General features: G+C 32.1%; 2 protein-coding genes across 2 annotated transcripts; both read right to left on the bottom strand.

Annotated features, from left to right (window-relative positions):
• Positions 1–21,266: 21,266 nt before the first annotated feature.
• LOC140451463 (C-type lectin mosGCTL-7-like) lies at positions 21,267–49,270 on the bottom strand. Its single transcript, XM_072545283.1, has 4 exons — positions 49,155–49,270; positions 48,908–48,999; positions 36,184–36,292; positions 21,267–21,663 (listed from the first exon to the last, which is right to left on the bottom strand). Exons 1-4 carry the CDS (start codon positions 49,231–49,233, stop codon positions 21,335–21,337), a joined length of 609 nt encoding a protein of 202 aa, XP_072401384.1. The 5' UTR covers positions 49,234–49,270; the 3' UTR covers positions 21,267–21,334.
• A 5,267-nt stretch (positions 49,271–54,537) lies between these two features.
• LOC140450465 (uncharacterized) lies at positions 54,538–71,449 on the bottom strand. The gene is made up of 2 exons (XM_072544109.1): positions 71,048–71,449; positions 54,538–54,615 (listed from the first exon to the last, which is right to left on the bottom strand). Exons 1-2 carry the CDS (start codon positions 71,447–71,449, stop codon positions 54,538–54,540), a joined length of 480 nt encoding a protein of 159 aa, XP_072400210.1.
• Positions 71,450–72,089: the final 640 nt, after the last annotated feature.

Below are 72,089 nucleotides of genomic sequence, written 5' to 3'. Positions count from 1 at the left end.
AACCATGTTGGAGTTCTATTACCCAGGACTCCCACATGAAGAGTATTTGGTTGATAGTTATGCCCCTATCGCGCATCAGAGTACTATAGGGTGGAAAGGGATGATCTGGACTCCTGTTTTTACTCGACTTAATACACCTCGTTCCAATGAATTATTACACCCGAACGTAATTCTTAGGGGTGAACATGTCTCACAGGCTGGGTTTAATTAAATTGCTTGCTTGCTTGCTCTTAGAATTAATATTATTTTTTATTTCTGTTGATACTTAACGATGTTAACATTATTCTTTCTTTGGTTTGGAATGGTTCTTTCCATCTCAGTTCTTCATCATCATTTTTGTTGGGTTTGAACGTGCTTTCTAAATAATCTGTAAATCGTTCTGCTTTCTGTTCGTTACTTCTAGCCCAGTTGCCGTTTTTTAAGTTGATCGGAAGAGAATGAATAATTGATCTCTTCAATATCTGTGTTGCCTACCATAACGAATAATCTGTGTTTTGGTCAGCTGTTAAATTACTTAAAAAGGAATCAACTGTTAAATTTTTAATATTCTGTGTCTCCTTTTTTAGTTTTTGGATAGCATTATTTATACTAGTTTTGTCTCGTGGAGCTCTGTGTGCTGCCATTTTTTGTTTCTTTTATGAGTTTTCTGATTTATTTTGAATAGTTGTTCCCTTTTGTTTTAGAATTTTTGGGGAGAGTATTTTCCCAAGCTATCTGTTGAATATTTGTTATAAAAACTTCAAATTTGTCATCAAATTGCCTCGTGTCTCTCAATGGCTCAGCTCATATATATATATATATATATATATATATATATATATATATATATATATATATATATATATATATATACAGTGTGACCCATTTAGATTGGAAACACCTCTATAAAATTTGAAGTTGTTAACCGATTTTAACCAATTTTTTTTTTAATGTCATGTAATAAAAGGTCTATTGCGGGACAAAATATGAAATATTTAGTTAAATTTTCAGGGCATTCTACGATACTTTTTCTTCGTCGAAAATGGAGAATTTGTATTAGCGATTTTTTTATTAAAAAAATTTCTACGCCACTGGATTTAGAGTGGCTTCAAATAGCTATGACAAAAATTTCATTAAGATATATTTATTAATAACAAACTTATGACAACTTAAAATTTTAAAACTCACTAAGAAAAAAACACTCTGTATTAACGTTAAAAAAACACTCTGTATTAACAGAAACAGAAACATGGAGACATAATTTTAGTTTAAATCCTAGTTGCCTCTACCAATCCACCATCTAATTGGATACATTTGTCGTACCGTTTATGAATATTTCTAATTACATTTCTTAGTTGTTGGGGAGTAATTTCTGCACATACCTGTCGAATTCTTGCACGAAGTTCGTTTACGTCTCTTGCACGGGTTTGGTAAACTTTTTGTTTGATAACTCCCCAGAGAAAGAACTCTAAAATTGTGAGATCTGGAGATCTGGGTGGCCAATCTATCAACGGACTACCCCGGCCTATCCAACGGTTCGGAAAATTTTCATTTAGCCATTGCTTCACGGTTCTGGCGTAATGAACAGAACACCCATCTAACTGGATATACAAATTTAATCGTTCATTAATTGGGAGCTCATGAATAGCATCCCACAAGTCGGTGTTTAAAAATTCTAAAAAGTTCTGTGAGTTTTCTTCAAAAAAGAAAGGACCAATAACTCGCTCGTTCAGTATATCACACGAGACATTGATTTTTTGAGAATACTGGCTTGTACAGTTTATTACCCAATGGGGATTATCTGCTGTCCAATAGCGACAATTCTGTGATGATACTACTCCATTTGTAGTGAAAGTGGCTTCGTAGGTAAACAACACGTTTTTTAGAAAATGTATATTCAAATATAAACTGGCATTCCTTAAACTGGCATTAGGTTTATTTTTGAAATGATCTAAAATGATTTGATCATTTCCTCTTCTTCTTTGTAACGGGTTATTTTTTTTAAATTAGTTTTGATACTTTACCATACTCATTAAATATTCTATTTATTTTGTTTACTGTACCGCAGCTAATATTAGGACGATCCACATGTCTGTCATTAAATATTGTACAAACTCCCTGGCACTTCTATCGTTATCTCCCAAAAGACGTTATAATTTAAATTTTTTCTCTCAAACTTAATCTTGCAGCCATGACACAAAATATTATTAAAAGAATTTGAAGTAAATATTGTTGCAGATATTATGCATAAATTTATGCTAGCACTGAAATTTGTATAACACAAATAATGTCCAACAGTAATATCGTTGTCATGGCAACTGAGATTTAAGTTGTAGCATGTAAAGTTAATAATAATGTAAGTGCGTTACTTGCATTAAATTTTTATGCTATTTTAAACATTTTTTTGTCTAGTAGTGGTTTATTATTAAAATTATTTGAAAAATAATTAAGTTTATGGTTATCTGTTGATACAGGGTGTTCTTTTTTGACTCGTAGCTTAGTGAGTTTTAAAATTTTAAGTTGTCATAACATCGTTATTATTAAAAATATTTTAATGAAATTTTTGTCATAGCTATTTAAAGCCACTCTAAATCCGGTGGCGTAGAAATTTTTTTAATAAAAAAGTCGCTAATACAAATTCTCCATTTTCGACGAAGAAAAAGTATCGTAGAGTGCCCTGAAAATTTAACTAAATATTTTATATTTTGTCCCGCAATAGACCTTTTATTACATGACATTAAAAAAAAATTTGGTTAAAATCGGTTAACAACTTCAAATTTTATAGAGGTGTTTCCAATCTAAATGGGTCACACTGTATATATATATATATATATATAATGGCTCATATATATATATATATTATATATATATACATTATATATATATATTATATATATATATATAAATATATATATATATATATATATATATATATATATATATATATATATATATATATATATATATATATATATATATATATATATATATATTATGTGAATAAATAAATAGAATGGAATAAAAAAAGATTAATTGGATTATTGGAATAATTAAAGGAACGTCACTGAAGTTTACAAATTGTGAGTTAGTCAGAGCTTGGAACTGTAAACTGTTCTTAAAGCAAGTGGTAAAATCGCAACAAAGTAACTTTGTGTGCCAGATTATAAAAATTCCGCAGTATGGCAAACAACCTGATAATATAAAATGTTCAAAACTTCTCGTAAAATATGCCAAAAAAGAATTTCCTATATCACCTCGTAGTATTTTGTCTAGAATTTAGAAATTTTTCAGACTACGGCCTACTGGACTAATAGCATGCAACACAATTAATTATTTGTAATTAATACGACCCATTTACAATTATTGAAACAGTTTGCAGGACTGTAATCCAGTGCCATATTACCCCTATAATCCTACTGGTAAATCACAATTAATATCTATGATAATTATTAGGTGCATTGGCCTAATTAAAATTGTATATCCATTTTATCTTAAATACATGCACAATATTTAAATGAAATTATCCATTTCAAATAACTTAGATATATATATATATATATATATATATATATATATATATATATATATATATATATATATACTAATATTTTATTGATTCATTTATCAAGTTTATATATAAAATACTTTTTGATGAAATAGTTTAATAAATTTTTTTTAAATTAATTGGATTCATAAAATTCTCATTAATTTCTCACTTCCAAATTATTATGAACCTTGGACTGTTGGAAGTTGAATTAAATCTGCACCTATGACTGGCCAGCCAGCCAGAAACATTTTGATTTTTGATGATTTTCGAAAACCAAAATCTTTTCGATGATGATGACGATGATCTCATCGACCTTCTAGTTCATAAAACTAACCGCTATGCTAAGCAAGTTATCATAAAAAAGATAACATATGAGTCACTAACTAAGCACTCCCGTCTGAATGACTGGAAAGTTACTAAGGCTGTGGAAATGCACGTCTTTTTGGGAATACTTTTATGAATGGGTTTAGATAAAAAACCTTCTCTATCACATTATTGGAGTCACCCTAAACTATATAAAACTCCGGCATGTACATTTATGACAAGAAACAGAATTGAGTTAATACTTCGAATGTGGCATTTTGCTGATAATGAAGTGTGTCCTTCAGAAGATCGTTTGCATAAGGTTCAGAGTCTTATTGACAAGCTAGTAATAAAATATCAGCAATATTTTATTCCCTCCATTAATGAAATGATGATACCTTTTAAAGGAAGACTAAAGTTCCGTCAATACATGAAGGGTAAACGCCATAAGTTCGGAATCAAAATATTCAAACTATTTGTCAATGGTGGTTACACATATAATATGAAAATATATTGTTAAAAAGAAATAACTAAGCAAAATGGATAATCAATCGCAGACAGAACAGTATTAGAGCTTATGGAAACTCTTCTCAACTCTGTAAGAACTTTATTCACTGATAATTGGTACACAAGTGTGAATTTAGTCAAGAAGTTATCAAAACAAGCTACACATCTCTTTCTACACGTTTCTGTATAATAAGAGCCATCAAAATAAACTATATCAGATTTTTAGGTATGGTTTTTGAACAAAAGCTCTCCTGGAAAAAGCATACAGAAGAACTTAAAAAATCATGCCAAACAGGACTAAATTTTATGAAAACTATTTCCAGCAAAAACTGGGGAGCAGATCAAAATACACTATTACATGTATATAAATCTTTAGTTAGATCCAAACTGGACTATGGTGCGATAGTTTATTTATCAAGCAAAATATCAGTATTGAAAACCTTAGAAACTGTTCAAAACACAGCTCTACGAATCGCTACAGGTGCGTTTCGAACGACACCAGTTGAAAGTTTACAATGCTTAACAGGAGAACCACCCCTAAGTTTACGATGCAAATACCTTTCTCTCTCATATGCTTCTAAAATAGCTAGTACTAAAGAACATCCTACTTACACCAATACGTTTACAGATCGATTTCAAGACACTTTCTCTACAACAAGACTAGATCCACCATTTTACGAAAGAGTTATACGCTATTACGTTAAAGAGACTATAACAGATCTGATCAAACAATCATTCTTAATAGAAATGGAAACTTATAAAAAACACTATAAGATATACACTGACGCATTCAAATCTTCAGACGGTGTTGGTGCAGCTATCCTCACACCCAATACATCGTTAAAATTTAAATTCAATCCCATTACTTCGTCATACACTGCAGAGTTGTTTGCAATATTACAAGCACTTATCCACATAAAAGAGTCGAAACAGTCCCCGTCTCTCATAATAACCGATTCACTAAGCTCACTTCACACTATTCACTTCACTATTCACTTCACACTTCGACCACCTACAAGATGGACTGACCATTTAAGAAGACTCAATAAAAACTGGATAAGAGCGGCGCAAGATAGACGGGGTTGGAAACATGAGGAAGAGGCCTATGTTCAGCAGTGGACTCTTGAGGCTGGATGATGATGATGACTTTACACTATCAAACGTTTATATACCAATAATCTAATTGCCTCACATATCAAATCAGAAATAGAGATTTTAAATAATAATAAGATCACTGTTGGCTTCATGTTTGTTCCATCACATTCAGGTATACAAGGAAATGAAGAAGCAGATGAACTAGCCCGCTTAGCATCCTTCAGCCAGGACTCCATTCTTATTAATGAGGTTTCCTCAGATGACTTCAAGTCAGAAATAAAATATAAAGTGTTAAGTGCGTGGCAAAATAAGTGGAGAGCATCACAAAATAAACTCAAGGAAATCAAACAATTAGTGAAACTGTGGCTCCAACCCACAGCGAATAGACAAGACCAAGTGAGAATAACACGTTTGCGACTAGGACATAGTAACTTTACACATAAACACCTTTTTACGCGAACTGTGCCGCCAATGTGTGAAAATTGTCAAGTAACAATCTCTGTGAAGCATATACTTACTCAGTGCAAAACATATGAAGCAGCAAGAAAGAAGCACACTATACCAAATAATAAAAAGGAAGCCCTAGGAAAAAACATGAACATTAAAAACACAATAAGTTATCTTAAAGACTCAGGACTGTATCAATTATTGTAATTTTTTTAACCTGTATTATATTTTTTAGGTCGCTAATAACCCTAGTGGTTACAGCGTAAATAAATAAAAAAAAAGTCTGTAGTAAAATTTAGAGAAAGGTTATGCAGTTAGCTACTCCACTATTCTAATGCTGGCGACGATCGTAATATTTCAAAAACATTACCGGCTATCAGACATAAGCTAGAAGTGGTGGAGAAAGAGATCAAAGTCATTAGAAGTCTCTGTAAGAGCTGCTATACCAGATACTCTTAGAGAGCAAAGTAGAAATTATGCGCTAAAAATGGCCAAGACCGTTCGATATATATATATATATATATATATATATATATATATATATATATATATATATATATATATATATATATATATATATATACATATATATATGTATATATATATATATATATATATATATATATATATATATATATATATATATATATATATATATGCCCTGGATGTCCCGAAAAACCACAATATGTGCTATGATTGTTTTTATTCTATTTACAAAATTGCTTGACTACATTTAGTTCCTTTGTTTTTTCGTTATTAACTATGTGAGAAAAATGTAAAATATTTTTTTTTAAACAGATTTTTATTTTTAAAAGCCATTTCTAGTGTAAGTTCTACTACGCCAGGGCAATTGAAAACATCGTAAAAATGCATGGAAACTGTGCGCGCTTTAGACATACAAAGCAAATTACGTGTGCGTCTTATCGATGCACATGACGTTTAATACAAACGTAGTGTACGTCGATGTGGCGCACAGGACAGTTAAAGAGTTAATTTCCACTACTAACCCTTTGCTCTTTTTTCTAAAGAAACTACTCAATGGTAGCGAAACGTTTCGAAATAAATTCATACAAAGTTCATTTAATTACTATTTAAATGGGAGCAAGCCACAATTAAAGGTTAAAGTAAGTTTATTGAAGTTTCAATTTCCACTTCGGAAAGGACATTTAAACAGCGACAAACCTTAAAGATGAACTGATTATTTACAAATTGTTTTTTATTCCCAATCATAACAAAAAACAATTTCATAAGAAAATAGTTAGAAACGATATTTATCTTCCAATTTTTTATGCAAATGGCTAGCATGTATTTTCTGATCAAGTTATTCTACTTTTCACAATTTATGAATAAATTATTTTAACAATATAAGCTCATTTAATAGAAAATTGAATATTGTCACGTCGCAACCCAGTTGCTGTCCTTTATTAACTGCAAAAGAAAATTGCTCGCGTTCCCTGACACGCTTTTCACAATTTAACCATCTCTTTATTTCCATTTTCCATCGAGATCGGCGTTAGTGAACTCCAGATTTTCCAACAGGGAAATCAGTTATTCACAAAAGAAAGGAGAAAAATACTGCTCGTGTGTGATATACACGAAATAAACAAGAGCCCTGAAGTTGTTTTTCGATACATTTTTTAGGATTTTATATTTTGTTTGAATTAGATATTTTCAAGTTTTTTATATCTTTCGAGTATTACTAAAGGACGTCTACGGTTCAATATTTTGTGGACCTAAAAGTTAGTCAGTTTTGTATTAGATCTAATTTGTTTTTGCAAAGTGGCTGGAAACAACCAATTAGATCAATAAATATTATTTTGTTATTAGATCTAAGTATCACTTTATCACTACCTCTAATAAAAAAATTTAGTCATCCTAGACACTTACAGTATCGAAACTCTATGGCTAAAGCTCTATGGGGACTTTTTTCTTTTCTTTTGTCGAGTCCCAAGTGACCTGTTATGCTGAAGTTTCTCAAATAAATCTTCTGCTACATCTGGACGTCATGAGCATTGTACAAGTAGTACTAATGTATGTACATTCTTTATCAAGATTCTAACCAAGGTAAAGTTTTCTAATAATTTATCAATGTGTCTGCTTTCTGCTTTGTCAAAATTTGACTTGAATTAAATTGACGACAGTTGGTCTGTGTCGTTTTAACTGACAAGAATCACGTGTTCAAGTCGAGCAAAGAAACATGTTGCTCTTTAAGTATTAAATTTTTATCCAATGTCATCGACATAGAGTCACATTAGAATTTAAATTTGGAACAATGTAAAACCATATATTGATGTGACAGCTACAATTTTAGTGTTAGCTTCAATTACAAAAGAAAGCACTGATGATGATCTGATTTAGATCGAAAACGTCACGTTATGCTCCTGTATAAATTTTGACGACACTTTTTAAAAGTTTTAATTATATGTTGTATACTTAAATACAAATGTGAAGTGTTTTACTTCTGTATAAGATATATTATGGATATTAAAAAAACAATTAAAAGAATAATTGAGATTACGTACCTGAGACTAGTGCGCAGCGGTAGGACTTTGAAGCGATTGTCATGATAGCGTGGTTTGATATCTAATTTATTATTATTTAAGTTCCTTGCTTAATTTCAGTTGCTTTCATATTTAATGATAGTATTAACTAAAATTTCGACAAATGTAAAAGACATTCAGTTCTCAAATCGGTCGGTCCTAAATTCGCCACCAGAAATGTGCAAAGCTGCTACTCACCATCGAGTCTTGACCTTAACTGCCAACCAAACCAAAATTTTGTTCGTAACTCAGCCACAGTAGACACAACAGCGACCTCTTACATTTTAATTTGGGCCATGGGCGTGTCTAAGGAGATTTTTAAGGGAGCAGCGTGGTAACTGGTACAGTAATATATTAGAGTTGCTACGTCTATATTAAAAACAAATAAAACTTAATTAATACAATACCTTCATTATAATATTTTTTCGTAATTGGCAAAACATTTTTATAACAATTACTAAGAAAGCCGTCTAGAAGACTCACTGGTAACATAACATTATTATATTTTAACCCATGTTTATTTCGTATTTCCAAAAGTTAACGACTTTTTATCAAAGTTTTTTCAACAACATAAATAATTTTTCCATCGCCTTTTGGACATTTATTAGCAGTATTTTAGAACTCAGATCACTCCAAAATTTTGAGGTATAGCAGCATGGGTACCATCAGGCCATGTGATTTTTTCGCCAACGAAATCGCTGTGACGCAAACAGCTGTCGATATACGCTCTCCCCACACTGCAGCTTTCCCATAGCGCTTTTCACTCACAAGCACGCTTTTTTTAACACCTTGTAGGTAAAAAATCGCACCAAAATGACCTTTTTTTAAGAATAATCATTTTGAATATTAAAAATACCGCGCCAAAATACCAACTTGCCTTAACTACTATTTTTGTATTTATTTGCAAAATCGTTTTGCAAGCATCTTGAAAAATCGCCTAGCTTGTTTACTGTTTTATTTTTGAATATTTACATTAATTAAAAAAAATTACAGGTTGCCCCAAATAATTTTTTTAAACATTTTTATAATACATATTTTTTAAAGGGGTTGTTAAATCACCGCTACTCTTCAACCAGGTCTGTATATATAGGCTTACAATAATTTGATAATTTATCAATCTTAGAATTAAACTTAAAGTAAACTACGATAACTGTTGAAATGCTTTGATTTGATGAAAGTTTTTACGCGAAGTTTTCTATGGCATTCTGTAAAAATACAAAAATTCTTTTGCAAGTTGTTGATCTCTTCACACTTTCTGATTTCTGATTTCTCAGTTCTCAGTTCTTCAAGATTAATAATTCATCATCATCTTTGGCTTGATAATCCTCTGTGGATGCTGGCTTGCTCCAAGATTTGCCTATAAGCTCTAATTCGCCATTCTGTCTGGTATCTGGCGACGTATTGCTATAGTTCAAATGAACAAAAGATAAATTAGCCGACTCATTTTCTTTTTCAAATATACTACAAACCAAAGGAACGATTTTCAATTCAGCAAATGATGTTGATGCATTTTCGGTATGGATTTCTTTATTACCTATGTATAGTTAAAATTCCCTTGACTAACTAAAAATCTGCAGGTATTGAAGCCCCCGGAGATGAGAACAGCAATTTAGCAGTTGTTTTCTCTCTATGATGCTTAATATTGGAATTTCTCTGTTTAATCAGATTGCTAACTATCTTCTAATTGCCAGTCCATATTATCTGAAATAAAAACAAACATAAAATATTTGTTTATTTTTAATTCTCACATAAAATAAATTTATGCATTGTGAGATATATAGAAGAACATAGTTCAAAATAATATGCCAAGAACTAATATAATATAAATTATAAAAACATAAATTTAAGCTACCATAATTTATCTTCATTGGAATATTAATTTTACTTAAATAAATATCGCTTATCTACTTGAATTTTGATACGTATGTAATGTCAGTTACAAAGAACAATACCGCCCAACTTCATGGTTAAGTTTCAGTACAATTTTTACAAATAAACTTTGTTGTTATGAAGATATTGTATTAAAATGTTGTTAATTAACTAGCTAAGAACTAAGTTAAATATATTTGACTAATTAAACTTACCCTTTTCGCTGGTAATTGGCACAAAACGAAGCGTTGTTGGAGCGATACAACCTAACCTTAATATTACACCTGTTTGACAGGAAAACGGCGATATTTTTAACAGAATATACATAGGCGGTAGTAAAATAGCGTCACTGAAGGTCGTATCGTTGGTCGAAATTAGACAGTTTTTAAGCCAAATGACGCAGAAAAAAAAGTCACGTCGTTAAAAAAAATCGAGGCAGAGACAGATGGAAAGAGCTGAGGAAGACTTATGTCTAGAAGTTGACGCATACACGCTGATGATGATGATGATGACGTGGAAAAGATGTATCTATGTAAAGAAACCATAAAGTATATTTGGGAAAAAATGTCACTCAGGCAGTTTTGGTTATTCCGCGACGGTATATTAACTGTAGTTAATTCAGAATGTTCATTCGACATTCACTTTTACGCCCATATGAAAGTTTTTTATTTTTTTATTTTATTTTTATTTAGAGTATGGACTTTCACAGTACGATAAATATACAAATACAATAATATATTAAATATATTATTTAAACACTAAATATAGAATGAATGACACTAAATATTAATGTCCAATTTACATAGCCATTCAATTGCTTCTGGAGAACATTCCACAAAGTCCTGGAGGTTTCCACGGAAGGTACGATTCAAGCAGTCTGAAACACAATGGCTTATGGTCTGTCTAGATTGTCCGCAATCGCACTGTGGACTTTCTGCACGACCCCACCTGAACAGTGAATCAGCACATTTACTATATCCGGTACGTATACGATTAAGCCTTGCCCAAGTGGACCGGCGCAGATTTGATCCGGTGAAACCCTGAGTTGGGGTGGATATCTTAATATAGTCTGATTCTACTGTTGGCATCCATCTTGTTGTCCATTGCTTATGTATATTATAGGAATTACCAATTTTTCGGGCAGATCGTATTGGAGGATTTCTAATCTCAGTAGCTGGTGCTCTTTTGAGATGTCTAAGATATCTTGATGTATTAGTAATTGTACGTTGGCTACAATTTTCTGGTACTCTCTCACTAATGCTGCTGTACGGCGTAGATCTGGTGGAGCAATATTGCTCAGAGTAGGCAGCCATCTCACTGGCGTTGGTTTTATTGTTCCAGTGATTATTCTCATGGTTTGGTTAAGTTGGACATCGATTTTGCTTGTATGTGCACTATTTAGCCATACTGGTGCACAATATTCTGCCACTGAAAAAATCAAAGCTAGAGCAGAGGTCTGAAGAGTATCTGCAGAAGCACCCCAAGTTGTTCCAGCAAGTTTTGATATTAAGTTATTTCTTGTTCTTAGTTTACCGGCTGCGTTTGTAAAATAACTTTTGAAGGTGAGTGTTCTATCAAGTGTGACGCCTAGATATTTGGGGTTGTTGTTATGTTTGATAGCTGTATCATTTAGAGTTACATTGAGAGTACCGCCCGCAAGTTGATTCGACAGGTGAAAAAAACAGGTTTCAGTTTTGCTTGTGTTAGGACGTTAGCGCCAGTTCTTAAAATAGTTACTTAGTGTAGTTAAGTCCTCGTTTAGAGCTCGTTCTCCTGCTTCTTTACTATTATCTTGGAAGCCAATGGCCAGGTCGTCAGCATAATCAAATTTTCTCGATTTTGTTTCAGGTATATCTGCTGTATAAAGGTTAAATAATAAAGTAGCTAGCACTGAGCCTTGAGGTAAGCCGTTGTTAAGTTTTCTAACGTTACTCTGTGCATCATTCATATATACCTGAAACAGTCTGTTAGTCAGTAGATTGTTTATCAGCTGACAAGTTTTGAGGCAAGGTATGATTTTCATCATCTTATAAATAAGGCCCTCTCTCCACACAGTGTCATAGGCAGCCGTGAGATCTATAAATGTTATGGCAGATTTTTCGCGTCTTTCAAAGCCAGCTTCAATAAATGTAGTTAAGGACAGCACTTGGTCACAGCAACTTCGTCCTCTTCTAAATTCAGCTTGTTCAATTGGTACAGCATCCTCAATGGTGTTACATATTCGGTTATATAAAAGTCGTTCTAGTAATTTATAACAGCAACTGAGTAAGGCAATAAGCCGGTAACTTTCAGGCAGCTTGTTGTCTTTGCCAGGCTTCTGGAGTGCGATAATTTTTGTTCTTTTGAATTCTGGGAGTAGCACAGCTGTATTCACAATGTCGCTAAAGAATTTTTTGAGCCACTGCCGTGTTTTTGTACCAGTGTGGACTATAAACTCAGGATACATTCCATCGAAGCCTGCTGCTTTTCCTGTTTTAGTTTGGTTAAGCGCTTTGTTTATTTCATCCAATGAGAAGGCACGTGAGCATTCTGATGTTGCGGGAGTATTTGCTTTAAGTTGTTTAAGAGTTTTTTTTACGGTAGATGTATAAGTTTTCCCAGATGGAGCTCGGGAGTTCTCAATTATTCTATTGGCTATTTTATTTAGCTCAATTGTTGATTTGTTTGCCTTTCGACTGGAACGTGAGAAATCAATATGTTCTACGGTAGACTTCCATTTATTAAGTCTTGTTGAGTCCAGTGATTTCAGTAAGTTGTCACCAATTTCGGGTTCTTCTGATTTCAAAAATTCGTCATATAGTTTTTGTCTTTCTTCCGTCCAGCCTGGGATGTACTCTTTTCGGAAACCTCGGGAGATATGTTTTTTGGCGATAGAGATAACCATTCCTAAAAAACGGTGATACCGTTTGAAAAGTATATGAAAAGCCCATATGAAAGTAACACACTCTCACACTTCATTTTGTTATTTTCTTTATATTGATCACTATTTTTTTGATTTTATCTAAAAATCCTTAAACAATATTGTATTTTATAAAAAAAAACTGTACTGACAATGTTAATCCAGGGGTCACGATATTCAGAGCGATGTTTATACTACAAATGAATGTTTTATTTGATAAACTTATTATATTTTATAGCCAACGAAGAGAAGCTTGAGAAACAAAATAAATTCGTATTTAAATTGAATTAAAGCCTTCTATCCTCACTTTGTACCTAAACAAGTGCTTATTGATTTTGTTTTGGCATGAATAATAGAAAATGCAAACAATTAAAATGGTATTAAACACTTATCTAGTTATCTGGGATTTACTTCCTAGCAGGAAATCGGTCGATCGACGAGCAGGCACTAGGACGTGCCCAATTCTGCGAGAAATTTGTTCACGGAGTTTAAGCCTCTATGGGGCTTTAGTGTAAATCGTTTAAAATCAACACTTAGAACACCCTGAGTTTGTTTTAAATATCGATTTTTACAGACATAAATATATCCGCAAATTTAAAGAATTTAAATTTCAGAAAGTAAATGTATTTCTTTCGTTTGACGTTTATGTTGGGTGGATAAATAAATAAATAAATAAATAATAGCTTTATTACCCAACAGTTTCTTATTTATAGGGTAAAAATGTAAGATATTTTCAATTAGTATACAATCATTAGTAGGTGATACAAAAATATCAAGTAAAAAAATAAGTGCAAAAAATAAGTAGGTGAAAACAAAATAAAGACTGAGAACAATATAATCAAACAAATCACTACGTATATAAGAAATAAAAAAAAATACACAAAAAATTAACAATCTAATGTATTCCATAAACCAGTGCGGTATCAACCAGATGATTAATTGAGCATGAGAAAATATCACATCGGTTCCATATTTTGTTATAATGTTTGCACATAATATAAATGGGTGACTTCAGTAACATATTTGTTCTCGCACGTGGACAAGTAAGCACGATAGTCGACCTGGAATTAATTCTTGGCACATTACATCTAATTTGACCTAATATATCACTGCAGTCAATACAGTTGTGTAACAACTTACATAAAAATGATACCGAAAATATAATTCTTCTTAAATCTAAACTTACAATATTAAACCTGTTACATAACAAATCGTAATCATAACCATGGACAGGATATACTCCATCAACCTTAAAAGCTAAATATTTTAAAAGTTTCCGTTGTACCTTTTCAATCTGTTGCATATAACATTTATAAATGGGATACCAAATTAAGCTACAATATTCTAGTTTTATTCGCACCAGCGATAGATACAGCAGTTTAATCGGTCTTTATCGCTAAAATTTCTACAGTTTCTGAAACCGTACATTTTCATAGCATCGGATACTTTCTGCTCAATATGGTTGTTAAAGGTTAATTTTGAATCAAATATAACTCCTAAATCTTTAATGCTATTACATTTTTCAAGATCTGACCCCTGAATTACATAATTAAAATCAACTTTATTTTCCCTTCTAGAGTAACTTACTACTTTACACTTATTGACATTAAGAAAAAGTTTGTTTTTTACACACCAAGTATCTATATAATTTAGATCGTTCTGTAAATCTATACAGTTAGCAATTGTTTTAATTTCACAGTATATTTTAAGATCATCCGCAAAACACAATTTTCTGTTATTGATATTTAAAAATAAATCATTGATATATAATAGGAACAACAAAGGACCTAAATTTGATCCCTGTGGAACACCGGATGTAGTAAAGATTAATTCTGATATGAAACCATTATAGGATACAAATTGGTTCCTACCTATTAAATAGCTTTCAAGTAACTTTAAAATGTTTCCAGCAAATCCCAAATTTGATAATTTAAAGAGAAGGTATTTGTGATCAACCTTATCAAACGCTTTAGAAAAATCAGTATATATCACATCTACTTGACCTTGTACATCCAAAACATCTGAAATATATTGAGTTATTACAGCTAAGTTTGATACAGTAGAGCGTTTATCTATAAAGCCATGTTGATAAGGTGATATCCATCCCCTAACAAAAGGGTAAATACGATTATATAGAGTTACTTCGAAAACCTTTAAAAAATTGGATAACAAAGATACCGGTCTGTAATTGGATACATCAGATTTCGTTCCGTTTTTAAATACAGGGCGTATTTTTGCATTTTTCCATAATTCGAGATAAGTTCCCGTTTTTATTGATAAGTTAAAAATTTTTTGAATTGGCTTTACAAATACTCGAGAACAATCTTTCACTAAAAATGCTGGAATATTATCCGGTCCGGACGTCATTTTATTTTTAATTCTTTTAAATGCTACTAAAATTTCGTTTTCTTGAAATTCGTTAAAATTATTAGTGGGTAAGTCGATATCACTACATTCTTGATTATTAAATACATTGTTGTCGACAGGTAAATAAACTTTTTCAAAAAACATCTTAAAAGCATGAATTATATCGCGAGGATTATTAAATGTATCGCCGTTGTAACACATTTCACCTGGGATTCTGGAAGTTTTATTCTTTGCATGAACATATGTCCAAAAATTATTAGATTCGTTAGAAATACTATTCTGAATTTTTTCAAGATAAACCTTATATTGAGTTTTAATCATTTGTTTAATTATTTTTAGCAACCTTTTAAATTCATGCATATATAAAGTATATTACCTGTTTTCTTGTAATTTGTGATATTTTTTTATTTCAACTTTATCATTCTAATTATTTCCGCATTGTACCATGTAGGATATTGATGTTTATAATTTCTGTATATTGGTACACACATATCAAATAATTCATATATCTTAGCATAAAATAATTCTAGAACAGTATTTACATCATCAGACATATCTAAAAAATTCCAGTCGCAATTAAGAAATTCTGAGTACAGTAAAGGAAAATTTGCTTTTTTAAAATTATATCTTTTAGTTTTAGAATGAGCCACAAAACTGGTTTCCTTTTTCTGAAAATCATTAATATTTATCATTAATGCTGGATGATGTAAATCTTCTTGAACAAGTGGTGAATTATCGCGACTAACATGACATGTATTTGATTATATAACTAAGTCTAACAATTGATTTAAATTATTTCCCACCTGATTATACGGATTTAAATTAAACAAACACATGAAGTCTAGCACTGCCGATGTCTTCACATCAGACCTATTTTGATCAATATACTTAGGAATGTTAAGGTCGCCCAGGAGAATAACAGTGTCATTAAATAATTCAATTTCAAAAAAATATTCAAAATCATTCAACTTTAATTTGTCAGGAATATATAATACTGCAACATAAAACTTTTTATTTTCTGTGCGACACTCAACAACCAACAAATCAACTAGTGGAAAATGTAAATCAAATGTTGAGACATCAACAACAACACACTCAAAATTTGACTTAAGTGCCAACAGTACACCTCCACCAGTCGATTTATTAACTACATCGAACTTTCGATCTTTTCTAAAAACCTGATAGTCATCATTAAACAATTCCGAACTAATAACATCAGAGTTGAGCCAAGTCTCAGTTAGAGCAATGACATCAAATTCACATTCACTAACACTAGAGTAAAAATCAATTACTTTGGAATTCACACCACGCACATTCTGATAGTAAACCTGAAGGTCTTGGCTTGTAAAACTGTTGGGACCTATCTGTTTTTGGAACAAAAGGAACAATTTTTGGGATGCCATTCAAGTATTTAATTCTAAATTGTCCTGTATTGTTAGCGTTCTTAGCTTCTAATTCTTCCTTTAATTGATTGTAGTATGCAATTTCTTTTTTCTTACGGTCATATGAAATCGAAACATGGCTGTAGATACCAGTTGATAAAGAAGACTATTGAAAAATTATTAGTACTATTTTGGTTTTAGTTGTAAATTTGGTAAATTTAGCGACAATACAAATAAATATCAGTCAAGAACAATTTCAACAAATTTAAAATATTTAAACAACACCTACTTTGTGTAGGGGAAATCGTACCTTGGGACTGTTTTGAAAAAAATATTGTTATTATTACTTGGGCACATTTTTTAATATTTTTAATAATAATGACGTAAAGCGCATGTTTTAGGGAATCTACTAATATTTTAAAATATAAAATATGTCAATATGTCAATTATTAAGGAAGAAAAAAACTATTATCTTCACTCTGGCAAAGTATCCCAACGTACGGTATCCCATCACGGTGTTGTACCTTGGGATATAGAGTGTTATACATTAGGACCAAGTAAAGGGACGAAAAAAAAATCAATTTAGCAAATAAACCTTATGTGATGCTCATAAAAATACAGAGCATTAGAGTAACAAAAAAATTACCGTAAAATGGAGTGAAATTGATCACTCTAAAATTATTCATTCAAAAATATGATAGTAAATTATAAAAATTCTCCACACATTTTTTACTAATATGATTATATCATTATATTATCTTGTTATAATAATATAACAAGATCTATAATAAATATTTCTCCCTAAAAAAAATTTTTTTGATTAAGATTTTGACTAAAAAATTTACACAACTGGATGAACACTTTCATATCCTGATTGGGGCGAAATTGACTACCCATTTTTAAGTGAAAATATCACAATATGTAATGCCGGCCGATCACGTTCACCCCACGCTATATTTTTCAAAAAATGTAAGCATTTTGAAAAATTTATCGTGGGGAGAAATTGATCAATTGATCATCACCAAAACAAAATAAAAAGACAGAGATATAAGCATGCCTCTACGGTTAAGAATGTCAAGGGGCTACGTATTTAACTAGCTATTATACGGTGTAGAGGTCTGGACTCACAAACAGACAAACATAAAAAATATTGAAAGTTTCGAGATGTGGTGCTACCGTCCAATGCTGAAGATAAGTTGGGTTGAAAGAGTCACAAACTTTGAAGTAATGCAAAGTATAGGAAAAGACCTATTAGAATAGAATAGTAATTGAATATAATGCAAGGAAAAATAGAAGGAAAACGAAATCCAGGCCGTAGAAGAATGTCATGGTTGCCTAATTTGAGAGAGTGGTTTGGCTGTACCACTAATGAACTTATTAGGTCAACTGTAAACAAGGTTAGGATAGCCTTAATGATTTCCAATCTCCGACAGTAGTGGCACCAGAAGAAGGAGAAGAAGAAGAAGATATTTATGTAACAATTAGGTTTTCTTTGTATACATCCATTAGTAATTACTATTTTACTTATTGGAATGTTATCCTTTTAGAAGTCAAGTAAAAAAGCAACGCTATTTTGTTACTACAAACTTATTTATTTACATTTAAATGCTGGTATACAGTTTATTCACAGTCACTTAAATCACTAATAAGACATTCATAATTCACCTCCATTGGAATCGATTGGTCCCAACTTAGGATCTGTCCGTAGAAATATTTATGTTCCTCTGGTATATAATGCACAATCTTTCTGACATCAACGAGTTTTTTAGCTTTTACTGGCAACATTGAGTGATAGACTTGATCTGTGGAAAGCTCCACTCTTCCTCCTTTATACAACTTGAAAGATCCAATCACGAAATAATAAATAAATGGACGAGCGTCGACATATCCATATTTCTTTTTAATTTTAGTTTATTTTTAAAGATGTTGCCGATATGGTGTCTTCATCCAAATTGTTCTAGATATTAAAGATTCTATTTGGCAAGAAGTTCACCCTGGACCTTGCAGTAGTTTTAATTTGTAACGATGGCCTCATCTAGAATCAAAGTGAATATGGTATTTAGGTTTCCAAAATTATGTTTTAAAATACGAAAGGATATAATTAGGTCACCTCGAAGACGTCTCTGCTCGAATGTCGTAAGATGAGCCATGGATAATCTATCTTCATAGTTAGGTCTTACACGACCGTATGCCAGTCTTGTAGCTTTACGCTGAACATTTTCAAGTAGGATCTTATCGCGAATGAGATCTGGATTCCACACTGGTCCGGCAAACTCAAGAATAGGTCTAACGTATGTTGAGTAAAGTTCACTAAGAGAGGTAAGAGATATACGTGTAAAACATTTACGGATCAAAATCAGTTTCGAGTTTGCAAGTCTACAAGAACGTCTACTATAATTGGTCTGATCACTATGTGATCAGACCAATTTAAGTCACTAATAATTATCAATTTGAGATCGTTGTGGAAGGTTACCGAGTTTAAGGGATAGTCCAATAATAAAATACGGCAGTGATGGGTTATTTTTGCCTTTATATATGTAAAATAGCGCATTTTTCAATGTTAAGTGGAAGTAACCATTCTAAAGACCATTTGAATATTGCGCTAAGATCGTGTTGAAGAACATGTAGGTTAACTAGTGTAGATACAAAAAAGTAGCGGTCCAAGTAGTGATCCTTGTGAGACTCCACTCTTGACTGGCTTATCTAGTAAGTGGTCTTCCCCAATACGAAATACCTAAAGTATCTCTCTAATAGAAAATCTTGGATCCAAATGTTTAACTTTCCGCGGATATCATAGTGATAAAATTTAGCTAGTAATCGACGTTTTGAAACACGGTTGATAGCTTTGGAAAAGTCTAAGTAGACTTAATATTGTTCTGAAGCTATTTTCTTGTGGCATTTTAAATTAATTACTATTTAAATGGGAATAAGCCACAATTAAAGGTTAAAATACGTTTATTGACGTCAATATACGTCGAAATACGTACGAAATTGACGTTTATATACGTCAATTTCCACTTCGGAAATCGTTCTCAAAATACAAACATTAGTAAATTAAACAATTTTTTTTTTTTTTTTTTTTTTTTAATTTACTAATGTTTGTATTTTAAGAACGATTTCCGAAGTGGAAATTGAAACGCCAATAAACGTATTTTAACGTTTAATTGTGGCTTATTCCCATTTAAATAGTAATTAATCTAAGTAGACTACATCGACAGAGTGCCGACTGTTTAAAGATAATGACCAATCATTTACACAATGAGTTAAGTTTGTGATCGTTGAACGACCTTTTATAAAGCCATGCTATTGGTGAGGAATGACATTTTTTTGAAGAAGAAACTCAGACATAGCTTCGGAAATAATCGATTCCATGACCTTGCCGATAATAGGAAACTGGCTGATTGGACGATAGTTACTGATATCAAGTTTATTTCCTATCTTGAGTATAGAAGTAGCCGAAGTCAAATTTCAGGACGAGGGGAGAGAACCTTAATTAAAAAAATCAGTCATTATAAGAGATATAGGGATGGCTACAGATTCTGCACATTGTTTAAGGAAAATGAGGTGAGTCCTTCTAATCCTTCTTCTTCATATGCCGAGCTCGATTATCGAGCGTTGGCTATCAAATTGGCTATAGTAATTTTGTTGATGGCAGCTTGGAAAAGAGATGCAGAGGATCTGTTAAACCAATCTCTTAGGTTTCTAAACCATGACGTTCTTCTTCAACCTGGCCCTCTTCTTTCGTCTACCTTGCCTTATGTTATTTATTGACTTATTATTGACTATTATTGATGGAACAGTTTGTAATTATTGTTTCCGTAGAAACTAATTGTAATTTTATGGCCAACTAGGAAAAAAAAGTTTTAAAAATAATGTGTTAAACTAATGATGCCACAAAATTAATTTGATTTGAACGTACTCAAAAGTTTGGGAAATTTAGGGCTGCACGCCCCCTTCAAATTTTTCTGTGCGCTTAGATTTTGTTGTTTCTATTATACGAACAATTCTTTCAGAACAAGAAAGTAACGTGTCCATTTTTATAAAAAAATTTCAAGTAGTTTAGGAGATAATGCAAAAAAACAATTTTTATTTTGTAACTTCAAAGGGCTGTAACTTTTTTTGTATACACTTTTGTACTAAGGTAAGTTGGATTTAATCAATTTATTTTTGTTCCCAGAATGCGTGATTTAATTTATGACATACGTTTAAAAACACCCTGTATAAGCTTAACAGTAGAGTGGACTAATGTCTGTCGAGTGTCTAGCGATACTCCCTAAACAAAGAATATAGTTACTTTACAATGGAGAGGAGGGCGAGAAAAACAATAGGACTACTGTAACGGACTATATTGATTTAAAAAATTCATTAAACAAACAATAAATGCAATAAAATGCATTTATTAATAATGGTTTCTAGTCACACTTAAAGATTTAGAATTACACAATTGATGAGCTACTTTTTCCACCGATTTTGTAAGTGTAGCCTCGCAAAGGGCATAGCTTTCCTTGTTTAGACTTTCCTTGCTCCATGTAAGACCCCTTTCATGTCCATAAGTAAGTTCGACACACGTTTCATTCACAGGTGGATACCGATGAAAAGCTATATCAAGTGTTTGTGGTAAAAAGTTACTATAAACAATTGGATATCCTGTTTTCATCCATATCAAGTCGCCATGAGCCATTGAAGTTCCTGATGACCAAAACCGGTAGGTGCCGCCCCATTTGCCAACTGGAAATAGTAAACATAAATAAATATTTAAGACTATATAATTTTTTAATTTGTCTTTAAACAGGAATGAAATCAAAAATTTGATATATATATATATATATATATATATATATATATATATATATATATATATATATATTATTGTGATATTTATAGTCTTGGTGCGCCAAGCAATAATTAGTTAATTAATTTTTTTGATTAATTAAAATTATTTAAATGATATGATTATGACTCTATCACAATTTTTAATTCTTTTATCTCAGGGTTAAATTCGTGCTTCAATATCTATGCTATTACATGTGAAAAGTAAGGTCCAGAGAATACCGGAATAAAAAAAAAAACATATGATCTAACACTATATATTGAAATAAAAATAATGAAATAATTCACACTCAAAAGTTTTCAATAAACAAATCTCATATAAGGATTCTCAAAATTTTGTTCTCCGTACGTGAACAATCAAAATTTATGGTACAAACAATAATAATTGAAATCTCAAAATTCCGAACTATTCTAACTCTCCTAATCAAAATATTTATATCCTTTCTATATTAAGTGTAAAAATTGTGTTATCAATAAAAGCAAAAAAACTGCAGAAAACAAAATATCTCTCTCTGATGATGAGTGGTCCAAATCCTTGTTCCTGGTAGACTATATTATCTCCTCTCAACCGCTCCCTATGTAATCAGCAATCTTACACAGATTGTTGCAAGTATATCGTCCTTAATGATCTCCTTCAAAAGCACAAATCATTCAAATTATGATAGCCTTTCTCCTCTCGATAAACTGAATCTCTCGTTGGCCCGAGTGAAAAATGACTCTTGGAATATCTTCTCTTTACGATAAACTGAATCTCTCGTTGGCCTGAACAGTGACTCTTGGAATATAAGTAGAGAAATATGACTTACAATATTTTGCTGCTTCAGCTTCTGTCAGATACACTAACTCCACAAAAACTCACTAACATTCAACACTACTGCTTGCTACATTTCAGGAACCGCCAGAGAACAATCACTGTTCCTCTTACAGATCTGGAAAACCAACTGATTCTATCTTTTCTCTCTCCTCAATCTCGCTAAACTTTTTCCTACATACTTATCCAACCTTTTTCAATCTCCGCCAATCAAAACTCGTCACAATTCCCCCATTTTTTCATTTCGATAACAAACAAATTTTTACCTATAATTATAAAATTTCCTAAAACTTATTTACAAATAATATTTTCTATAATTCTTAAAACTAACAAAAACCACTTTCTAAAATCTCTTCTATTTGTCTCTAATCACTGCATTAATGTATTTTGGAAAACCCCGTTCAATTGTCTTTTTGTTTTCACTTAAAATTATGCGGGTCACTCAAGTATAACAAAGAAATAATTTATGCAAAGCTTATATTTTGTTTAGTACAGGTAATTCAAGGATTTAATAACTTTCCTTCTCCGAAATGTTTGTTGGATATTATCCTACTTATCTGAATTATTTTAATGTTTTTGAACTTTGAAATATTTTTAAACAAACCAATATTTTTCTCGATTTTACATATCATAACAAATCCCCGCCATTTGATCTGCCGAAAACTCTTTGTTAAATTTTAAAAATGACAAAAGTTTTCTAGGATCAAATTATTTCACTATGTTATTAAAATCTACTTATGATACTGACAAATGTCGTGAATGTTAAAATACCCCGTATATTGCCTGTCTTTATACGGGATTGGATATATTTTCGTTTTAAATTTTTCCAAGTATTTTCCCTTAAAAGAAAGTTCATAATTTTTAACCACTTGATTTACTTTATTAACAAAATCTCCATGGTTTCCTAAAATCTTCTCTATTTCCTTCTCCATGTTTTTTCCACAATTTATTTTTCTTTCATCCACTCTTTGTTCACATGTGTTCACTGTCCATAATACTTCTTCACAAAATTCTGGATTCTCGTCCATCAGTGCCATTTTTTCTTCTGTTTTCTTTTTCTCCTCTAATTCCCTTTGGTATTCCGAGCACCATGTTTCTATTCCTTTCATTTCTCTGATGATACCTTCTTTTTCTTCCTGCTTCCATTCTGTTTTATCGTCGGTTGCCAACAATTCTTCTGTACCTTCTATTTCCTGTTTTTCTCTGGTCTCCATCTTATTTTCCTGCTTTCTTTTCGAACTCTTCTTCTTTTTCTTCCTTCTCTTTTTCTTTTTTGTTAGATCTTGTTCTTGTACTTTCGGTTTATTCTCTACAGTCATATCGATTTCTTTGCGTTTTTCCTGTGCATTGATCCTTCCAGAATTTGTTTTCCTATCTGTTTGCTTTTCTTCTCCTGTGTTGTCTGGTTCTGCTCTGATTTCCAGTTTATTTTCCGAAAAATTTATGGTGATATCTTTTTTCCTCAATTCATCAATTCCCGCTATCATATCATGATTTAAATCTTCAATCACCACACATTTCATAATATGGACTTTGTTTCCCACTCTTATCTGTACTCCCAAGCCTTCGTTTACTGTCGTCAAATTTTTATTGTTTGCACCCACTAAATCAACCCTAGGAATCTTATACACAAATCTGTCCAAATTTAATTCTTTTACTAGTTTTTTATTGATTAGCGATATCTCCGATCCAGAATCAATCACAATTTTAATCGCTTTATGTTTTATAAATGCATCTAAAAATATTAGATTAGAATTAGAAATTTGTCTGTCGTTTCCTATTGCTACATGATTCATCTCCCTTCTATTTTGTTGTTGGAAGCTCTGGTTATTTCTATCGTCCCTTTGTTCGTTAGTATTCCTATTCGGAGGATTTTGTGCATCTCTATTCCTGTTGTGATTTTCATATGTTCTCTGTTGTGTGTCATTCCTGTTATCGTAATTTTGTTGTCTATTGTAATTATTGTAATTTCTCGGCCTATATTCGTTTGTTGATCTGGGATGTCGGTTTCTCTGGTCATAATTTGATGAATACCTTCTTTCCGGTCCATTATATTGGTCATGTTGTCTTCTATTTCTCATTTCTTTTCTTTTCGCTTCTTTTAATTGAAGGAATTGGCACAAACTATCAATATCTTGATAGTTTCTCAAAATCACGTGATCTTCCAACGTTTCCTCAAAATGTCTGCTGATCATTTCTACCAGCTGTTCGGTAGAATATTTGTATTCTAGATATTTTGAATTGTTATATATCTGCAAAGCATATCTTTCTTCAAATATTCCCATTTTTTCGTGATATTTTCCATTCTGTAGCTCTTGGTTGATTTCTCTCTGTTTATTTTTCCCCCAGAAATAGTTGAGAAATTTATTTTCAAAATCTGTCCAATTTTCAAACTCATCTTCCTTGCTTTCATACCATAACGCTGCTCCTTCTTTTAAATGGTTTCTAATTGTTTCTTTACAATCGTCAAAATATCTAATATGTTGTAATTTGGTTTTCAAATTTTTGACAAACGGTACTGGGTGTGTTTTCCGAATATCCCCGCCAAATTGTATTTTCGCCTCGCTTGTTCCATGGATGATAACTTCTTTTCTCTCTACCCCTCTTAGTTCAATTTCTGCCATTTGTTTTTCATTTTGCTTTAATCTTCTTTCTACTTCCTTCCTGTCTTCTTGTAGCGCATTTTCAAATTTTATTTCTAATCCCTCCAAATTATCTTTAATTCTCATTTCTTGTTCTTTCATATTATTTTTAATTTCATTAATCTCTTCTATTTGTTGTATCAGTTCTTTCTTTATCCCCTCAACACATCCTTTAATTTCCTGTTCATAGTTTTCCAAACGCTGCTCTATATTACTGTTATTTAGTTCTATTGTTTGTTTTGTTTCTTGTTGATTTCTATCCATTTTATCCATTTTCTTTGATGTTTCATTCATTGTTTGTGTCTGTATTTGCATCATTGCTAATAATTTTTCCAGCATTCCTGTTTCTTTTCTTTCCTCCATTATTGTGGTATTTCCTTCATTATCCGATCCTTCATCAATAATTGTTTCCTCTTCTATCTTATCCTCTTTCCTTTCTTGCGTTTTACTTTGACTCCTTGTGGTCGACATGTTGTTTCTTTTCGTTACTGTTTTTGTCCCCGCTAAATGTGAAATTTTACAACACTCTATATGTTTCAGAACACGACAATATTTCTCCCCAAATGTATTAAATTTTCACGACAAATATCAAATATGCAATCAGTAAAATTAAAATTATTCAAAATAAATATCAAATGTATGATTGGTAAAGAAAATAAAATCAAATAATTCAATAGCATTAAATATCCACTAACTACGATCAATCAATAAATCAAATTTATATTCCCTGGAAAAATTGTCAAAATACTTTCAAATTCAAATTCCCTCAATGTTATATGTCTTTATCTCTGGATTACCTGTACTTATTCCAGATCTCTTTCCCTTCCTTCAAATGTAAAGCTGCGATATTTTCAAGCCCCACGTTTTGGAAGCCAGTTATTGTGATATTTATAGTCTTGGTGCGCCAAGCAATAATTAGTTAATTAATTTTTTTGATTAATTAAAATTATTTAAATGATATGATTATGACTCTATCACAATTTTTAATTCTTTTATCTCAGGGTTAAATTCGTGCTTCAATATCTATGCTATTACATGTGAAAAGTAAGGTCCAGAGAATACCGGAATAAAAAAAAATACATATGATCTAACACTATATATTGAAATAAAAATAATGAAATAATTCACACTCAAAAGTTTTCAATAAACAAATCTCATATAAGGATTCTCAAAATTTTGTTCTCCGTACGTGAACAATCAAAATTTATGGTACAAACAATATTAATTGAAATCTCAAAATTCCGAACTATTCTAACTCTCCTAATCAAAATATTTATATCCTTTCTATATTAAGTGTAAAAATTGTGTTATCAATAAAAGCAAAAAAACTGCAGAAAACAAAATATCTCTCTCTGATGATGAGTGGTCCAAATCCTTGTTCCTGGTAGACTATATTATCTCCTCTCAACCGCTCCCTATGTAATCAGCAATCTTACACAGATTGTTGCAAGTATATCGTCCTTAATGATCTCCTTCAAAAGCACAAATCATTCAAATTATGATAGCCTTTCTCCTCTCGATAAACTGAATCTCTCGTTGGCCCGAGTGAAAAATGACTCTTGGAATATCTTCTCTTTACGATAAACTGAATCTCTCGTTGGCCTGAACAGTGACTCTTGGAATATAAGTAGAGAAATATGACTTACAATATTTTGCTGCTTCAGCTTCTGTCAGATACACTAACTCCACAAAAACTCACTAACATTCAACACTACTGCTTGCTACATTTCAGGAACCGCCAGAGAACAATCACTGTTCCTCTTACAGATCTGGAAAACCAACTGATTCTATCTTTTCTCTCTCCTCAATCTCGCTAAACTTTTTCCTACATACTTATCCAACCTTTTTCAATCTCCGCCAATCAAAACTCGTCACAATTCCCCCATTTTTTCATTTCGATAACAAACAAATTTTTACCTAATTATAAAATTTCCTAAAACTTATTTACAAATAATATTTTCTATAATTCTTAAAACTAACAAAAACCACTTTCTAAAATCTCTTCTATTTGTCTCTAATCACTGCATTAATGTATTTTGGAAAACCCCGTTCAATTGTCTTTTTGTTTTCACTTAAAATTATGCGGGTCACTCAAGTATAACAAAGAAATAATTTATGCAAAGCTTATATTTTGTTTAGTACAGGTAATTCAAGGATTTAATAACTTTCCTTCTCCGAAATGTTTGTTGGATATTATCCTACTTATCTGAATTATTTTAATGTTTTTGAACTTTGAAATATTTTTAAACAAACCAATATTTTTCTCGATTTTACATATCATAACAATATATATATATATATATATATATATATATATATATATATATATATATATATATATATATATATATATATATATCCGTCCCTTGGCATTGTCCCTTGCAGGGTCGACCACAGAGATTGTAATATAGTTAAAAGTATATATGAAAATGCCACAACAACCATAAGTCTACATTCTACAGTCTACAGACCACCCACCCGATGGACTGACGACCTAAGGAGAATAGAAACAAACTGGATTGCAGAAGTTAGAGATAGAGAGAACTGGAGACGTTTGGAGGAGGCCTATATCCAACAATGGATGTGAAAATGGGGCTGGATGATGATGATATCAAGTGGTGAATCTTGAGGATGCAGTCAGTCTATTTGGCCCACAAGACAAAGAAAACTCTTTGACTTACTGTCAAGCTTTCGAATCTATTTTAATTCTTTTTTAAGACATCTTTTAACAAAAAAATATAAAAATTATCTAAAAAAAAGTTTTAAAAATTTCTGTTAAAATGACTATATTGTCACTATATATGTCATTGTCATGTTGGTTTGATGAACGGACATATATGAATGAATATACAGTTATTTTACGTGGAAAGCAAAACCAGTAACAATATTTTTTATTATTATTAATTTAATTGTCGATAAAAAATAAATTAATCCAGTCAGTTTGGCTTAAGCGCATATGAATTTTTTAATGTTGGGATGTCGATAGAAAATGAGATTATGATGGTATTTATTGATATGTTAATATGTAACAATAAATGTTACTTAATTTGTCAATATCTGATTTTCTATTTATACATTTTTTATTTTTCTGTATATGTGTCATTTCTAAAAATAACCGCTTCTATTCATGTTTCTGCCTCTCTAGAATTGAAGCTTGTGAAAAATCAAATGTGTGATTTAGATTGATAGAGTGTTCGGCTAATGCACAAGAATGTGATTTGTTTGTTTTTACATCACTTTTGTGAGAAATAATTCTGCTGTGTAATGTTCGAGAAGTTTCTCCTATATAAACTTAATCACAGTCCGAGCAAGGTATTTGACACAATACTTTAGAACGTTCCTTGTTTGTTAGAGGATTATTAGTTTTAATGTATAAATGTGCTATGATTTTAACGTAACGGATTAGTGAACATACTCTAGGGGAAAGAGTTATACTGAATTTAATTAAAGTGTTGAAAAAAAGGGGTCACTGCTTGTACTTTGACAATTTTTTACCACACTTCCTCTTATGAAATAGTTATCAGAACTAGGTTATTTTGGTTGTGGAACAGTAAAACAAACACGAAAATATTTTCCAAAAGCACATTTAGTAGATGACAGAAAAATGAAAATGGGTGAAATTGATGGAGAAACTGGTTTTGTTTTGAGAACATCAAAAACTGGAGAACGAGAAAACATCCGCTGTCCTCAAGCCATTGTAGACTACAGTATGTATATGGGCGGTGTTGATCGGTTTGACCAACGAATGCAGACATACTCAGTAGCTTGGAAAAGTCGTCGATGGTGGATGAAGTTATTTTATTACCTTTTTGATGCATCCATAGTAAATTCTTATATAATTTATAAAGAATCCCTTAGGCAAAGTAACAGTAGAAAAAAAACTATATCTCACCTTGAATATAGATCCAAATTGGCTACCAGTCTTATAAGAGATTTTTCTGCAAGAAAAAGAATTTTGAGGCCATTGAACATGGAGTATTTTCAAAATGTTGGTCATTTGTCACAAAAAACCACGCGAAGACGATGCCAGCAGTGCTCAAAAACGGGATTACAGAAGCGCATGATGTAGAGTGCGTAGACTGTAAAGTGGCTTTGTGCTTGGATTGTTTTAAACCATATCATTCAAGTGACTGAACTATTATTTTTATTATCATATGTTTATTTGTTTATTACAATATTGTGCAGTATTTTTGTATTATTTAAAGTCTTATACCTATTATTGATACACTTTTTATTATTTGGTACACTCTATGTACCAGAGAAACTAGCATGAAATTTATTCCTTGATTAAACTCTGTTACAACGGTTGACCACCTTTTTTTTCATAGAGAAAACAAAAATATTTTCAAAATCTAGTAACTGATGTACTAACTATAGTATTCCAAACTATTATCTGAAAAAACTTTGAAAAAAGTTCACCATAATAAACTTGCGCCTTAAAGAGTTAAAGGAGGATTTTTATAACTTGTCGTTCTATAAGCCAAAAAAAGATTAATGCCCAGCTTTGCACTAAATACAATTTATTAAAAGTGGGCCCAGAGTAGCAGCTGTTAGAAAATGTACTATGTACAACACGTTATACGGAAGAGTGTATGCATGTTAAAGCAGTTGATAAGTAGAAATGTCAGCAGCATTAGGCATTTATGTGTTGCACCTTTGATTTACAATCAGTGTTACAAATACCTTTGAGTAACGTAAGTTCTATGTATTACAGTCTTCAAGTATGTATGTATAATTTTAACATTTACGAGCTACGTGAACCAAATGATGGAGCATATTTTGAACACTTACTATAAGAATTGGTTGTTAAATATTTGGAAACAGATTTGGAATGTGGCAGTTTATTTCTTTAATTCTTCTGAACAGAACCGTCACCATGATGATAGGGCGGTGTGTGAGGGTCAGCTTAAGTGACCTAAGTATCTTTGCTTCCACGAACTTTGGCCACCCTTTTGGACCCACTAAAAACTCCGACTGGGATGTCTACCAGAGGGCTTCAAACTAAGAGGGGAACTTAAGGTTCAAACCTGATTGAAAAATAATCTAAAGGGATAGTGGGAACCTAAATGTGACAAATATTTATAAAGTGGATGCTTCAATGACAAAACATAGAGATAATTAATTATTTATTATTATTATTATTAACATAGGGTTAATAAACGATGTAATAAAGAATAATGAAATAAAACGTATATGAGTATTTTCAGTAATCGCTTTATTGTGAATCAAGTAAATCATAATTATTAACAAAAATCTGTTTTATTTTTATTATAGTGCTTTATAATTTTCAATATTTTTTGTTTGATTACGTGGTGAATATACAAACAAATCTGATGGATTTCCAACACGGGAACAGGCAACATACAATTGACCATATGAGAAACATGGATTTTCTAAATTAATACCACAAACACCTAACGATTAACCCCTGGGACTTATTTATGGTCATAGCAAAAGCAAGCCACACTGGAAACTGTAGTCGTTTAAATTCAAAAGGTACATCAGTAGGAATCATTGTGAGGCGTGGTATCAAAACGTCTTCTCTGTTGCGTAACAACAATACTTAATATTTTTAGTCTATTTTTGTATCATATTATTTAGTTTATTTTTGTATCATACTGTATATTAGTTTAGATATATAAAATTTCTTTGTACTAACTAATAATCTGTAAAGCGCCGTTATCTTGCATTTAAATAACTTTCTACACAAGTTTCTAAAACCTTCATAGAATCGTAACAATGAAAGGATTAGTATTTTCCAAATTACCCTCTGACGCATTGCAAAATTCCGCAAGTTGAGACAAATACCCTTATTCAGGTAGTTTTTATCAATGATTTGAAAGTTAAAGGTATTTGAAAAATAAACATATCTTTTAATACGTCGAGGGGTCAGGGGGGAGATTTCGGAATGTTTGTAATTGAGGGGCGAGAGTGGATATCAGTATCAGTTCAAATTCCAGCACGGAAGGAGCGTCAGGCTACTCGCCCCAGCGGCATATTAGTGTTTAAAACCAGTCGGTATATTAATAAGTTCGTGTCAATATTGTATTACCGACAAGTGTGTATTATATGCAAGTTATCGGCGTTTAAAATACATTGTATTTGTTTAAATATATTTGTTCAAACGTTCTTTTCGAATCTTCATTTTTCCCAGTTTTCTGGGTGGTCCTTCAAAGAAATATATATATAAAGTGAACCTATTTCCCTAAAGAAAAAATCTTGTTCCCCAAGGGAAAAAAACAGCGACCTATTACTGGTGCGTGAAACAAAGCCATCAGGACAAAGGTGTAAGGACAAACACCTACATCTTCGCTCATTCTCCTTTATACTTTCCTTTTAGTACAGTTGCTTCTATCACGTTGTTCAATAATTTTTTTATCGCTAACCGTGTTCCGTTGCAAAGATGCGGTTGGTTGATATTTCTCAACATTATATCTACCGATCCAACCTTTAATTAAAGATTGGGAGGTAGCAATCCTGGTAAATCCAGCGAGTTTAAAAATTCAGGCGGATAGTTTGAAATTTAATTCATTTACATCTATGTTTTTGCAGCCAATATAGCCCGTTTGCTAAACCAATCATGGTTTCTGTAATTTTAAGCAACATTTGGAAACACCTTTTGAATAAGTTCATCTTTTGATCGAGTTAACTGACAAAAACTTGGAGGAAGGTTAATGCAACCAGTCAGGTTGTTTATAGGAAATTTGCCATTACCAATGTCAATGAGTTGTTTAGAGAATATGTCTCCAGATTGGGCATTTGGCAACTCAACACTCATATTCTTGCTTAAGTGCAATCCCTTGCCATGTTTCCACAAATTGGAGGACTTTAAATATGCATTGAGTTCATCAGCTGTCGTTGATCGTAGAATCACTTGACGAAAATCTCCTGCTAATAAAATTATTGCACCATCAAATGGATTATGATTGCTTCGTAGGTCTTGTAAGGTTCTATCTAAAGCCTCCAAAGATTTTTTATGTGCTATCGTGCATTCATCCCAAACAATCAATTCACATTGCTGCAAAACCTTTGCCATTGCAGAGTTTTTCGAAATTTTGCAGGTTCGAGATTTGTTGCTTTGCATATTGCGAAATGACAATTTTAGTGCTGAATGGGCTATTCAACCATCTTCAAGTAAAGTTGCTGCGATTCCCTACGAAGCGAGTGCAAGTGCAATTTTATTTTGTGAGCGAATTGTTGCTAATATCAATGAAATCAAAAAAGTTTTTCGTGTACCACCAGGTGAATCTAAGAAGTAAATCCCTCCTGTTTTATTATTTGTTACTTTCATAAGTGTATCAAATACATACTTCTGTTGTTCATTTAATATTGGAAGATTTGTTTAAATTAATTCTTTCAAAGTGTTGAGATCATAATGTGGCGCTATTAACAATAATATACAACAGCACACTACGTCTTCGATACTTTCCAATACAATGGAAATTTGCTCAAGTTACTATGATCATGAAACTTGGTAAACCCGCAACGCAAGCAAATTCATATCGCTCTATAAGCCTACTCCCAATAATGTCAAAAGTATTAGAAAGGCTACTATTACATAAAATCGAGCAAGTTGTTCCCACAAACGAAATTATACCAAAACACTAATTTGAATTTAGACGTAAACACTTAACCATCCAACAACGCCACAGAATAGTTAATATAATTAAAATAACTCTCGAAGAGACACATTTTTGCGCTGGAGTGTTTCTAGATGTACAACAGGCATTTGATAGAGTATGGCATAAAGGTCTCGTCTACAAACTAAAATTAAACCTAACAGACCAACTATCTCTCTCTTCTACGGCACTACAGCCCAAAATGAGCCTTGGCCTCCTTTATTTTTTGCCTCCACCCTTGTCTGTCTGTGGCTGCTCTTCTCCATACACGGACTCCTAAAAGTGCTTGTGCGTCGCTGTTTACTGTGTCTTCCCAGCGCTTTCTTGGCTTTCCAACTGGTCTCTTTCCCTGCATTCTGGCGTTCAGTGCTCGTTTTGGTAGCCTATCCTCTCCCATTCGTATCACATGTCCGGCCCATTGCAATCTTTGTATTCTAATGAAGTCTGACAGGGGTGTTTCCTTATACAGTTGATAGAGCTCGTTGTTATATCGAATTCTGAAGATTCCGTTTTCCCTCACAGGTCCTAGTATTCTCCTCAGTACTTTTCTTTCGAATGTGTCGAGTTTGTTTTTGGATGTTTCTTTCAGGACCCATGCTTCGCTGCCATAACATGCTATTGGCCGAATTAAAGTTTTATAGATTCTCATCTTTGTATTTCGGTGGACACTTTTAGACCAAAATATATGGGAGAGGGCAAAATAAGCTTTGTTTGCCTGCGTTATCCTTTTTCGTATTTCTCCATCCTCTGCTCCAACGGCATATATTTCTACTCCCAGGTATGTAAACTTTCCAACCGTTTCAATGTCATCTTCATGCATAATGTTTTGTGGGATTATATTTCTTCTCGTCTGTACCATTATTTTTGTTTTTTTCTGTGTTAATTTCCAGACCTAGCCTTTTCGTTTGTGTTTTTAACTCTGCGTATGCTTCCTGTGCTCCTGTTGATGTTCTACTCATAATATTAATATCATCGGCGTAGGCAGCCAGTTGAACCGTTTTATTGGTCAGTAGGTTTTCTCGTCCAATTTGCATTTGCCTAACCGCATACTCCAGTGCCAGGTTAAACAATGTTGGTGCCAGCCCATCTCCCTGCTTTAGTCCCTGCGAGATTTTGAAAAAGTCTGTCCGGTTGTTTTGTATTCGTACACATGCCTGAGTTTCATCCATTGTGGCTTTAATGAGTCTAATCAGCTTATGTGGTATTGCTAATTCTGCCAATATATAGTATAGTCTGTCCCTTTTGACTGAATCGTATGCCTGTTTGAAGTCTACAAACACGTTGTGAACATCAATGTCGTGTTCCCACGATTTGCTCAAGACCTGCTTGACTGTAAATATTTGATCCATTGTCGATCTTCCCCGTCTGAAGCCCGTCTGATATTCTCCAATAATATTTTTTGCTAGTGGTTGGAGTCGCTGGTTTATAATATACGTGAGGACTTTATACGCTGTACATAGTAGAGAAATTCCACGGTAGTTTTTGCACTGGAGTTTGTCTCCTTTTTTATAGATTGGGCATACTATACTTTTCTTCCATTCGTCGGGTATTTTCTCTTCTTGCCATATTTCTTTGATAAGCGCGTGGATATGACTTGATAGGTGGTTGCCACCTACCTTATACAGTTCTGCTGGAATCTCGTCAACTCCCGGGGCTTTATTGTTTTTCTGGGCCTTAATAGCTTCGAGAACTTCCTCTATGGTTGGAGCTTCTACTTCAACTTCGTTCTCTTCTACATGGTTCGTACCCATTTCATCTTCCATATCTACTTGTGTTCCAAGTAGGGTCTGAAAATAATGCTTCCAGGTTTCTGTGACTTTCTGTTGGTCACTGATTATTTGCCCACTTTCATCTTTGCATAGGCTTGTTTGAGGTTTATATCCACTTTTTATCTTTTTTAGGTATTCGTAAGCTCCTCTAGTTTCGTTTTTTTTTTTTTGAAATTTTGTTCCATTTCTTCTATTTGTCCATTTTCATAAGCTCTCTTTTTGTTTCTGCATATCTTGTCTGCTTTCCGTCTTGCGACTTCAAATGATGTTCGTCTTTCCCGTGTTCTTCTTGTTATGTACATTTTGTGCGCTTCGTTTCTTTCTTCTATCGCTTGCCTGCACTCGTCATCAAACCATGTTCCTCTTCTCTTCTTTTTCTTGTTTCCCACGGTGGACGCTGCTGCTGTCAGCACTGCTGTTTTGATATTATTCCATTTGCTCTCTATGGAGTGTAGTTCTTGTGTCCTTAGCTCATGTGTGACTTCTTGCTCGAACTTCTCTCTCGAACAGACCAACTATACTTTATACTAAAATCGTACCTTACTGACCGTTACTTTCAAGTCAAAATTAAAAATAGCTACTAAAATTACCACATCACAATATGGCGTACATCAGGGTAGCAATGATACCTTCTTAGCTACTTTTGCCGATGACATGGGAATCTTAGCAGTGGATATCGCCCCTAACGCAGCATCACAAAAAGTACAGAATATTTAATGAATTACAAAACTGGCTTAAGCAATAGAAGATCAGTGTTAATGCTAGCAAAAACAGTACACATTACTTTTAAAACAAGAAAATCTACATGTCCACAAGTTTGTATTAATTACACTTCCATTCGTATAAAACCAGTTATCAAATACTTGGGATTGCATTTGGATGAAAAACTTACATGGACAACGCACATTAAAACTAAACAGAAACAACTAGATCTCAAACTAAAAAAATATAAACTGGCTATTTAATTAAAGGTCTCAGTTATCTTTTGCAAATAAACTGCTTCTGTACAAAGCTACACTCATACCAGTTTGGGCGTATGGAATAAAACAACTGGGCTGTAGTAAACCTTCAAATACGAAGATACGTGAAACACTTCAATCCAAAATACTCCATATGATAAGTAAAGCTCCATGGTATGTATCCAACCAAACACTTTACAATGATCTGAACATCCCATTAGGAAATAATAAAGAATCACTCAATAAAATATCAAACTCGCACCACTGATCACAATAACGAACTGATAAATAATTTATTCACCCAACCAATTGCCGAAAGAAGATTGAAGAGAGTAGGCCAGAAGAGCTACCGCAATAATATTTAGAGAACCGTCACTGGACGGTGCCTTTCTCACGTTAATTTACTTACACACTATTTACTTATTACTCTGTATATAGAGTAGATGGTAGACATGCAATGTAACAATAAAAAATTAAATATACTGATTTCTCTAAATTATTTCTTAGTATTCCAATAAATATTCACCATCTAAATAATTATATAAATATTAACTACCTATTGTTTTTCTCTTAATATGAATTATGTATATTTAATAGTTATAATAACATCACACTTACTGACTCCTTCCATCTTTTGATACAGCCACTCGTTTTCTTGCGGCGTTTCTATACTAACCAAATCCATACCAAGAGATTTGCAATGTTGTATTGCTTGATACCAAGTACCCTAAAAAGAAAAACAAAAAACTGACTGTGTACAGGTTTATATACAGTTTGCCACAATAATGCGATTTATCTAATATTATAAAATATATTAGAGAATGTAATTTACAAAAATTATAACCAAACCATCCTATAAGGACATATCTTATACAGGTTTATTATGTGGAAATTTTAATTAGACATTTTAGAGAGACATAATTAATATCTAAAAATTTAAGATATGGAATTTTTGCATATGCCTAGATATTCCAAAATATTAAGAGACCCTTAAAGTTTCCGGTTACACCGGACGTTGACTAAAATTACCTCCATGAGAGAATTCCTAAGTTTACCTCCTGGTTAACGAGAAAAGTGGATTTTGACAAAATCGAACTACTGCTGATCATCTCATTGTAAGGTAATTGAATAACATCACCAGCAAGTTAAGAAATCAATATGTCAATAAAAAAGGCCAGATAGATATAGACTCTTATTGAACCAGAATAAAGGAAGACATTGAAGCAGCAGCGAAAGATGAAATAAGAAAAGAAATTTGTGACCATAAAAATTTATAAGAATGCAACAAAATAAAAAACTGGAGCCTACAGATAGATGCCTAACCGACGAACTAGAACAACTGTAAAGAATTATCAGATAAAAAAGGGAAGAAAATAGGCTACACAAAAGACAAAAACGAAACTACTTTAATAAGAAACTTAAATATATAGAAAACCCCAAAAAAGAGAAAGAATTCAGAGCTTTCTATAAGGAAATTAAAATCAACAGAAAATAATTTAGAAGTCAGAATGGTGACCTAGTAACAACAAGAAAAGATACATTGAATAGATGGGTGGAATACTTTAACATGGCACTTAATATAGAGAAAGAAAAAGAAAATCTGGAAGACGAAATAGATAAGGTAAGGGGAACAGACGAGAGGGAACAGGAACCACCAAAAAGATGCAGTTAAAAAACTTACCAGAAACAAATCACCTAGAATAAATAATCTCACAGCTGAACTATATAAAGGAGGTAGCCTTGATATAATTATGGCACTACAACAAAATATAAAAGAAATATGGACACAAAAATCCCTCCTTAATGATTGGAATATTGAAATATTTTATACAAAGCACGTGGTGTTCGTGTGTATTAAGGTATAAAAAAATGCTTATTACAAGCTTAAATTTTTATTTTAAGAAGATCTTTTCGGAATTAAATCATTCCATCATCAGTTAACTAAAAGAGAGAGTAAAAATACCAATATTAAAAAACACAAGTTAAAATTTAAATATATAGAAATAACACGTTGGTTTTTTACTACTTACATAAAAAGTTGTTAAAAAACATTGTATGGCCACTTAAAAAAACTTTCGAAGGACATCCGTATTAAAATATAATCCTCATGGTTTTATCAAGGTAAATGCAATAGACTTAACTTGTTGATTATTAAAACTGAAGATGGGGGCATCTTACATGACCCCCTGTAGCTGGTGAAGTTTTTTCGACTTACATTACCTCTGATCTATTCTGGAGTCTTGGGCTAACTGATATAAAGATGGTATGAAAAATCAGTTAGTACCCATCAATGTCAAGTGGAATGATGTAGTAGGAGCAAAAGTCATTGTGCTTAAGTTTGTGAATAGGCAGTTTTTAGTGAAGTATTGTGTTTTGTGTGTAGTAAAATCAATAGCAATTTTTGGTATTTTAAAAAGGTGGTAGAATGTAAAACAATGAGTGACTGTGATGTAAAATAAATTTGGTATACCAGGGTAAGGCAAAATTTAAGTTAGGTAGTTGAAATTAATAAATCATTTGGAAGCGGTAAAGAGAATGTTATTACCTAATTGTTTCCTTGTATGAAGTAGATATAAATAAAAGTTGGTTTGAAATTTGTGGAAGATGAATCGAGGAAAAAGAAATAAAAGAAAGAGAAAGAAAATGAAGTAGAAGATGAATGTAAAGATGTAAGCTGGGGATACTGAAACTGATTGTGATAAGAGATTGATAGATGTGGTGTGAGTATTTATAAGAAAGTCTGTGTGATTAGTCAGATGGTAGGTAGTTATTGGAGAGGATGGGAAATGGGATATTGGAAAAGTGATGTTAGTGTATTAATGGTGACAAGAATAGAGTTAAGTATGGCGGATTAAATAAGGTGATATTAAGATATGGGAAATTAGAAGGAAATGTAGAAGTAAGTAAAACTGGATGTGTAGTTAACAGAAAGAAAGTTAGATCAGGAAAATAATTGTCGATGAAGTGGAACAAAGTCTCTGTTGATGCTGGTGTGACGATTAACACAATTGGGACTGTTTTTCTTTTCCTTGACTATTTCCAAATCCTCAAAAAGGTCAAGTTTGAGATAATCTCTACCTGGGATGTTATGAAGAAGAGAAATATCATCTGGTACCTTGATTGTGTGATTGTGATATTTGAGATGATGGGAGAAAGAAGAAGTGTTATCTAACTTAGAATGTTCAATGGCCCTGGTTACTAGAGATCTACAAGTTCTACCAATATAAGTGGCATCACAGTCAGAACATTGAAGTTTATAAACCCCACTGCGTTTGCTGAAGTCAATAGAGTCCTTACTATTGCATAATGATCTACTCAATTTATTGTTAACTTTAAAGGAAATCTTAATATTTTCAACAGAATTCAGGATAGTGTTTTTGATTGATTCGGAAAGTGTTGGACAGTGAAATGGTAATGAGAAGTAAGATGGGGAATCTGAAGTAATGTTATGGTAAGCTGATTGTTGAAGCAATTTACGTTTCTTTTTATAAATGAGTTTATGGATGATATCTGGGTTGTAGCCATTATTGAAAGCAATCTGTTTGATTATGTTTAGTTCTTGGGTGTAGTTAGTGTTGGATAATGGAATGGTTTCTAAACGATGAATGAAGCTGTTGAATGCAGATAATTTGTGTGAAATGGGATGGTTAGAATTGAATTGTATGACATGATCTGTTTGTGTGGGTTTTCTGTAGATGCTATAATCAAAGACATTATTAATTCTATTGATGGAAAGGTCTAAAAAATTGATGGAGAAGTTAGATTCTAATTCCATAGTGAATTTGATATTGGGGTGAATATTATTTATAGTGTTTAATAAGGAAAAAGCTGTATTTGAGTTACCTCTAATGAAAACTAAGCAATCATCAACGTAACGGAACCAGTGTAGAATTGTATTGTTAGTCATGATTTGAGTGGATTCTAGATGATTCATGAAGAGGTCAGCTAAAAAGGGGGAAAGACAACTTCCCATGGCCAAGCCATCAGGTTGTTTATAAAAAATATTATTGAAAGAAAAATAATCTTGTGATAAACAAAAGGAAAGTATTTCTATTATTGGTGTGATGACTGAGGGATTAGTTGATTTAGATGTGAGAAGGTCCTGGACTAACTGAATAGTTTCAAGTTTAGGTACAGAAGTGAAGAGATTGCTAACGTCAAATGAAAGCATAGTCATATCTGGTAGGAGTTTTATGTGATTGAGTTTGGATATAAGTTGGGATGAGTTTTTGATAGAAAAAGTGGGAGAAAAACCTGTTATGTCCTTGATTACCCTGAGTATGAATTTAGAGATTATGGAGACCGGGGTGTTGATGAAACTGACTACTGGACGGATTGGAATGCCCTCTTTGTGGATTTTTGGAAGACCATACAGTCTAGGAATTAATGGGTTACTAAGTAACTAGTAACCCATTAATTCCTAGACTGTATGGTCTTCCAAAAATCCACAAAGAGGGCATTCCAATCCGTCCAGTAGTCAGTTTCATCAACACCCCGGTCTCCATAATCTCTAAATTCATACTCAGGGTAATCAAGGACATAACAGGTTTTTCTCCCACTTTTTCTATCAAAAACTCATCCCAACTTATATCCAAACTCAATCACATAAAACTCCTACCAGATATGACTATGCTTTCATTTGACGTTAGCAATCTCTTCACTTCTGTACCTAAACTTGAAACTATTCAGTTAGTCCAGGACCTTCTCACATCTAAATCAACTAATCCCTCAGTCATCACACCAATAATAGAAATACTTTCCTTTTGTTTATCACAAGATTATTTTTCTTTCAATAATATTTTTTATAAACAACCTGATGGCTTGGCCATGGGAAGTTGTCTTTCCCCCTTTTTAGCTGACCTCTTCATGAATCATCTAGAATCCACTCAAATCATGACTAACAATACAATTCTACACTGGTTCCGTTACGTTGATGATTGCTTAGTTTTCATTAGAGGTAACTCAAATACAGCTTTTTCCTTATTAAACACTATAAATAATATTCACCCCAATATCAAATTCACTATGGAATTAGAATCTAACTTCTCCATCAATTTTTTAGACCTTTCCATCAATAGAATTAATAATGTCTTTGATTATAGCATCTACAGAAAACCCACACAAACAGATCATGTCATACAATTCAATTCTAACCATCCCATTTCACACAAATTATCTGCATTCAACAGCTTCATTCATCGTTTAGAAACCATTCCATTATCCAACACTAACTACACCCAAGAACTAAACATAATCAAACAGATTGCTTTCAATAATGGCTACAACCCAGATATCATCCATAAACTCATTTATAAAAAGAAACGTAAATTGCTTCAACAATCAGCTTACCATAACATTACTTCAGATTCCCCATCTTACTTCTCATTACCATTTCACTGTCCAACACTTTCCGAATCAATCAAAAACACTATCCTGAATTCTGTTGAAAATATTAAGATTTCCTTTAAAGTTAACAATAAATTGAGTAGATCATTATGCAATAGTAAGGACTCTATTGACTTCAGCAAACGCAGTGGGGTTTATAAACTTCAATGTTCTGACTGTGATGCCACTTATATTGGTAGAACTTGTAGATCTCTAGTAACCAGGGCCATTGAACATTCTAAGTTAGATAACACTTCTTCTTTCTCCCATCATCTCAAATATCACAATCACACAATCAAGGTACCAGATGATATTTCTCTTCTTCATAACATCCCAGGTAGAGATTATCTCAAACTTGACCTTTTTGAGGATTTGGAAATAGTCAAGGAAAAGAAAAACAGTCCCAATTGTGTTAATCGTCACACCAGCATCAACAGAGACTTTGTTCCACTTCATCGACAATTATTTTCCTGATCTAACTTTCTTTCTGTTAACTACACATCCAGTTTTACTTACTTCTACATTTCCTTCTAATTTCCCATATCTTAATATCACCTTATTTAATCCGCCATACTTAACTCTATTCTTGTCACCATTAATACACTAACATCACTTTTCCAATATCCCATTTCCCATCCTCTCCAATAACTACCTACCATCTGACTAATCACACAGACTTTCTTATAAATACTCACACCACATCTATCAATCTCTTATCACAATCAGTTTCAGTATCCCCAGCTTACATCTTTACATTCATCTTCTACTTCATTTTCTTTCTCTTTCTTTTATTTCTTTTTCCTCGATTCATCTTCCACAAATTTCAAACCAACTTTTATTTATATCTACTTCATACAAGGAAACAATTAGGTAATAACATTCTCTTTACCGCTTCCAAATGATTTATTAATTTCAACTACCTAACTTAAATTTTGCCTTACCCTGGTATACCAAATTTATTTTACATCACAGTCACTCATTGTTTTACATTCTACCACCTTTTTAAAATACCAAAAATTGCTATTGATTTTACTACACACAAAACACAATACTTCACTAAAAACTGCCTATTCACAAACTTAAGCACAATGACTTTTGCTCCTACTACATCATTCCACTTGACATTGATGGGTACTAACTGATTTTTCATACCATCTTTATATCAGTTAGCCCAAGACTCCAGAATAGATCAGAGGTAATGTAAGTCGAAAAAACTTCACCAGCTACAGGGGGTCATGTAAGATGCCCCCATCTTCAGTTTTAATAATCAACAAGTTAAGTCTATTGCATTTACCTTGATAAAACCATGAGGATTATATTTTAATACGGATGTCCTTCGAAAGTTTTTTTAAGTGGCCATACAATGTTTTTTAACAACTTTTTATGTAAGTAGTAAAAAACCAACGTGTTATTTCTATATATTTAAATTTTAACTTGTGTTTTTTAATATTGGTATTTTTACTCTCTCTTTTAGTTAACTGATGATGGAATGATTTAATTCCGAAAAGATCTTCTTAAAATAAAAATTTAAGCTTGTAATAAGCATTTTTTTATACCTTAATACACACGAACACCACGTGCTTTGTATTCAACAGGTATACTAGCCACTCCTGGATATTTCCACTTCATGGTTTGTTCCAGTTTCACTTTTAATTTGAAATATTTTATATCATATACAAAAAAGGAGACTCTAACCACCGAGGACCTAGGAATCACGCTTCTAAATGCAGCGTATAAAATGGTTTTTACAGTACTATGTCACCGTATGGCGCCATACGCAAAACAGATAGTAGGAAAGTACCAGGCTGGATTCAGAGGTGGTAAATCGAAAATTCATCAGATTGCAACATTGAAACAAATTTTAGAATAAATACTGAAAAATGGCATACATGTAGATACTCATCACATATTTACAGACTACAAAGCAGCCTATGACTTTGTGAATAAAAGGGAAACGTTCAAAGCAATGAAAGAGCTAGGACAACCACATCATAAGGTAAATTTAACAAAACTAACTCTTAAAGAAGTTGAATAAAGAGTACGAATTCAGGGGGAACTGTCTAACACAACGGGCTGCTGAAGGGAGAGCCTTTCTCCTGTATACTGTTTAATCTGACTCTGAAAAAATAATACTTATATCACAAATCATAACCAGTCGTTTAATATATAACAAATCAGTGCAAATTCTTGCATATGTTGATGATATCAATATTGTTGGGAGAACGAAAAACGCTGTAAGAGAGGCTTATGTAGCATTAAAAGAATCAGCAATAAAAATCGGTTTAATAATAAACACCAACAAAACGAAGTATATGAAAATAAGCCCACAACCATAAATCCTACGACGACTTGTTATAGAAACCGACGTCATCGAAGCAGTGAACGAATTTGTATACCTGGAAGCGCTCTTTAACACTGAAAATAATACTAGGGCAGAAAAAAACCGCAGAATTTGCTCTTTGGGGCTCAATCTCCTTAAATCCGCAATTATATCGAGACGTACAAAAATAAAACTCTACAAAACAATAATACGCCCAGTCCTAACATATAGTTCAGAGACCTGGACTCTAACTAAAAGTAATAAAAACATGTTAGGATGTTTCGAAAGAAAAGTACTAAGGCAAATACATGTAGCAGTGAATAACAATGGAGTGTGGAGAAGACGATACAATTTCACACTCTTTAGAATATACCAGGAATTAAATATCTGGACGTCTGAGGAGGATAGGGCATGTAATGCGGAGGGAACAAAATGACCAGAAAAACGCTCCTTGATAGACCCATTGGTATGAGAAAAAGAGGAAGACCCAAAACAAGGTTTCTTGATAAAATGATGAAGACATGAGAAATATGAGAGTATGAACTTTTTAGTTCAGCGTTAATTACAAACAGCATTTCACGAACTCAAAAGCTGGTAGAAGAAAACAGGATTTCAGTTTGCACTCAGCAAATCAAAGTGTTTTTTATTTTCAAAGAAACGTTATCTGATTAAACCGCAAGTTAAATTATGTAACCAAATCCTGAATTACGCTGATGATATTAGGTTTTTAGAATTGTTTTTAAAACAAAACTTACATGGGAAAAACATATATTATAAATTAAAAACACATGACAAAATGGAATCAATCGTATGAAAAGTCTCTCTAATAACTCTATGGAGCGGACTATAACAAAGAATCATTATTACATCACCTTTAAGTTATTAAAACTACGATTATATCACATGTGTTCAGCTATAAAAATTTCAAGAAGTTTTACTACTTGTTTAACTTCCGGTATAACGTGAATAGCAAATAGATGAAAATATTTTCATTAAATAGGTCACTCTTCAAAACCCCTTCATTTCAATTTTCATACTTCAGGTTTGGCGTGATTGGTTGGTGGGTGGGTCCCAATTTAAAAATTGGCGGGTTTCATGTTTATTAAAATGGCAATTGAGGTATCTCTCTTAGATTATTAATTTAACTTAGAAAAATTATAATAATGTTATATTTATTTTATCTTTTGGGACTCTGAAATATTTTCAGCCCGAAAATAACTTAGACGTATTTTGCTAACATTATTTTCTCTTTTAGGGACTTCGAAAATATTTCGAATATTTTATTCCTTTTTCAGGTTAAAAATAACTTTTAGATTATTTTTCTGATATTTATATATACTGTTTTGGGACTTTGAAACATTTTTACTATAAAAATAACTTAGGATTATTTATACTTTTTAGGTCTTTTTCTCGATTAGTCCCGGAGGCACTACGACAGACACAAATTTCGCATTTTCAGGAAAATCTGACAATTTTAAATAACTTTTGTTTCCAGAAAATTTTGGGACTTTTTTTCAAATTTCACTTTTTTTTTGCTTTTTGCATTAATTAGTCTTAGGTGTCATAACTAACGACCTTCTTTTACAGATTCTTATTTCTAAGACTAATTAACACTTTATTTTCAGATTCTTTTTTTTGCTTTTTGCATTAATTAGTCTTAGGTGTCATAACTAACGACCTTCTTTTACATATTCTTAGTTCTAAGACTAATTAACACTTTATTTTCAGATTCTTAGTATTAAGATATCTAACCCCTTTCTTTGCAGATTCTTAGTTATAATACTAATCAACTTTTATAGCAGATTCTTACTTGTAATAAACATTTAATTGTATTTTAATAAAGGTATTTTTCCCGCTAGCTAGGGTTCATATATAACCTATATGTCCACGGACCGTGATCCCTACATGCTCCGGTCCAACATAGCTATGGATAGTGCGACTTGGCCACCTTCCCTCATTCCCGAGGGTCAAATTCAGCGACAATTAGTAATATATGTAGTAAAATTTCATAAAATATATATATATATATATATATATATATATATATATATATATATATATATAAATGGTTAGTTTAGGCCTAAATTTTAAAGCTGTGTTAAGTAATGTTATAATGATGTTATATTTGTAGGCTTTTATATTAGAATTGTATTTTTAAATCGGAATGTTTTGGGCCCTAGGCGAGGTTTAGAGGGGTTTTCCTTCGCCATTGCACCAATAATTACAATTGTATTACAATTGTACAATTGTATTACAGATGTGTGTAGTGAAACAAAAAATTCCTGTTATAAAGAGAATAAAACAGCCATTTCAATTCAATCAAAATAGAATCAATAGAAAACAACATAGTGTTTACAAAAGCAGACAAAGGTAACACTACTATTGCTATAGATAAAATAGAATATAATAACAAAACAATAGAATTTTTAAATAATCAAAACATTGAAATGTTACCCAAAGATCCAACAGAAAAGTATCAAAAAAAAAGCTAGCGTTAGAAAATTCAAAATCAATAGTAAATCCAATAGAACAGAAATACCTCAGTATTATGAACCCACAGCCTCCTAAATTATACTCTTTCATTAAACTACACAAACCGGATCACCCAATAAGACATGTAGTGTCTTTTTATACAGCTCCGTCATATAAACTTTCAAAAAAACTGTTAGAGATTATTTTAGAACACACTAAATTTTCACCTAAATTTACCATAAAAAATACAATAGAACTAGTTAATAAAATACAACATTTTCGGTTACCTAACAACTCCAGATTAATTTCATTTGACGTAAAAAATCTTTTTCTTAGTATCCCTCCTACACAAAACTTTTATTCTAGTAAAAAACCTTTTAGACCAAAACAGTACAAATCCAATCATTACCTCTGAAATTTTACATCTTCTTGAAGTTTGCATAAACCAGGACTACTTTGAATTTAATAATAAATTATATACAAATAACAGTACATGACTTATAATGGGCAATCCTCTAAGCCCATTGCTATCAGATTTTTTATGGATCATCTAGAGACAAAGATTTCAAAACATCCCATATTCAAACAGTTTTTATATTGGTGGAGATACGTAGACGACGTACTGGTATGTTTCACAGGAACTAACAGGCAACTCGACCAATTTTTATCGTATATTACTTGTCTTCATAGTCATATTGAATTTACAATAGAAACAGAACAAAATCAATCCATAAATTTTTTAGATTTAAAAATTACCAGACTTAAAAACAAACATGACTTCTCCATATTTCATAAACCTACCCATACTGACACGACTATTCACAATTCATCATCACATCCCACACAACATAAACTGGCAGCCTATCATAGTATGTTACATAGATTAACAGCAATTCCTATGTCAAAATACAATTTTGAGATAGAATTAAATATCATTAAGCAAATAGCAATAAACAATGGATACAACGAACAAACAATTAATAAAATGTTAAATCAAAAACTACACAAGAAAGCCCTGAACGTAGTATTTCCACCACCAGAGAAAAAACCCAGTACCTTCTGCTCGATTTCATATACAGGCAAAATACAAAAATAGCCAAACACATAAAAAAGAAAGGAATAACACCAGCTTTCAGAACAAATAACAACCTAGGCAAATATATTAAAAACAACAAGAGCCAACATAAAAAACACTTACACAGTGGTGTATACAAACTTAAATGTGACGACTGCCCAAAAACTTACATCGGTCAAACTGGTAGAAATTTTAATAAACGAATAGCAGAACATAAAAGAGCTTTCAATAATAGAAAAACAGATTCTACATACGCACTTCACCTGCTAGATCATAATCATTCTTTTAATGACGAATTTCAAATTCTTCACATTCAAAATAAAGGCCTTAAGCTATCTTTGTTAGAATCTATGGAAATCAACAAATTAAAAAACACAGATATAATTCTGAATCACCAGCTTGAGACAAACAGTTCTCCCCTCCTCAACCTATTTCATTAGAGACTATAAAGTGTAAACCCATGCCAAAAACAGATCACTTGAGGCAATTAGCCGAAACAGCTGTAGTGATAAGAATTTAAAATAAATTTTGTGGAAGTTTTGAAAACAAAGTTTTTAGTGTTTTATTGTTACATAAAATGAATTTCCATCAAGTAACGGTCGAATCCATCAATTATATATCTTTTTATTATCCTACATTTGTGGCGAAATCTAACATAATTCAGTGTTCTAAAAAATGAAAATGGATAAATGTCAATTTGGATTTATGCAAGGAGGCAGGTCTACATCAGCAACTTTTATTATAAAACAGCTAATTTAACAATTTAGAGTGAAAGAAATAGACTTGCACATAGTATTATTAATCTTGAGAAAGCACATGATGAAGTTATCAGAAACCTACTATGGCAGAGATTTAGTAGGAAAGGAGTGCCGGCTGAATATGTGAGTGGAGTATGAGCAAGTAACAACTATAATAGTGTTAGAACTACTATATATAGTTAGAATAACTATTATAGTGTTAGAACGATACAATTGTAGGTGATACTGGCCAATTTTGTGTGAAAATAGGGCTTCATCCAGGTTTCGCCCATATTTATTCTCATTTGTGCTGGATTAGATAACAACTGAACCTCCTGGGTATAGAGTAGCGGAGACAGGTCCTTAATGAAAAATGAATAAAATTAAGTTGGATACAAACAAAATATTTAGAATATTCTTTTAAAGATGATATTTCAAGTCCAGATAGAGTAGTTGGCTTGAATAGACAAGAACTCACAAAAGATGATAATTTTCGGCTTTTAGGATCGGTATTACCGTTTTATTTATCATACTTCAATTAAAGGTAAAGGAAAGAGGCAAATTGAATGATGTGTGATAAAAAAGGTACCAAGGAAACTAAAAGGTAATTGTATAGGACTGCTTTTAGACCAGCTATGATGTATGGTACTGAATATAGGGCAGTAAAAAAGGGGATGAACAGAAATTGCATGTTTCTAAAAAACCATAATCTCAGAGAAAAAGCGGAGAGGTACTTAGTCCCTGGAAGAGAACAGAAAAGTTTACAGGAAAATAATTAGAGAAGCCGATCCCACATAGAGAAAGCTAACGAGAATAATAATGTTAATGAATGTTCTAGAAATAAAAATAATAAGAAGAACCTCTAAATCTTAATAAAAAAAATTACCTAATCAAAAAAATTAAAACAATATCTATATATCTAATAAAAAAAGCATCACTAGCATATCAAAATAAAAAAAAAACACAAGTCAGAATTTACTTTTACCTACATAATCTCAAAAGAAAAAATAATTACATTTCTAATAAAACTGTAATAGCCAGCTTAATCCTAAAATGTGAATATCATCCGCTTTGTACCAATACCACAGTATATTGCTACTCTTTATATTGCTAATAAATTCTTTAGCGATATACTGTGTCACAACACCTCAATTGTCATTTTAATAAACATGAAACCCGCCAATTTTTAAATTGGGACCCACTCACCTACCAATCACGCCAAACCTAGGCTGTGCATTATAATGTAGTCTTCTACATATCCCAGTGTTTCGTTATAAAACAGATTGGTTAATCGTGAATGTAGCAAACAATATTAAAATATCCTTGTTAAAACATAATTAGCAAAATAACTACCTTAAATGTATAACCAAAGTAATACAAAGTATTGCCACCGACACTCTCAAATGTAAGTTCAGGACGTAGACCTAGCGGTGTTACACTTGCATCTAAAATATAAAATTGTCTAATTAATACGAAGTTAAAGGATTGGATAATAATAATAATGGATAGTAGTAATACACATTATATTAAAAAGTGATTAATAAATAATAATTGTAATATAATAAAAAGCATTGAATATTATATCACTGTTTATACATACCCGATTGGTGTAAATGGGCATTATTTATATTAACATTGAATAATATCGTAAACAATACTACTAGAATTTGCGTTTTCATGTTGGTTAGTCTTAATCGCAAACGATCTACAACTACAAATTTTGTGTTTGTCGATCTGTCATATATTTATAGTCCCGCTTAAACAACCATAACGTTTTTAGTATACAGGAAGATCCGTTTGGTTATACTAATATTTCTAACACACTAACTTGGGGAAAATTAATTAAAAATGAACAATTATTAATAAATACTATTTTTATAACAGCTATTGTAGCTTTCATAGAACACTCAAGCTATTTAAGAAACGCAATGAAACATTGTCCAAAAAGAAAGAATAAAAACCAAGCAATTCAATCACAACTCTAATTAATAAATAAAATATATATATATATATATATATATATATATATATATATATATATATATACAAAGAAAGCAGTTTATTAGGGATGCAGTCAGTAGGTTTGGCCGGGATGTTACAGAAACACTCTTTTGACTTTTGGTCGAGCTTTCGGAATTCCTTTATTTTGGTCAGTAGGCCAAACCTACTGACTGCATCCCTAATAAACTGCTTTCTTTGTTTATATCGACAGTCAATAATATCCAGTATTTCTTATATATATATATATATATATATATATATATATTAGAAGTGATTATTTCGACCAAAAAATAATTTATAAATACGTTCAAATTATCGGGTATAGTCGTCTATAATAAAAATCTTTCTTTTTTCTAAATTACTCAATATTTCGCTATTTATTTAAAAGCTTCCTCAGGAGTAAACTAAAAACAATTTGAACATTACAAAAAATGGCGTACAAATACATTTTAAAACACTTACAGAATTTAAAAGATTTTGCAAATAAAAACTGACATTGAAGTATTTGAAATATTGAATGTCAAGATTAAATTGTCTTAAGCACGTTCGTTACAGCTATACGATAAAAAATTAAAATTATTTCAAATGTAAAAATAAAAATAACAATAAAAGAAAAGTTAGAAGAATAATATTTATTTGATGAATTATTAAGGTTAGTTGTTATTAAGATGAATGCTGGCTCTTTTTAATATTTATAAATTTTGTTCAATATTTTACAATATATGTTACTTAACTGTCCACTGTCCGTTTTATAATTTAAAGTGTTTTTATTTTTATTAATGTAATACATTTCAAGAAATAATCTACTTTTGTAGTTATCAGTCTGTGCCAAAATGTGAGCTTTGTTATAGTCTAGCATATGACCAGTGTTTTCATAGTGTTCAACCACTCCGCAAGTATTTTTTCTCAAGCGGCAATCACTTTTATGTTGTGTGATGCGTTGTTTTAGCCATTGTGATGTTTGACCAACATAGCTATTTTGACATCCTAAACACGGTATTTCATAAACGACATTACTTTTATATAAGGTTGGTACTGGGTCTTTGATTTTTGAAAATAGTTGTTTGCTGTTCATGGTATTATATTTAGCTATACTAATATTAGGAACATTTTTGAATATGGATATGACAGAATGAGTTATTCTCATTATTATTCAAACAGAATGAATGACCATTAATAAAGGGAAGTTTTTATATTTGATTGATTTGTTATTAGAATCATGGACGGGACCGTCATAGAAATTAATGCTGTAAATCAGTTTTTTTAAAATTTGTTTAGGATATCCGTTGTTACGAAAAATTTTGTATATAAATATTTTGTATATTTCGGAACAGTACATGTAATCTACGCAGCTTATTATACGCAGGTAATGACAAAGTTTTAAATATTAAAGTAGATAAATTCATTAATGAGATCCATAAAAAAACATTAAATTTAGAAATAAAAATAACTTGCAATAATGTTTCAAATGCGAAGAATGATATTAATAAGATTAAGTGTGAGTTGCAGCAGTTTGTTCCTACTAACATATTAATTGAATATGAAATAAGGTTAAATAAGAGCTTTTCAAATGTTTTTAACAAAGTGAAACTTAATAACATAAAAAAATTTGAACAGCTAACTAATAACTTATTTTCCAACCAATTATTTTTAAACAATGACAAATGGTTCAAAAACTTGTCCAGCGTTGACTTTCCAAAAGAAGTGTCTGATTTTCTCTCTCTTGGTCCAAAATTTAGTGTTGAGTGTACACCACGAGATTTTAAATTAGATATTTTTTTAGCTGATGTAGAAAATATCATCGATGAGATAACAGTTGAATCTAAAGATATTCTTAGGGCACAAGTAACAATGTAGTAACTAATTACTTACAGAATTCAAAATCTAAACCCCCCACAACAATGAATAAAATGTTTAAGTATGTAAAACAATATTTAAAGTTACATACAGACATATACATTTTACAATCTGACAAAGGTGGATGTACGGTAGCTATGAACAAACAGGAGTATATCGACAAAACCTTAACGTTGTTAAACGACAAATCGACTTATAAGGGTTTGGACAAAGATCCTACGTCAGTGATACAAAAAAACTATAATGACCTGATAAAAACCTTAAAAAACCAAGATCAACTTACTGAACAAGTTGCAAAAAAGTTGATAATTTATGACTCATGTTTCCCTAAACTTTATTGTTTGCCTAAAATTCATAAATTTGACATTCCTCTCAGGCCTATTGTAAGTTCTGTAAAATCTACTACCTACAACATTTCTAAATTCCTTGCTGATGCATTAACTGATGCCTTTGAATATCACAATAATTATAATTCTAAGGACACATTTACCTTTGTCAATGCTGTTAGGGGAATGCAGTTACCAAATGATTACGTTTTAATTTCGTTAGATGTGGTGTCGCTATTTACAAACATTCCACTAAATATGGTCACGGACATTATAGAATCAAATTGGAACCTTATAAAAGACTACACGACATTATCAAAAGACAATTTTCTACAAATTCTTAGGTTCATTTTTAACAACACTTACTTTAGTTTCAATGGTAAATTTTATTCTCAAATTTTTGGAACACCGATGGGTTCCCCAATTAGTCCAATCCTTGCAACTATTGTAACTGATTATCTCTTAGATAATGTGATTACGCAATTACCTTTTGAATTACCGTTTATATATAAATATGTCGATGACATCATATGTGCAGTTCCATCTTATCACATCAATACCACACTAAACATTTTTAATTCATTTAATAAACATCTTCAGTTTACAATTGAAACTGAGACAGATTTTAGTATACCATTTTTAGACACAAGAGTAATAAGAACAAATGACAATATTTTGACATTGGATTGGTACCAAAAACCGACAGCATCAGGCAGATATATACATTACTATTCAAACCATACCACCCGTCAAAAAGATAATACCGTACTAGGTATGAAAAACAGGATAATGTCCATTGTTGATGACAACTTTTTACAAAAAAATCTGAACATAATATACAAAATTTTTCGTAACAACGGATATCCTAAACAAATTTAAAAAAAACTGATTTACAGCACTAATTTCTATGACGGTCCCGTCCATGATTCTAATAACAAATCAATCAAATACAAAAAACTTCCCTTTATTAATGGTCTAACTCATTGTGTCATATCCATATTCAAAAATGTTCCTAATATTAGTATAGCTAAATATAATACCATGAACAGCAAACAACTATTTTCAAAAATCAAAGACCCAGTATCAACCTTATATAAAAGTAATGTCGTTTATGAAATACCGTGTTTAGGATGTCAAAATAGCTATGTTGGTCAAACATCACAATGGCTAAAACAACGCATCACACAACATAAAAGTGATTGCCGCTTGAGAAAAAATACTTGCGCAGTGGTTGAACACTATGAAAACACTGGTCATATGCTAGACTATAACAAAGCTCACATTTTGGCACAGACTGATAACTACAAAAGTAGATTATTTCTTGAAATGTATTACATTAATAAAAATAAAAACACTTTAAATTATAAAACGGACACTGGACAGTTAAGTAACATATATTGTTATATATGACAGTAACAACATATTGAAGAAAATTTATAAATATTAAAAATAGCCAACATTCATCTTAATAACAACTAACCTTAATAATTCATCAAATAAATATTATTCTTCTAACTTTTCTTTTATTGTTATTTTTATTTTTACATTTGAAATAATTTTAATTTTTTATCGTATATCTGTAACGAACGTGCTTAAGACAATTTAATCTTGACATTCAATATTTCAAATACTTCAATGTCAGTTTTTATTTGCAAAATCTTTTAAATTCTGTAAGTGTTTTAAAATGTATTTGTACGCCATTTTTTGTAATGTTCAAATTGTTTTTAGTTTACTCCTGAGGAAGCTTTTAAATAAATAGCGAAATATTGAGTAATTTAGAAAAAAGAAAGATTTTTATTATAGACCACTATACCCGATAATTTGAACGTATATATATATATATATATATATATATATATATATATATATATATATATATTTCAAATGATTTTTTCGACCGTACTGTTTTAAATATTGATTTAGAGTATCAGCAATCGGTCAGGAAATAAAACTCTATTTGTTCAGTCTCAATATTTCGTCACGATTTTGTGACTTCTTCAGGAGAAAACTGTAAATTTATTAGAATAATTAATGATTATATGTAAACAAAATGAATATTTTAATACTTACAACTATAAGAATGAAAAATTTTCATTCTTATAGTTGTAAGTATTAAAATGTTCATTTTGTTTACATATAATCATTAATTATTCTAATAAATTTACAGTTTTCTCCTGAAGAAGTCACAAAATCGTGACGAAATATTGAGACTGAACAAATAGAGTTTTATTTCCTGACCGATTGCTGATACTCTAAATCAATATATATATATATATATATATATATATATATATATATATATATATATATAGTTAAGAGGTTAGCAACATTACGATAAAATTAAATAAATATTTACTTACAGAGGTAGAACTATTTACAAAAAAAGACATGACAAACATTTGGTTGACACTTTCACAATTAGACTGACAATTTTCAAAATATACACAAAACAACAATTAAATAAAGTTAATATACACATAAAACAACAAAAAGTGTATAGTGGACTAGATAAGTTTCTTTAAATTTCTATATATATAAAAAATAAGGTAAGAGGTATATCGTAAATTAATATTGACTTAAATAAATTGCAGAATATTGCTGTAGATGTTTCTTAGCTAATTCGTATCTGCTTTGTAATTTATTACATTTTTTGTATTAGTAATATAACACATTTCCAGAAACAGCCTGTTTTTATAATTAGTTGCTGCTTATAGGATTTCAACATTGGTTTAGTCAAATTTGTGACCTGTATTGATGCAGTGTTTGACAACAGCGCATATGTTTTTACCTTTATGGTAGTCACTTTTGTGCTGGGTAATACGTTGTTTTACCAGACAACCAATACCGTTGTCTGTCCAATATAGCAACCTTCGCAGCCTAAACACGGTATTTTATAGATTGTATTAGTACTATACATTATAGTACCAATTCTAATGCTATTGTACGGTTTGAAGAGGGCTGTAATCTTATTTGTTATATTATTAACGAAGGGCAATCTTTTATATGTAAAGTTTTGTGGAGTATCTTTCTCCAATGGTTCATCATAATAGTGGGAGTTATAAATTAATTGTTTACGGAGTGTCTTTGGATAACCGTTGTTAATAAATATCTCAAGTAATTTGCTCTGACTATTATTTAGAAACTGGTCGTCGCATATATTAGGTATTCCTTTTTTCATAGCAAGAACTGTATTATATTTCTGTTTTTTGGGTGGTTAGACAAAAAGTTTAGAAGTCTGCCTGATGCAGTAGGTTTTTGGTACCAATCTAGTATTATATGATTGTCTTCCGTGCAGATTACTTTAGTGTCCAAGAAAGGTACACTATTGTTAGTTTCTCTTTCAACAGTTAATTGCATTTTGTTATTAAATAAGTTAAACGTATTTAAGATGGTGTCGACTTGATCGTTTGGTACCGCACAGATAATGTCATCGACAAATTTGTATAGGAAGGTTAGTATAAATGGGGGGTTGATTGTGGTGTTTTCTATTAGAGGATCTAAAACAATGAGTGCCAATATATTACTTATTGGAGTACCCTTGGGAGTTTCAAAGATTTGACAATAAAATGTGTTGTTGAATGAAAAGTAGGTATTTTTAAAAATGAATTTTAACAATGTTAAAAAATTTTCAAATGTGACAGATGAGTAAGCTCTGAATTCGTTACCCGAAGCGATACATATCAATTTTGTCTTCCAACCTACGATTCTAACTTTAAGATTTTCTCCGCTGAGCTCTATGCAGTGCTGAAAGCTATCATGTATATAAATTCTTATGACATTCCTAACTCAGATATCTTGAGTGACTCTCTTGAAGCGCCCTTCAAACCCTTAAACAGATCTATCCCGGAGGTCCTCTTGATAAACTGATAAATCTCAAACTCATGCAGGCCCAAACAAATTTTAAAATTATCAGATTTGTCTCGAGTGAAATTGCTGTTTATGCCTATATAGAAAAAGCCAAGTATCGACATACCGCGAGTGATATAAAAGGTTTTATTAAAAATAGAGTTTGGTATTACTACAAACATCTGAATCAGGCCCTCTCCAAACCGTTGATCGAGTACTTTTATCACTTGACAGGGAAATAATAATGGGCGATATTAATAGCAGACACATCCAATTTGGTGACACCTCCACTAATCTTCCAGGCAGAACCCTCTTAGAACTACTTCTAGAACTGCCCATCGCAAGAATCACCATCAAAAAAGTTACGTTTTTCGGTCACCAGGGAGCGTTAACCGTTGATCATATTCTATGTACAGATAGAATACTGGATAAATTTAGTGATGAATACCACGTTCGGACTCGAAAATTTCTGACCACCTGCTATATATAGACAAGATTATCGTAAAGCTAATTGGAAACTTTTCCAAGAGTTTATCAACCATAATATTCCTGAGTTAGGTGTTATGTCAACAACGAACCAGATTGAGATATGAATTTATAAAGTTAAAAGTCTTCCGCGTAAGACTTTATCTATGACCATTCCAGCAGTTAAAATTAATTTATATAGTCCACTACTTCCTCAACAAATTCTCGCTAAAATCCGAACTAAGCGCATACTGATCAGAGAGTATAGAAGATTCTGGGAGCCATACGTCAAAATAGAATACAACCATCTCTCAGGGTTCATAAGTCTAAAGTTTAATAGTATAAGTAATTTAGTGGGTACAAAACTCAAAAAGAAATAAACTCAAATAATAACCAACAGAACTGACTTATTAAGAACAGTGAGATATTTATCAAAATACGTCACGAACAACAGCTGATATCGAAAATTGCTTAAAACCGTTTTTAGGATAGTAAGCAAGAACTAACATGACATGAAAGAGAACTTACCCCCATCAACCCTCTAGGCTCCACCCACCACAACCAAAAAAGTTTAAATTGCAAACTCCTACTTGTGGTACATCATTGAAAAGTCTATAAAAAATGCTATCCAATGGTATAAATAATAAATACACAGGGTGAAGCAATAATTGTGAAACTTTGGCTTAAATGGAAAATTTAAGGAAGTTTTTGTTGAACTTCAAATTTGTTAAAAATGTCAATTAGGTAAATGTTCAAATAATAGAATAGTTATAAAATCACTCTAGAGTGGGGCGAGAACCTGATGTTCAAACTACAAGAACTTTATAAAAATAAGATAAAACTGACCGAATATAATATCTCTATTTAATTCACTTTAAACGACAGCTTGGTGCAAAGAAATAATATTAGTAGTAACTCTTTAGAAATAGAGTATAGAGTTAAAGTTAAAGCAATAAATTTGATGGTAATGTAGACATGTGCTATTCTGATTTTGACTTTAAACATCATTAAATAATTCATATATTCATAACTTCTTTTTGTTGATTTTTCGTTTTTTTCACGTTCCGTTACGAAAAACATCAATTTCTCTCAGAATGTACCATCTTCCCTTTCTCAATAGTTTCTAACTCCAAAAACTTAATATTTTGATTTAGCTGCTTTTAGTCTGGCCACCAGAAAAATGGAGAAATACTTGCAAGTTGTTTGTGTGTTACTTTTTTAGAAAATTCAACTTATCATTTTTTATTTATATTTATATTTAAATAGTTGTTGAATCTTCCTGTAATATTGGTCACTTACTTTATCAACATACAATAAAATGATATTATATTATGGTTAATATAATTAGTAAATAGGTTTTTTTGGTTGGTGAAGTTTTTACTTTCAATCTGAAAATCTTTTTTAAATCTTATAAATTGTAATAAGCTGAGCAAATGTTTTTTCAACTGGTAATATACAAAAATTTAGGAATTAAGTTTTAATTTGCATTTAAATTTATTTGATACAACCCTTTCAACCAAAATATGCATCCATTAAATTTGTAATATTTTACGACATACCTAGAACTCAGAAGCTTCTATTTTTTAGAGCCCATCATTGAATGGTATTGAATTGAAAGCTGATATTTCGACTGTTTTTATGTGTGTGATGAGAGATATGGTATTAGACCAAGATATTCGAAAAATACTGCGTCCTTTAAGCCAGAGAAAAATAACTATTTTCTTTGTGAATTTAAGTTCGTGTAATATTTTTTGATATCAAAGATCATAGAGTTTTGAATATAGCTTGTAATGGTGCCTGAGAGTCTAAAGATATTACAATGTTCCCATAATAAAATGAGTGACACAACAAGTATGGCAGCAGCCTCAGCTGTAAAAATAGAAAACAATCAGAATATTTTAACTACAAAACACGTTTCACGTTACATTTTTATAAATATGCTGATCACATAGTTTTGATAGATGACCTAGGCTAAATTACCACCATGTTCGAAGAACTGGAAAGACTTGCGCATAAATAGTTTTAAAAATAAATATCTCCAAAGCAAAATACACGACAAACCTCGTGCCCAGTAACAATTTAAAAATTCAGAAAGGCGAAGTAGAACTTGTTGCTAAATATATATACTATCTACCTATCTATATAAGGATTTTTACGGCTGTCGCCGCCTTCCTTTTTTCAGCCAATGTCTCCAGTCCTTTCTGTTCTACCATTCTACATCTCTAAGTTTTCGTCTTTCCATGGCCTCATCCATTTCATCCCCCTATGATCTTCGGGGTCTCCCCTTTTCCTCCTTCCTATTGGGCTCCAATCCGAAATCTTTGCTATTCACCTTGTATGATCTGTTCTTCTCACATGTCCATACCAAATTAAACGTTTTTCTTCGATGTAGCTGAGTATGTCTTGTTCTATTGCCATTCTTCGTTTTATCTCCTCATTTCTGATGCGATCCATTTTTGTCATTCTGCAGCTTCTTCTCATGAACTCCATTTCAGTTGCTGTGATTTTGGACCTGTTTAGTTTATTTATTACCCAATTCTCTGCTCCATAGGTCATTATATTGCGTACCAAGGTGTTATAAATTCTCTTCTTTGTATTTCTGGTAATCTGTCTATCCCACAGTACCCCGTTCATTTGTTTAATACAAATATATATACTGTAAACACGAAATTAGAATAGGCAAGGACAAATAGGTGAGGTAGAAAAATAGCACAAGGATGAGCAGCATATGGAGTATTTAAAAATGAATTTAAAGACGGCAATGGACCAATTGATCTAAAACGGAAAAGTCTTCGATCAATATGTTCTGCCAGTAATAATCTACGGTGCGAAAACACTGTCCCTAATAAAAAGCTGCTTCAAAACCAAGAATAACACAAAACAGAGTAAAGAGCTTAATAATTTATAAGTAACAATTAAAAACAAGATTAAAAAACGAAGACCTACGAAACAGAATCAGTTACGGATGTTGCGGGGAGAGCTTGACGAAAAATTGGATCCATACTGCACAAAACCTTGTTCTAGATAGATACTGCAACAGGGGAGGTGTATGTACTACAGTGGACTTAAAATAGACTGGTGATGATAATGACATATTGTGATTTATATCCAGGCATCCTTGGGAGGCAACATAAGGGTGAAAAATACTTCAATGGTATCTCGACCATTTGGAAAACCAAATTTAGTTCCACTGATTTCTGTTTTAACTTTCTGCATATTTTTGTAAATTTCACTTTCTCGAATGCTTTGAGCATTTGCTTTATCGTGTTTATAGTGCAATAATTTGAGAAGTGGTTAAAATTTCTTTTCTTTGGGAGCGTAATAACTTGATACAAGATATTGATATTTTCAAATGAGAAATTTCAATATATTCAGTGCTTATAAAAATGTTTGCATCCGGACCCATCTGTCTTTGTGTTCAAAATAATATTTTTCTCCATGATCTTTAAAGTATTTCAAATGATAATTTAGGCATATTCGTAGTTTTATATCTGAATTTTTATAATTTGACAGCTCTTAATTAATGGAAATCATCCTTGATAGTGCCAAAGAAATTCGATCCGGTCCGGTCAACAACAAAATGAACAAAGTAAATTATCAAATAAAACTAAAATGATGCTAAAACAAAAAAGGGAAATGAAAGCAAGTAGCAACATACAGAGAATACAATACACAAAACTTTGTAAGACAATAAGAAAAAGTAAGGTAGGGAAAAAAGGAAAAACTATAAGAAAACAAGAAAAGCATTATTCAGTGGGAAGAGGCAAGTCGTTACTTTAACAAATGAAACCACCAGAATTAAAGACAGAAATGAAATATAACAACTCGTGACTAAATTCTACAGTGAACTGTAAAAAGCACCTGACACACTTGAAGAAGTAATTAGTACTCAAGAAGATGTACCAGAAGTCCTTCCGGAAGAACTAGAATCGACCATTACAAAAATGAAAAACCGTAAAGCAGCTGGAATAGATGGTTTAATAGTGAAACTGCCTAAATAGCCTAAGATTCCTAAAACTGCCTAAAAACTACCCAAGATCGAGATGCGTAGAAGACAGCAAATATAATTCTCATTCATAAAAAAGGTAGCAAAGAGGATATAAAAAACTACAGATCGATAAGTCTACTACCAATCATATACAAGATATTCACAAAGATCATCAACAGCAGATTAACAAACGCATTAGATGCTGCACAGCCGAGAGAGCAAGCTGGCTTCAGAAGTGGATTCAGTATAGTGGATCATATTCATACACTTCGAGAACTAATGAGTAAAGCCAAAGCATATGAAATACAGCTAACACTAACCTTCGTAGATTTCAAAAAGGATTTCGATTCTATATATTTTAGTAATAAAAGCTTTGTCCAACCAAGGCATTGACAAACTGTACATAAAAACTATAGCAAATATATTTAGCCAAGCAGAAGCTAAGTTTTAACGATAAAACTAGCAAAGGGAATTGAAAGACTATTATAAAAATAATACCTCAATCAATCATGGTAGCTTATCGTCTATGCTTCGCCTAGCTCAATCTCTCAAGTGTGAATCCGTCTTGTCTTAAACTATAAATTAAACAATGAACCTTTAGCTGGTAGCAAATAAAACAATGATTTTCTTAATCCTATTTATTTAACACATATTTAAATAGCAAAAACTACCCTGCCTAATGCTTTATATTAAATAAATTTGAATGATACTTGTGGCATCGATGGGCTACTTGCTTCTAAATATGCGTGGCCTCCCGATTAGGTGGTTAGGTCCTCCAGAGCATATGGGTAGGCCCCACTGACAGCTGCAGTTATTCCATATTATTCCCATAAACATATAGAATATAGAAATATTCTATAAAATATTCAGTAAAATCTTTAAATAAATTTTCCAATAAAACCAATAAAATCTTCGATAAACTAGAATATTAGAACAGCTTTAGAAATATATCAAAGGGGTTTAATTTCCTTGCCAATTATTTTACAAAATTATAATTAAACAAATAGCAGATGGCAAGAATAAAATGAAATAGAATTACTATTGAACTTAGTTAAATTTTCTTAGATTCCTACATGCACAGAATTGAAAACGTAGTTTTAAAAGAAGTAAGGTTATGAATGTTGAAAATGCTGTCAGAATTATAGAATATTGATTACATTAAAAGTACTCACCCCAAGAGAATTCTGCAGACGATAAAATGAATCTTATAATAATTCCTACTTTCTTGTATAAATTTCAATTTCTGACAAAAAAGAATGTTCCCACTACCAAAAGTGATTGACAGAAAGTAAGTGGGAGATTATAATGAAGTATAGTACAGAGTACATAGGATGTATGCATATGATAGATTTAGCTTTTTTGTCAACATAGAACAGAATATTTAGTAGCGGACAGAAAGAGAAACGGCGAATATTTATTCTACCGGAAAGAAAGAGAGAGGAAAGAAAGAGTGAAAAAAGATAGAGAGAAGGCGCCAACTACTTTTTGAAGAAAAAATAGTAAAAAAGAAATTGAAGGTAAAGGAATTAAAAAAAATAATAAAGAAATTAAAATAAAATAATTAATAAATATAAATTAATAAAGATATGATTTTTATAACGTTACAAAGTACAAATTTATAAAAACACTCCAGCATTTCCCACTACCAGAAGCGTCCGACAAGGAGATGCAATATTTCCAAAGCTCTTTACTGCAACTCTTGAAAATATAATCAGCAAAATGAACTAGCAAAACAAAGGAATATCAATTGATGAAGAATAGCCTCAGCCATCTAAGTTTTGCAGATGACATCTTTCTGACTGCTAATAATCCTACAAAACTACAAGAACTAAGCGAACTAATTGCACCAAGCAATGAAGTTGGCCTAAAAATGAACTTGACAAAAACAAAAACAATGTACAACAAGTTAATACATAAATCTGACTCCTTACTTCCAGAAATCAACAGAAGAATGAGACTGGCTTGAGCATCTTTTGGTAGAAATACAGTTATATTCAAATCTAAGATGCCAATCCACCTAAAGAAAAAAATATTTGATTAGAGTATACTACCAGTCATGACGTAAGGCCGCAAAACTTGGACAATAAAGTAAGAGATAATATCGAAACTCAAAGTCACTCAAAGGTCAATGGAGCGATGCATGCTAGGTATAAGAAAGAGATATTTAAGTGTTACACCTAGAAGGCATAAATTCTTGAACTTAATTTTTTGGCAACAGAATTACAACATTTAAAACATGCTATGATAACAATATCAATGTTTTATCTTTTCTACTTTTTGTAAAAATAGTTTTATAATACTTTTTAAGTTTTACCTTTAAATTTTTTTGTGAAGATACCGATTAGTAAAAACCGGTTTGTATAGAAATTTTGAGTTAATATTCCTCAGTCTAATTGTATTCAGTGTAAGAAAATGCCTCGAGTACGAAGACATTAAAATTACCACCATGTAAGCGATTTTGACAGGGGCAGAATTATTGCGTATAGAGATATGGGTTTGTCGTATCGCGAAATAGGCCGTCGCGTTAATTGTACGGCAATGACGGTTATGCGTGTCTGTCGTGTGTGGACAAACAAAGGTAGAGGAATACGAAGAAGACCTACTGGTCAACCAAGGCGTACCACAGAGCGTCAAGATAGGCGATTTACGGCCGGTTTCCGAAACGTTATTCAAATCTCCAATCATGTAATCAAGTATCAAATTTGATCAATTGTTAACAAGCGACAGGTTTCCGAAACGAAAATTATGGTAAAATTACGTGATTACCGATTATAGATTATTTGACATACGATTTTACATGGAAACAGTAGAATCGATTGTAATCGTTTATTATTTCTGTACGAATTGTTCTTTATCTTGCTCTAAATTAAGAAAGTAATGTTGCTGTTTCACTTTACCATCATTCCTGTTTATGTGTAATCTGCATTCTGAAAATCAACAAACAAACATAACCTAACTAACTAATAATTTTGTGTCGTTCGTTAATGTTTACCAATTTGTCATTTATCATCTTTAATTCTTAAAATGAACCTTTGTAACAATATTTTTGCCTTCTTTCTAAACAACAGCTTTTTATAAAACACCTCAGGTTTATGTATCTTACAACGTAACCCAAGATTTTATTTTATTTACTTACAACCATTGGTACATAACCAAAGATTATAAGATTAATCGTCCAAAAATCTTAGATTACCTGACAAGCTAGTATGACAGAAGTTTGACATAGATAAAACGATAATAAGCGTTTCGGAAACCCAAAATACTTCTGACAGGCTGTTAATCATCGATTATTTGCTTGTTAGATTAGTTAATGTGTGTTGTGTGATTGAAGTTTGATCGATGTTTCTGCAACTCAAAATGCATTTAATCGACTGTTAACAGTAGATTACCTAATTTTGATAATGATCAGCCTTTCGGAAACCGGCTGTTAGATTACTTGCTCTGCGAGACCGTTTTGCTACTACGCGTCAAATTGCTGACCAATGGTTTGGAGTAGTAGGTAGACCTATTAGTATATCGTCGCATTCGAACCTTTGGACTGGTTTCATTCCGCCCACGACTAGTGCTTCCTTTGACTGTGGATCACTGTCATCAACGTTTGAATTGGTACAGAGAACGGCAGCATTGGGTGGCAGAATGGCGTAATGTAGCATTCAGCGATGAATCAAGATTCTGTTTAGGAACGCATGATGGTCGTAGGATGGTAAGACGCCGCCGTGGAGAGCAACGAGATATCGGGTTTGCTGTTGAGAGACATGTACACAGGACAGTTGGAGTAATGGTTTGGGGGGCTATTGCCTATGGTAGCCGATCACTACTTGTGTTTATTCGAGGCAATATGACAGTGGCAATATGACTATCGAACATGTATGGGATATGATGGGAAGGAGACTGTCCACTTTACACCATCCTCCACAGACTCTGACATAGTTAATACATGAAGTTCAAGTTGCTTGGAACGAGGTGCCACAAGCAGACATCGATTATTTCATTTTGTCAATGCCTAGACTTATACAGGTGTGTATTTTGCTACGGGGTCGCCAAACACATTATAAATTTTTTTTTTTGATTACTTGTTAATAAAAATTCTTGACAACGTTATCGTTTCATTCTTGATATACATCTACCATGGTGCCAAAAAATTAAGTTCAAGAAATTATTCCTTCTGGGTGTAACACTTCTAATGTCACTGAGTATAGAATGGATCAGGCAGAAAACCAATGTTACTGATGTAATTCTTAGAACTAAATCTCCAAAATGGCAGTGGACAGGACATATAGCGAGAAGATCTGACAATAGGTGGCCCACTAGAATTACACTGTGGTATCCAAGAGGCGTCAAGAGACCAAAAAGACGTCCAAATTTAAAATAGGACTATAGAAAACAAGCCGGTACAACATGACACAGAAAAGCGAATTTTAGACAATCGTGGGCAAAAATGAAGAATGACTATGTAAGGGAGGCTGCACCGTAATCGGTAGAATATGCTGAGAATGATCATGATGATGATGATGATCTGATTTTAGTTTGCAGTCTGTAATGTTTAATGTTTAATTAATTTACTTTTTATAGTACTACTAATACGTTAAACTTTTTATGCATATTAAAGCTGTCATGTTTTAAATTTAGCCTTACAATTCTTTATATACTTTGTTTTATAGCAATTTTCTTTTACCACTCTGATTTCACTCCGTATTTGATATTCCATTGCTTTGTAACGTTGTTTACATTAATCAATAAACTATATAAAGGATTTCAATTATTCATTCATTTCAATTTAGTTTTTTTACAATTTTTTTAAGTATATTGGAACTGCTATCAGGGGATTATGATCAGAATATACCTCAGAGTCTGGATATTCTTTTGTTGATTTAATAAAATTTGATAAAGGATGAAAGGATGATAAAGGATGTGTACTTTTGCGAGCAATATGAACATTTCAAGTGTTTTTTTTTTTTAATATTATTCTCATTGGTCTTAAGTAATAAATGGGTCATTATTTAACTGTTAAGTGATTATTTGTTTCTCGTTTTAGCTTGTCCCCTTTAAATTAAATAAGTTGTGGGCACTTCCAGTAAAACCGTAAGTAGGGGAGTAACATAAAATACTGCATTAGAGACATCATGTGTCACTGTATTTGCTTGTAAAGTTTCATGAATATTGTCTTTTTCTTTTTAAAGATATTTACTTCATTCCATTTTTTATCTCAATCCTAAATATAATCTCTTTTTGTTTCAAGGTTGTTTTCATTTCTTTAATTAGGTTTCCAATATCTTTAATATAAATATAAAATATGACGACACTTATTAGTTACGATTTGTGGTAAGTTAGGAAAAATATTTTTATTATACAATTTTTCTAATAAATAATATTATGTGCGTAAGTTAATAATGAATACAATGGGTGATTTACGTAGGTACTCCAAAATAATATAACGATCATTTTTTAATTAACAATACACACTCCGTATCCAATGTGTACATACATTTATTTTTAATTTTCCATATTAACGAAAATTAAAAATATAATTGTTATTTTTTATACCAAAATTATTTACAGTAATAAACATTTTATTATATTTATAATGAATAAATTTCGTAAGGTCCTCAAAATATTACAATATGTAATAATATATTAGATTTTAAATGCTATTACTAAATCTGTCCTTGGTTCTGTTACTTGGTAGTACATACTTTGGTATATTCACGTATATTCTTCAATCAAGAATTCTACCTTTGGCCAAGAGATCTTTTTTCTTGAATCTTTCCCTGTATTATGAGTCTCAAATCGGCCCCCTCATCACGTGGTACAGATATTCCAGTTTTCTAGTTTGTATAGTGATAATTATTTATGTTTCTTTAACAACCTTCTGCAATATTTCTCTATTTGTAATTCTATTAGTTCATGATATTTTTAATACTTTTTAGTATATATAATAATAGCTGCATATAATAATATTATGTCATCGAATGGTGCAGAATCGAAGCAGAAATGAAAAATCAATTCTAGATTATGTTCTCATTAATAGAGAATTTAGGAAAGAGGTCACTGATGTCAGAGTTAAAAGAGGTCCGGAAATCTATAGTGACCACTATCTGGTAATGGCAAAGATAAGATTACCTCAAAAAACCCCTAAAACCACTAAACAAAGAACGAAAAATAATAAAGAGAACGGGAATATTAAAAACTATAAACTAAATGACCAAAAAGTCGCGGCCATGTTCAAAAGTAAAATAGAAGAAAAACTAGCCAAATTAACTAATGAACATAGTACTGACAACTTACAGGAAACTTGGAAATAATTTAAAGAAACCATCGTGACGACAGCAAAAGAAACATGTGGAATAAACCATGTAAACAGAAATAAGAAGCAAACACGATGGTGGGACGATGAATTAAAAGCCCAAATAAAATATAAAAAACAGAAATGGAAAATATACTTAAACAAGAAAACAGAAAATAGTTACGAAGAATTAAAACGACAAAGAAAGGTGGTGAAAGAAATGGTACTGAAGAAGAAGAAGAAAGCCTGGGATGAGTTTGGAATGAAGATGGAGGCAGATAGTCGGGGTAACCAAAAATTGTTTTACAAGGCACTAAAAACGCTAAGAAAAGGTAAAGAAACAACGATGAAACAGGTGAAACGTGAAGACGGCACACTGATTATCAGACCAAATGAGATTATGGATAGATGGAGACAATACTTCAGCGAACTCCTAACACCAAGACAACCGAAATAGGAAACTGTAATGATAGAAGTAGAAGGAGAACATGGACAAGAAAATTATATTCAAATAGAAGAAGTCAAAGAAGCAATTAATAATACAAAGAGAGGTAAATCAGCTGGTCATAACAAAATCACTGCTGAAATGTTAAAGACAATGGGACCGAAAGGAGTTGAATTTTTAACCAAAATTATAAATATGGCTTGGAACCGACGTACAGTCCCCGAAGATTGGAGAATTGGCATAATACTACCAATCTTTAAGAAAGGAGACCCAAGTTCTTGTGAAAATTATAGAGGAATTAATCTACTCAGTATCGTCTCCAAAATATATGAAAGCATCCTAGAAAAGAAATTAAGACACATCGTTGAACCACATCTGGATGAAGTACAAAGTGGGTTTAGGAAGGGACACAGTACGCAAGACCATATATTTACGTTGAAACAAATAATTGAGAAAGCTAGAATAAAGAGCACAGAAATATATATGGCATTTCTAGATATTGAGAAAGCATTTGACAGAGTGTCCCAAGAAGCAGTTTGGAAAAGTCTGCAAAATAGAAATATTGACCATCAACTAACAGGTGCTATCAAAAGTCTGTATCAAAATAACAAGAGTTATGTACGTAAGGATAACTTGGAATCAGAGATGTTTGCAATAAACGAGGGTCTAAGACAAGGAGGTGTTATGAGCCCCACACTGTTCATATTGATTATTGACGACATAATTAAGGAAACAAAAGCAAGTATACACAAAGTACATATCGGATATAGTAAACTACAACCGGTTGGTATATCTGAGTGTGCATTCGCAGATGATCTCATGTTATGCGCTTCCAACGAGAGGGACCTCCAGAAAAATATAGATAGATGGAATAATGAGCTGGCAATTAGAAACATGAAGATTAATGTTAAGAAAACCAAGGTGATGCTAATAGCGAAAACTTACCGAAATGTTAACATAGAAATTAACCAACAACTCATAGAACAAGTAGATGCATTCAAATACCTAGGGGTTGCAATAGACAGAGAAGGTACCATGCAGAATGAAATAACAGAAAGAATAAGTAGTGCTTCAAAAGTGTACCATAATCTTCGTAGAGCATTCATAGGTAAACCTAAAATCAGCAGAAGAACCAAAATGACAGTTTATAAGACAGTATTCCGACCAATCTTGATATATGGAAGCGAGAGCTGGGTTTTAACAAAGCAATTAAAAAGCAAGATACAAGCCATTGATATGAAATATCTAAGACGAGTCAAAGGAATAACACGACGAGACAAAATAAGAAATGAAGATGTTAGAGAAGAACTGGGCATAGAATCTGTACTACACGCTATTGAAACACAACAAATAAAATGGTTTGGTCATCTGTGCCGAATGAGCGACAACCGACCTGTTAAGCAAGTCTGAAAGGCTAAAGTGAAAAAGTTTAAAACCAGAGGCAGACCACGGAAAACCTGGGACGACGAAGTAGGGCAGATTTTGAAAAGTAGGGGGTTGGAATGGTTAGAAGCTCAAAATAAGGCAAAAAACAAGAAAGAATGGACAAAATTCGTGCACAGAATAGAAAAAAAAATTCTGTATTTTCATTGGATTTGAGATGTAATGTATATCTGTAACCTGTATTTGTATTTGTATTTACCTCACACCTTAGGGTAGAGAGGTGTTCGATTATATATATATATATATATATATATATATATATATCATCATCATCATCATCATGTGCAGCTTTATCAACCGTTTCCAATTACGGTGCAGCCTCCCTTATTTCAAAGTTATTCTATGTTCTTATTATTATTCGACGATGTCTTAGTTATACGTTGTTCGAATAATTTGCGCTCATTTGCGCCCATATTTTTCTATCTTGTGCTATTCGAGACCACGTTGTTCCTGTTAATTTTCTAATATCATAATCCCATCTGAGATTTGGGCGCCTCTTTGGTCTCTTAGCGTTCCTGGGGTACCACATAGTTGTTCTAGTGGTCCATCTGTTATCTGTTCTTCTTGCCATATGTCCTGCCCATTGCCATTTCAGGGATTTTATTCTTTGGATTACATCAGTCACCTGGGTTTGCCTCCGTATCCATTCAATTCTTTTACGATCCCTCTTTGTTATCCCTAGCATACATCTTTCCATTGCTCTTTGAGTTACTTGGAGTTTCGACGTTATTTCTCTCTTTAATATCTAAGTTTCACATCCATATGTCAAGACGGGTAATATGCATTGATCAAATACTCTCTTCTTGAGGTATAGTGGCATTTTGGACTTGAAGACTATGGAATTTCGTCCGAATGCTGACCACGCTTGTTTTATTCGTCTGTTGATTTCCGGAAGTAGTGATCCCGATTTATGTATGAGCTGTCCCAGGTATATGTACTCATCTACTACTTCTAGCGAGGTTTCATTAATTTTTATTTCCACGTTGGCGATCAGATCATTGCACATTATTTTAGTCTTTGCTAGGTTCATTTTTAGGCCTACCTCATTGCTGGCTGTATTAAGGTCATTAATTTGCAGTTGTAATTCTTCAGGACTTCTAGCAATTAGAATGATGTCATCAGCGAATCTAAGATGGTTTAGGTATTCTCCATCTATACATAGACCTTGGTTGTTCCAGTCTAATTTCCGGAAGATATTTTCTAAGGTTGCAGTGAAGAGCTTAGGGGATATGGTGTCTCCTTGTCGGACTTCTTTCTGAGTGGGAAATTCTGGGGTATTTTCATATATGCTTACTCTAGCTGTGGCCTCTTTGTATATATTTGCTAGCGTTTCGACATATGGTTTATCTACTCCTTGGTCGACAAGAGCTTCTATGACTGCTCTTGGGTATACGGAGTCAAATGCTTTCTCGAAGTCTATGAATGCCAGCGCCAGTGGTAGATCATATTTTTTTGTTCTACTCATTACTTCCCTTAATGTTTGAATATGATCCATTGTGCTGAAGCCACTTCTAAAGCCTGCTTGCTCTCGGGGTTGTGCAGCGTCAAGTGTGTTATGTATTCTGTTGTTAATGATTTTGGTGAATACCTTGTATATCACAGGTAGCAAGCTGATCGGTCTATAATTTCTAATGTCTTCCTTGCTACCTTTCTTGTGAATAAGGATTATGTTGGCTGAATTCCACTTTTTTGGAATATGTCTCGATTTTAGGCAGTCTGTGTATATTTTTGCTAGGATTTTCCAAGTTGTTTTACCAGCAATCTTTAGAAGTTCGGCTGTAACACCGTCATTACCGGCTGCCTTGCCGTTCTTCATGCTCTTAAGAGCTGCCTCTACCTCATCCACGAGAACATCTGGTACATCTTCTTGAACCGCAATTTCTTCTTCGCCTATTTCTTGTGCTTCCGGAGCTTTATATAGACCCTCATAGAATTCGGTTACATGTTTTATTATTTCATCCCTATTTGTGATCCTTCCGTTGTTGTTTCCCAATGCTATTATTTGCTTTCTACCGATTGCCAACTTCCTCTTGGTTTTCCTATAGCTTTTATGGTTTTCGATTGTATTTTGTACAAGTCGTTCATTGTAGGTTTTTATATCTTCTGCGATTTTTTTCCGTATTACTTTGCACAGTTCGGTATATTCAATTCTATTAATATTGGATTTAATTTTCATTTCTCTTCGTTGTTTCAGGAGAGCTGTTGTTTCATCTGAAAGTTTTCTATTGCTGTTGTGTGCTTGTGATCCTCCAACTTCTTTGGCGCAATTTAAGATTGTTTCCATTAAGTGTGTGCTATTCGTTGGGTCTTGTAATTTTTCTTGAATTAAATTTTGATAGCGTTCCGAGTTGTTGCTTAGGTTAGTGATATTTACCCCTGCAGTTGGTTTCTGGAGTAATTTCATTCTTTCTAGTTTAGTGTTTAGAACGACCCGAGATCTAATTAGTCTGTGATCGCTACCTGTTCGGAATTTGTTGAGCACACTTACATCCTTTATGGTTTTCAGCTTATTAGTTAGGATGAAATCTATTTCGTTCTTGGTAGTTGCATTGGGAGCTAACCATGTCCATTTCCTATTGAGGTTCTTCTTAAAATAGGTATTGGCGATTGAGAGGTTCTGGTAATGTGCGTATTGAACCAGTCTCTCTCCCCTTTCATTTCTTTCTCCAATGCCAAAGTTGCCGACACATTGTTCTTGATTTGATTGTTTACCTACTTTGGCATTAAAGTCCCCGACTAGATACTTAAATTGGCTTTTGTTCTTGTTAAGCACCTCAGTTATTTCATTGTAGAATTCCTCTATTTCCTCATTGGAGTGGGATATGGTTGGTGCATATACTTGCACAATTTGGATGGTGTATCTTCTGGATAGTCTTAGACTTAGACTAGCTACTCTGTCTGAGGTGCTTGCTATGTCGACTATCCTATCCTTCCATTTCTTATTAATTAGGAACCCCACTCCACTTGTTCGTCCATTTTCTGTTCCTTTGTGATAGAGGATGTTGCCCGATTCAAGTTCTATTAACTCTTCGTCCTTTCGTCTTACTTCGCTTATTCCGATGACATCCCATTTAATATTGACTGCTTTATTTTCTAACTCTATGAGTCTTGCCTGGTTCGCTAACGACCTGCAGTTATAGGTCGCTATGTATAGTGTTGTTGATCTGGCTGGGTAGTGGTTTAGACTCCGCAGATTCTTAGCACCCTCTGCCCTCCTGATATATGAGTGGCTCAGTTCCATACTTGCCTAAGCCGCATTTTCATTATAAGTCAGAAAGTTGATGTAAAGTAAATTGGCGATAATAAAAAAAGCACTCGATGTAGAAACATTTTAATATATTTTGTAAATAAACAATATATTACTTTAACTAAAAGTTATACAAAGAAAAATTAAATATGAACACGTGAATTATACTTTTGATAAAAACTTGTAGGCAACTTTGGCGCTAACACTAACATTAAATTAAGTAATACAGTTGTTGGCTAGGCAACGATAAAGTAGGTCGATAAATTATTTTATTGATCATTTTCAACGTCAGACTCAATTGAATCTCCCGTTGTTTCTTCAATGATCCCTGATTGAAGCGATCTATAAAAATTGTGATGTTCTGGAGGTATATATTTAAGAAGATCGATTAAATCTTTCTTTTTTTCCTTTGTAATAGGTCGTCCATGAGGATACAACAATGGTAGTTCAACAGGCAAATCAGTAATTACAGGTCTACCACGACCAACTCTTTTTGTTAAATCAAGTTTACTAAAGAGATCATCATTTTCGATACAATTGTATTTATAGTACATCGTTTTGGGCTCCTTTTTACGTAGTTGTATCCATCTGATTTTGAGCCATTCTACTTTTTCCTTCTCTATAGATATTTTTC

This window comes from Diabrotica undecimpunctata, chromosome 9 (genome assembly GCF_040954645.1).
Source record: "Diabrotica undecimpunctata isolate CICGRU chromosome 9, icDiaUnde3, whole genome shotgun sequence".
Classification (NCBI taxonomy): domain Eukaryota; kingdom Metazoa; phylum Arthropoda; class Insecta; order Coleoptera; family Chrysomelidae; genus Diabrotica; species Diabrotica undecimpunctata.
Note: the sequence above shows the minus strand (reverse complement) of the source record. Positions and strands in the feature narration are given on the sequence as shown.

Bases quoted from the DNA above. Each gene is read 5' to 3' on its own strand.
- LOC140450465 (XM_072544109.1), bottom strand. From the start codon at position 71,449: ATGGAACTGAGCCACTCATATATCAGGAGGGCAGAGGGTGCTAAGAAT. The intron at 54,616-71,047 runs GTATATGCACCA...TACCGTGTTTAG, and splicing joins ACACCATCCAAATTGTGCAA to GCTGCGAAGGTTGCTATATT.
- LOC140451463 (XM_072545283.1), bottom strand. From the start codon at position 49,233: ATGAAAACGCAAATTCTAGTAGTATTGTTTACGATATTATTCAATGTT. The intron at 49,000-49,154 runs GTATGTATAAAC...TTTATATTTTAG, and splicing joins TGCCCATTTACACCAATCGG to ATGCAAGTGTAACACCGCTA. The intron at 21,664-36,183 runs GTAAGTGTGATG...TACTATTTCCAG, and splicing joins TCAAAAGATGGAAGGAGTCA to TTGGCAAATGGGGCGGCACC.